The following is a 72,089-nucleotide window of genomic DNA, read 5'->3' as shown; positions in this document are numbered from 1 at the left end:
CCACATACGGGTCTCGTAACGACTACGGCTAGCTAATAGGGAAGGTCAATAGACTCTCATTACTTATCCTATATTTTTCTCGGTGTCGTACACATGCTCTTGCTCATATGTTTCTGATTTCCTGTTGTTTTTGCTTGAGTTTATAGAGCATATCTTTCAGAGAAGGATTTGTACACCAATAACAAATCATCCTATATGAAAACTTGAAAACTCGAAACAACACTTTGGAGACAACTTGTAAACTTGGACGTCTTTCGAGCATGTCCTTCTTGTACGTGTGCGAACCTGTTTTTGTATCCCTCTGAGTGCAATCTGCCAAACAATTTGCAAACGTTTTGTCATCGAGGCACAGTGTACGACTAGTTAGTATACTGATCCGCAAGACGTCAGGACACCAATTGAAAGAGAATGGAGTAAATGATCAAGGAGTTGTGTGATACCTCCTTGGTAATGTTATGGAAGAGAGGAAGCGGTAAGTCTTTAGGGAATGTTGTTAGGATCTCTGAGAAATGAACGGTTATTCCATGGAATATCAAAAAAGAAACATGTATATGGTTATTGTACCACAACAACATCTTGTCTGTATGATTATTAATATTACGACAGCTGCCTCTTCTCAATTCTCCGAGTTTGCTAAGATCTCTTTGAAGTACGAATCCACTGCTAAGAATAATGAATAACATATCAATCAACCAAACAAACAGAAATGCGAAAACCTCTGTTTAAAGAAAAAGAAATAAAAAAGGAATGTCTTGAATTGTGAGGTTTGCCTGATTTCGGGAAGACGGTGATTAGTCCATAGTAATCAACTCAAAATTTACTTCAAAGTCTTGTGAAACCCTCACTATTTTCAAAGTCTACGGTACTGTCCTTCTACAAAGTGTAATTTGGTTTGTTGTATAAATGCACTTTTAAGACTGTTAGGAACACTGCCTACAGAGCCTACATGATCCCGTCAAATTGTCAGGGTAGTGATTTATTCAAACATATCACACTTCAACGTTCATCATGAAGTGTACATCACTTTTAAAAAATGTGCTGCGGTGCCCCAAATAATCTCAACAGTTTTGGGAACGTCTTATGTTCAATGGACAAAGAAAATCCAGCCCAAAACTGTGCTAAGCGCAGTCCAGTGAGTCACCTACCTGCAACCATCGATCGAACGTGTCACCATGTCCCACGGAAAGCACGATCGAGTTCAAGCTCTATGCAAAACTCCATCTTCAGCCGTCGTTCATTTTTAAGATAACAGTCCCCCATATTCGACTCCTAAAAGTCTATGTGTCATCGCTGGGTTATAAACATTCGAGTTACCGTGGTTTCGCTTTTTCTCTTTTTTCATTTCTAGTTTGAAGAGGAGAGAGGGAGAAGAGAGTATGTTTAATCGAGGACTCTTTTTTTAGAGTTGGGGGGGGGGGTGGGCCTATTTTGCCCGGCTACGACATGCTGACATCACCACTAATTCGTTCTTTGACTCCATGAACCCCAACCTGACCTCCAATCAGCTCACTCGACAGATCTGTTAACCTTCATTTAACGAGAGTAAACAAACACCCAACAATCATCGTATGACCGATGTCCCTTTTCCATCTTAAAATCTGTGGAAATGCTCCTGAACTCTCACTTGTCTACAATTTTTCTCGTCTAGTCACTGTACCCCCAAGCTTCACTCGGCGACCTCGCTTGCTGTTGAACCTGGGGCATCTTTCGACATGCCACAAGAGGTCCGCTCAAACTCAAGGACTACCCCCATCCTTACTCCAGCAATTGGTACACACGGTTCGTCCCTCCCTCATCAACATTCGACTGCATCTCTCCGTACAGATACGACAGAGATGGACTAAACCTTGATGTGTTTCTTCATCTGGGAATTGCACTTTTGTGACCAACTATATATTCTCCAATTGTTGATAACCAGTCGTGTGAGCAAGTGAACCATTATACAGCTAATAGCTTGCTCTATTTATTTAATGACCACTGTACAGTTCGGAGTAGAGAAGCCCGGACAATTGCACTTAAGTTACTGGAGAGTAAATCGGGCTTTCGCCATTCAGCTTTGCCCCCGAAGGAGCGTCTGATTGCCAATTGATCCTCTAATGACAACGGGTGCAAGACTTTGAGTATACAAGCTGTATTTCTGTAGATAACTGCTCCCTTGGGGAATTCCTTTGTGTCAAGAGGATAACGATGAGAGATGCTCAACCCTCAGGACCTACTGAGATTGTATATAAATATGTTGCCCAGAGGATGAAGAAATTAAAAGGATAGCAAAGTTTTGGTTGAGATGGGGATTCAGTTTGTACTTCATGCGAGATAGGAACCTACATGTATACAGAAACCACTTATATGAAATATTAAAGAGCATACAATTCTAAGAGGTATTCAAAGTTAATTTGATGAAAATCGGCATGGGACCCGCCTTTTGTTAGGATCACTTTGTTTTGCTTTGTACTAGAATATCTCAGCCATTTCAAAACGGTTTTTGATCAAATAAACTTTGAACACCGCTTGGAATTGTATTGCTCAAACAGGCTCTAAATGGTTTCCAGATATCTCGAAAAAAGTTCAAACCTGAATCCACATCTCAACCAAGACTATACCATCCCTTTAAATGGTCATCATCATCGCCCTATATGATCTTTGTCAAGCTTATGATTTTTGCCTCCTGTTGTTTCATTGCAGCAAAAGGGAAAATTGTTAATCGAGTTGCAATCTCGACACAAAAATCATTCGTTCAAATGATTATGCAGTTGGTATACTCCCTACCCGCTGCTTTAAAGGAAAAGTCCACCTTCATATACATAATGATTGAGAGAATGCAGCAATATTAGTAGAAGATATCAGTGAAGGTTTGAAGAATATTGGACAATCCGTTCAAAAGTTATGAATTTTTAAAGTATTTGTGCAGTCACTGCTGGATAAGAAGACTACTATACAGTGTATGATGTCACATGCGTACAACGATATAAGGAAAATAAAAAGAGAATTTCACAAAATTTTACTTTTTGAATAAAGTGCAAATTTCTTTGACTTGTTACTGACGTATGTTAAGGGTAATATCATTCCCCCTGCCTTCTGAAAGAGAGAAGTCGAGTGTTCTTTTGTTATGCGAGAAAAATGGAAATATGTTGAATTCTCTTCATTCTTTCTTTATAACGTTGTACACATGTGACATCACAAGCTATAGTAGTCTTTTCATCCAGCCGTGACTGAGAAGAAACTTTAAAAATTCATAACTCTTGAACGGATTGTCCGATTTTCCTCAAACTCACTGATGTGTTCTTCTAATATTGCTGCATTCACTCAACCCACATGTCTATGGAGGTGAACTTGTCCTTTAAGGGGTAAGCACCATCACTGGCTATCGGACAGAAGCTTGGTAGTCTAGTGGATGTGACGCCTGTCTGGCAATCGGAAGGTCATGGGTTCGAATACGCCATTATGTATGTCGACGGTGCTCATTATAGCTATTCTTTTTTTAATCACTGTATAATCAGCGGGCATTTTCGTCGATGGATGGAATTTTGTCAACCAATTTCAAAAGTACGATCTTATGGGTTGATGTTGTCGTTTTTAATCACCACTGATCTTTCTGTCAGCCAAAAGAATGAGGACGTGCTTACAAAATTTATGAGTTAATTTATGAGAGCGTAGAAATCTGCTAAAATAAAAGATAAAAGATATATAGAAGTAGATATGAAAGGGCGAGTATATACCGACTGAAGTTCAAACCCCTTTGCTTTAGACATGGCAGATACAGTCGGTTTAAGGTATTCGATATGATACAAACCGGTTTCCCTAGAGTAATCATTGCTTGTTGGTTAAGAGGTTTGATTATACCCCTTGCAGACTCACGTTGAACACGAAATTTAGAACCGAAATAATTCATTATCCGTCAGTTCTGATTTTTTTTTTGTTTTTTTGTTTTTTGTTTTTTTTTTTGTTCCAGATATGTTAATGATAGCAACTTTAATAATGGTACTGTCTGGAAGAAAGGCTACGGAGTAAAGCGCCCTGAAGATGAAAAGGTATCAGACTTGCAAAAAAATGGCTTGAAGAACGAAAAGCACGTAGACAGTCATCCTCCAAATTCCACTTCGTCCATAGACATGTCACGTGCTTCCCCGTGATGCGGCTTTTATAGGCTTTCCGTGACACATTTTGCGGCGTTGTTGAACGATTTATTAAGTCGTTCATTCAAAAGGGGAACGGCAATACAGCAATCAACCTTGCTCCAAGGAGGTATCATACACAACCATAGATACAGCCTGTAAAAAAGAGTATGGTAATAAATGTTTTGAACTAAACGCTTATCAACACGCTGATTTTGTCCCGAAAAGGGGAAGTATAAACACAACCATAGTCAGACCCTCCCCTACACACACAAACGCACATGATACGCTATAACAATTAACTGATCAAATTGCAATTAAAGCTCAAATGTCCCATTCGAAGACAACAAATAAGGTTATGCCAGATATCTCCTTCTCTTAATCCTCCTCCTTCTCTTTCTTCTTCTACTTCTTTTGTTTCTCAATCCTATTCTTCTTGATATTTACGTCCCCTATTTCACAACGAATGAACGCATGTTCGAGCAACAAAGCCTTATGTCCCTTGGGATTTTGGACATCTTCGTGCATTTATCATTGTTTTTATGATAACAAACACACCAAACGTCCCATAGAAACAAACGCAGTGCAGTCAAAAGCTGTGTTACCATGCTTACTTTCCTGTCTACCTGGGGGGTGTTTCACAAAGCCGTTCTTAAAGTTAAGAAGGACTTAAGTGCAACTGGTGATCAGTTCTTGTGCTGAATTATTGAGATTCTGTACAGCACACAAGAACTACCAGTCGCACTTAAGTCCTTCTTAACTTTAAGAACGGCTTTGTGAAACACCCCCCTGGTACATTGTTTTCCATTATTTTGCCATGTCTTGCTTGTGGATAAAAGTGTCTTTAGAGTCGATTTCTAAACGTCTGCGCTCTCAGAGTTAAAGGCGAACCCTGCTAACGAGGTAGTCGGGACAGCGAGAATTCTCTAGTTATAAGGAAAACGTACGAACTAATGAGGGGAATAATGGCATTTTATCGCTAAAGCCCTCCTTGTAGATGCTAACGAAACTTCAATCTGCCCTCGGTTCGATATAACGGGATTATGGCTGATCAGTGTCAAGACCTGACGTCTTTGGAACGTTAGATCTCCTGCTGTGACAAAATGAAGAAACAAATAAATTCATTTTAAAAAAAAAACCAACAACAACAACAGCCAGACATGCGATGGCTTCTTGTCAGATAGCTGATGAGCCGAAAGGAGAATCATGCCAATTCACACTTTACGACCAAACAAACACCAGAATTGAGGTAAAGTCTGTCATTGATTCAGAGATATTTATATGAAAAGAGATGGAACAGACTGAGCAATGAGGATGAACAAGACGTTACACAAAACTGGTAGCAGAAAACGATATTTTGAAGATGTTTATGACTAATATAGGATTGGGTGACGGTAATCTCCATAAGAGCATGAATGTTAGCAGACATTGAAGTACAAAACTTTTGAAAGGGACATGAATTTGAAATATTTGACATGTAGCGTACAAGCCATCACAATAGTCTTACACTATAGGGTGCAACATTCAAGATTCTGCATCGGTAAAATATGTGTTATCGGCCAAAGAACAGCCAGATTTTCCGGTCTTGAGCTACTGGAGTGGAGTTTCCCCTCATGTCACGGGGAGCCAGAGCGCGCCGCTGTCGGCGAAGCTCCAGCCTGATTGGCAGGGCCCAGTTATTGATTTGTAAAGCAAACCATCTGGATTTGTACGTGATCTTTCGGCAAACTTATTACGCTGGTATCCGGACAGAGTAATGAGATTTGATTTCTTTCCTCCACTTATTCATTGATTGAAGCCACACGAGAGCTCGCCTGCTTCCGTCGTCCAAGGACAGGTGAAAGATGTCTCTTATACACACACGTGACTCATATTACCCTGGCTGACATTCATGTTTTCAATGTCATTGTTATTCATTCATCCCCCAGTGTTTTGTCAACCCCTGTGGCTTGGTCCGCATAGCAAACCCGTGATGGAGGAGAAATGATCGACGCGTCTACCCTTGCTCATAGTCTCGAATAAGATGTTGAATGGGGAATATAAAGTTCAAGCCCTGTTTTAACAGCGCTTACCGCAACAACGTCCGGAGAACAATATTCCTCGCCTCGGGCAATATCATAATACAACCGCAGAAGAGAGCGAAGGGTACCATTTAAGCAAATCGAAAACCTTCTCCGGGTAGGTTTCTGCTAAGAGGGTAGGTCCACTGACGCGACTACCCTGCCAACCAGGGCCAGCGCCGCCTAGAGGCCCTACATATACTTATACTAGATGGCATATGCACAGACAAAACGAGGTTGCAACCACTGATCTTAATAACTGCATAGAAATTAGAGGTTACAATTCATGCACGTGATGCAAGTGTTAATCATTCTATGTCTGCAATGTTGCGCATGCGTGTTTAGTGTATACCAAAGGGATGTTACCCCGGTTGCGTTCTAATAGAAGGGTTGTCGGGGTAATTTCTCGGTAACTTCAGGGTAATGTCGTGGTAATTATACCCTACCTGGCAAGGGTAGGATTTGACAAAAGTTACGCGACAACGTCCGGGCAACATTTTGCGGGGAACGTTTTAACAGGCAGGGCAAAATACTTGTAAGATTACCCGGACGTTATATTGTCGCGGTGAAAGGCTCTGTTAAAGCGGGGCTTGACTAAAGGGCTTTTTACACTTGCAAATTTTTGCTTAGTCCCGTACCAATGGTGGGGCTAGGGGGGGGGGGGGGGGGCTTAGTCCCACCGTTGATACCGGACTTTCCTTAGCCCACTTTCTGTTTACACTTGTTTTTGCCAAAGTGGGCTAGCCCCACCCATAATCTCGTACTATCTGGCCCTGCAAAACAAAAAAGCAGGGTTAGCACCGCAATTGCGGTGCTAACCCCGCAATTGCGGTGCCAAGCGAGCGAGTGTAAACAGAACGAAAAAATAATCCGGGGCTAAGCGACGGAGACGAAGTCCGACCCCCCACTGACCAATCAGAAACGAGGTAATCAAGTGCTGCCGGTGCGTGCGTGTACTTGTACAGTGCACAGCGTAATCATGAATATTCATGTGGTTTGGAAAGTACGGGGCTAAGAAATACGAGTGTAAAAAGGTCAGTTTTCTCCTTAGCCCAGGACAAGAGCTTAGTACGGATTTATTGGTGTAAAAAGTGTAAAAAGCTGAAAAAATTGGTACGGGACTAGCGATAGTCCTGGGTCAGAGAAAGTACGGGGTTAAGAAACACAAGTGTAAAAAGGGCTCAACAAGGCCTCAACCCCATCTACATTCGCCCCGTTACGACCAAGCACCACCGAAGGATATCAAGACAGAAGTATTCTTAGTTTGGCAAACACTTCTAATGCAAGGCATTTTGAGATGAAAGGATTTAGACGGTGTATGGAGTATATGTACAGACAGCAGCTCCCATTACATGATCATGAACGATTATATTCCGTTGATATAACCATTATACAATGTAGTTTGTGTTTATAGCTGCTTGATCTAGCTGTGGGTGACTAGCGGGCCTCTTTTTTTATTTTTTACTAAGTCATGCATTCTTCTCATGCGCATACCTGGTCCATCCACGCGAATAGGAAATAATTTAACTCAAACGACAAAGGAGTATAAATCTATCCAGAACGTCGACTTCGACTGTAGAGTGGCGCACGATAACAAGACCGAGTGAAGAGAGCGAAATATATCATGGGCATGCGGGGGCACCCAGGTGTTGTTGAAGTCGGTGAGGACAGCGTAGCGTGGAGGCGATCATGCCATCGGATTGTCTGCCTAAATCAGTCGCGACAGGTCGACTGGCAGTATCGGCAGTCCCAGGTTGACAGGCTGATCAGCCTCATTCGATTAAGTTTTCTCGAGGGCGCCGTGGTCTAAAAAACAACAGTAACAACAACAACTAAATTATGTGCGTGCTTGATAATCGTGACTTTGCCTTTCACAGGGTTTCGTGGAAGCCCGTCAGACTTGTCATATCGAAGCCAAGACCTAAGTCGATTGGTGTTTTCTTGATCCTGCAGGGGTGTGAGTCTGGCAGTCGTGAAAGTGTTAATAATAGTTGGAGGACAAATCATGCTTAACCACCGGGTCCCTGGGCGGAATTAACAACTTCCTGTTAAACAATAGATTCGATGATGCCTTTAGGGCATGTGTTCATATTTTGACCAGATTAAGGGGTACACAGAGTTTGTCTTATTGTTATTTACACGCTCTGACGGAACAAGGTACTGAAAGAAACTGATCAGGTAAAAGGAAGTAAAAGGAGAATTAGAGGTTTATTTCGTTTGCATAGACGTGTGAAGAAACCAGCATGAGGCTGTTGAAAGCTACATTCATGAAAATAAGTGATGAAAGATCCATTAAATGTAATTTGATAGTTATGATTATGAAATTATACCAAATCGGTCGAAATCAATTAAAAACAAGTATTAAAAAGGCCAAAAATTCTCAATACAGCAAGCAGGGACGTATTTAACGGCAGCGCCTGGCTTAATAAAGTTACAGTTCGAATGCATTTAAGGGTAGGCTGTTTGCTCAGTCTTCATATTCTGTGGGATGTAATGAGCGTTATAGACATTCGAGAAACAAACGCAGGAACACGGTACGCAGGGATTATAGATCTCACTCCTCATTTCAAAGTAGGTAAAAAGAATCGCCAGAGACAAAATGGGTAATTCGAGCCAAAATTGGTGCATGATTCTATCGATACGAGAGGGCAATCTTCCGGTCAGAGGAAACGCGGACGGTTCACCAAGGAGGGCTATATGACCTGCTTTCGAATAGATCCAAGAAAAACTTGCCGGGAAATTCAAAGAATACATGTACATATTCAATCTCCACACAGCGACAGCGGGTTGGAATTAACAAACAAAAAATGATGAAACTTGAACCATGGAGCTACATGCTTGAACTCTGCTTTGGGGACACAATATGCCATCGTCAATTTGAGTCTAGACGTAAATAATGGAGGGGTTAGTAGAAAAGAGCAAGTCGAACTTTTAAAGCTTCAAAACGATTAGGATTTGGTCCACTTGCTGCCATGTATAGTTAAATCACAAGTCATTAGAGTCCGTCGGCAACTCAAAGCACATTGAATCATAAAGACGCACCTTTCCGTCAAAAGTGAGGGGATGTGAAGTGAGGGCATCATTCATTGTGATGATTATTCGTATAAATTCTCGCCTCGCGGTTAAAGCCACCTCATCAACAGTTGAAAAGGGGGTAATAATCGACATTGCCGGGAGGGTGATGCGACTTAACGACCCTCCAATTCTCACTTTGTGACTTCACGATTCATTCATTTTCTTTTTCTTTTTTTTGGGGGGGGGGGTGGGGGGGAGTTGGAGGAGGTAGAAATCTAGTTTTTGCACGTCGACTTCATCAGCCGCAAGCATCAAATCACGTTCGGACTCACAGAACGTGCAGAAATTTTGGCAAAGCACGATTCCCTCTTCTTCCGACATGCTCACTGCATGCGTTGCATTCTCTTGGGCCTTTCGTTCACAGTGCAGATATATGAATATCTCAGTGACGGCTGGCGATGAATAAATGGCAGGGATGACATCTTTCCGAAGGCAAAGATGTAACTTCTTGAATAAATCTCTCCACTCTGCGATTGCCATCTTCAGATGATAAACGTACAATACTATTTTTGAGATATAATCTATGGTAATGATAATGATACAAATAATGTTTGGTCTTATTTACCCAGGGTAGCCTCTTCAGTGTTGCCACTGCTCTAACAGAGGGCCCTATAATTATTAGTACCCTAGTGTTGCCAGGTACCCATATACACACCTGGGTCGAGAGGGACACAGTGGGTAAAAACATCTTGTCCAAGGACGTATGCACTGGGCGGAATTCGAACTCGGGTCCTCCGAGCTGTAATCCTATAAATAACTGTTATCATCACTCCTATCAGCTTTATTTTTTATCATCATCTCATGTGTACATAACGGATTCACTTTTGAATTGATATAAACTAGAGTAAATCAACAGAATTATAATGTCAAGGATTTTGAGGTAGTGCTCAAAGCCTTAACCACCACAAGTCTGCCTAGAGAAGCCGACTACACTCCATGCTTTTTCTTCTTTTTTTCTTTCCTCGGGCAAAAGAGAGAAAAAAATGAAATAATTGAATTCTTCCACCTGACATGAAATGAGATCTAACTCAGCGGGAGAAATCTTTCATGTTCATGTTTGCACCGCATTGTTGGTGGCACGGAAACTTCGGAATGGCACTGGCAAAGCAAACAGCGAAGCTGAAGCCAGAAAATATGAAAAATCTTTTGCAAACAGTCGACTGATCTTTCCTTCTTTCTTTCTTCTTTCTTTCTCTCCATCTTTCTTTCCCTCTCTCTTGTTGTGCCGTTGATTCATCTTCTAAGCTTCTTGACAGAGTGCCTTGAACTTTCGAGAGGCGACTCCAGAAAACTGACCCCTTGTTACGAGTGTCCTCTTTGGGAAACGACTTGGAATTGACAGTTGCGGGGCGCAGACAGTCTAGCCTTTTGTCAAGGCCCTCTCGCTGTAATGGGCGAGCGAAGCGCAACCCCACTCAGCTGGACTCTCTTTGACATACAGCGAGAGGGCCTTGACAAAAGGCTACAGACAATCATGTCCAGAATACAGCACTGTATTCAACATTTTTTTTAACGATCCTGAGAATCTTACACTCATGTCCAGAATGTCCAGAATACAGCACTGTATTCAACATTTTTTTAACGATCCTGAGAATCTTACAGTTCTCAAGGCTAAGGAAGAAGCAAGCAATAAACCATGCAGACGTGAGTGATAAATTACTAAGGAACAATGAATTATAATTCTCTCATTTTCCTCCTCTCTCTATAATTACATAATAGATACAAATTATACCAATGTTTCTTTTTGTAGGAGTTAAAGGGACTGTGCAGTACTGGTTGAGGTGAGGATTCAGGTTTATATATTTTTGAGTGAGATAATGAGAAACCTCTTATGAAATATGAAAGACCATGTAATTCCAAGAGGGATTCAATGTTTATTTGATTAAAAAATGGTTTTGAAATGGCCGAGATATCCAAAACAGAGCGATCCAAAAAAGAAAAAAGTGTGGGACCCACATTTTATTACGAGCGTTTTTCGATGTTTCAGCTATTCCAAACCCGATTCTTATCAAATAAACTTTGAATTCCTCTTAAAATGGTATGCTCTGTACTATTTCATAAGTGTTTTCTTGGTATCTCAGAAAAGTTAAAACCCAATATTCATCTCTTCCAATACTGTACCATCCCTTTAACTTCTCAGTCTTTGTGTGCATGTTAACTTAGAACGTCTCATCATGGTGCTGGTAGCTCCATGGTCTCATAAAGACAGACGAATGACATGGAAGAGCAAGAGAATGGGGGTGCTGTTCGTTATTCCGAAGGTTCGATATTCCGAAGGTTCGTTATTCCGAAGATTTGTTCATCCAAAAATGAAATTCGGAAAAACGAACCTTCGGAATAACGAATCTTCGGACTGAAGAGCCTTCGGAATAACGAACCTTCGGAATAACGAGCTGTAACCAGAGAATGGTGGGGGAGGGGGAGAGGTTGGCAGAGCAAAATCATGAAAATAGACGTGAAATATAGAAAGTGGGCCTATAATGCGTAGCTTCACTGCATACACATGTCGAATTGTGAGCTGATGCTTTTTAATGATCAAATTTCGCTTCTCCCACGCTAGTCATGGATTTATTCCCTTCAATGATCTCAAAGTATAACAAAGCCTTTGTTATAATTTCTTTTTCACTATGCAGCTACTGTGTACAATCATTAATGTGGATACTCTGCTACAGAGTATGTTTATGATTGTTAGCCAGAAGTTTGTCCACTTCACCACGTCTTTCTGATGAAATGTAAAATCGATTGACTTTAATGATGTAGGCCCTAAAATGGAGAACTTCCCAATCGTGTTTTCTCGTACAACACAATGAAAATTAATGTTCTCTCAATTTGAGGCAGCCTATTTTGTTCCTTGCCAATATACTAAAAAGACAACAATTTACTCTATAACGTAAGCTATTTACCTAAAATCCATAGTAGCCCCGTAGTTAATGCAGCATGATATAGATAAGAACAGAAAAATAGGGGTATTTATATCGCCCTTTTTCTACTCGGACCGAGTACTCAAATGGCATAAAAAACCTAGGTATTAAATAGAAAGCAATGGATATAGATATGCATGCACATCAATGCTAGTCCCTGTACAGGAGTTCGAGATGTCACTCACCAACACGTTACGTGGGTTGGAGCTGCTCTCTAGATGACTGAACAAAGCCCGTAACATCCGAAGCATATCAAAATCGAAAACAAAATTTACTTAAATCGCGATTAAAAATAGACACACAAAACAAATGCAGACTCTTTGTTCCGAAGCTTTCTTCCAGCGTAACTGCAGTTATTTACTTGTTTAGACTAGTAGAGCGATCTATCTCTCGCAAACGCCGAGATCAAAATGGTTATATGAACGAGATGATTCCTGAGGTACCCCTTTTCACTCCAATCTGTGTATTGGACGTGCTGGCGGCGCGTCGGAGCGTGTTCTTATATGTATACGGTTCACACCAATGAGATTTTATGCTAGAATCTCTTTGGCTCACACTTCTTAACACTCTATTCCCAGGCGATCAGACGGAAAAACACAGAACTTCGTCTGCAATGAGCAAGACCAAGCTCCTTGGCGCGCCCACCGAAAATATTCTACAAGATTTTTTTTTTTTCAACTTCTGCAAAATGCCCAAATTTGCGATATGGCGTGAAAGAGCGACACAGACAAAGTGTGTGTGTGCAGGGAGGTGAGACTTCACCTCCCTGGTGTGTGTGTGTGTGTGTGTGTGTGTGTGTGTGTGTGTGTGTGTGTGTGTGAGTGTGTGTGCCTGTGTGAGTGTGTGTGTGTGTGTGTGTGTGTGTGTGTGTGTGTGTGTGAAGAAAAAAAGAAAGAAATTAAACATCTTTCCGATTTTTTTTCTGTCCTTCAATAGAATGAAGGTGAGTGCACTTTGATTTCGGTTTGTAAAGAGAGCTGTGTTGTCCATTATGAGGACAAGGGTCGGCGGGAGTATCAGTGTTCATGGTAGGTTGACGTCATACAGAATGAACTTTGTCATGCAGTCCGGTTGTATTTTTCTAGGTCCTGATTCCCAAGTCATATTCTAACCAAGGAAATCGAATCAAAGATACATGCAGTATATAGGCCTACCTCGACATCACCTATACAACAGGCACCTGTTGTGTAATTTCCGTTGTCGCCATGGTAACTGCAATCATTTCGACATAGAATAGTTGCAAATCGTCTATGTTGAAAAGTTACTCGTAACTCCAGCCAGAAGTGTAATACTACAGGTGCCTGGCTTTAGCCAGTCAAACATGACTTAAACCGAGAAAACAAACATGCGCAATATCATTTTAGTATGATATCTTGAATATATCAAACTGAAATATTCATCCTTTAATATGACCTAGGATAGAAGTTGGTTTGTGTAGGCTTAGGATAATCAGGGGGATGTTTCGATATCATTCGTCCCATCGTCAATGTAAAAGCCAAAATCATAACAACAGCTTTCATGTTTTTAATACCCAGCGACACAGGATGAAGGAGTCACTGCCCAACTCCTCACTCTCGTATGCTTTAGTTTCGGTTCACCTACGCTACTAATATAGATCATTGTTAATGTGGTGAATGCTGTCATTATATGCCAATCAAACATTTTCAATGTTAATTTTGTTCTTTTCCTGGGAAGCGGTGATTTCTTTCTGTTCATTTTTTTTTTTTCAATTGCTTTGCCTTGATGTTATTGTCCATTGTCCGACTCTGGAAGAGGTGATTTCTTTCTGTTCAGTTTTTCAATCGCTTTGCCTTGATGGTACTGTCCATTGTCCGGATCTCAATATCAAAGCAGACCTTGGTATCCTAGAAGTGCCTGATAATCCAGAGTACAGATCCCAGGAGGTGATAAAACACGTACTTCTGCTTATGTATTCTGTAGGCACCTCATTTCCCCGCTTTTCCAGAATTGTTGCCAGTATGCTGATCAAATATTTGCGGTGTTACAAAAAATTACGCTGAAGTTTGCTCTCTTGAAGAAAGAATCCCTGCATCCTTTGAAGATATGGTGACTTTGTGGAATGTTGAGACTATTTGCCATACCTAGCTTCTTCTTTTTTTTTTTTATTTCAATATAACTCTTTTTTTATTTCAATATAAATTTTCTGGGTTCACATGGTGATCCGCATCACAACTAAAGGGCAATCTTTTGTTCGTTGCTTCCTAACCGTCACTGAAATTTTCGGTCGAATCTGTTCACAATTTCTGTTTGTTCGTTAGTTGGTTGTGTGTTTTGTTTTGTTTCGTTGTTGGTTCGTTGTTATTGTTGTTGTTGTTTTGCTGTTTTTATTTGGTTGGGAAGGGGATGGGGACCGGGGGAGGGGCCTCAGAAAGTTGCGAATAAACAGACGACAGACCAATGCCAGAAAATTAGCAACTCTTTGGCGGAGGAAGCAAAGGTAAAAATAATATTGCTGAAAGGTCAGCTAGCACAGTGTGCTCACTGTCTTGCGCGAGGATAAACTATAGCTACATAGTACTGATGCACGAAATACATTCTCATTTTACTCCTTGCAATTTCTTTCTAATGCCTCGTTGGTCTTCCTCTAGACATGATAGAGTGTCCTCGTTCACGCAGTAACATAGGTCAAACGAGACCGCTAGATAACATAACCGTACCGGGAAAAAAATTAAAACACACACACCAAGATAAAAGCAGACACAACCGCTTGAACTGCACACATGTTCGATCCCGTAAATGTGTCGCGTCAGTGGGAAAATGATTTAGAGTGATTCTTTCATTCGTTCATTCATTCATTTCATTTAATTGAATTTCTAACAAAACTATAAAGCACAATAATAATGACATTTGCATATATATATACTAAATCAATGTAGCTCATTTTTGTCAATAAAGGGAATGCAATCATGAAAAAGTGAACTGCAATTAAATTGTATCAAGGAAAAATGTCGGAAATGGACAGAACTGCTGAAAAGCCTAGCTTAAAGAATGCAGTCCCCTCATGAGCATTATTCATTCAGTGAAGTACCGAAATACACGAAATCCATCGAAATTATTCCTTTTAAGCGTGACAGATTTATGTTTATCGCCATTCTCCCCGCTTGGGAAAGGGAGAAAAAGAAAATCCATGAAAAGTTTAGTGTCCTTAATGTCAGAAAAGCTGATAATGCAAATGGATTTACGACTACAAAAAGAAAGAAGCGAAACCCCTCCGGCGACAATTTATATCGTCTTTGTTTATGAAACTATCACGCCACAGCAACAGATCATTCGAAAGCGGAGGTTACCGGCATTAAAACCCGCCACAAAATAGCAAAAGGAGGAAGTCGGAATGGAGGGGGGGGGGGGGGGAGGGGAGGTTGATAGGATATTATTTTATTTTGCAGTAATCTTTAAATAGAGTCTGCGTGATTCCAGTCTTTTAAAATGGGTAAAAAAAATGAGAATCGTCGGTATTTTCGACGAGATAAAAAGAAGATTTCTCTTTTTAGTTTTGCTGTCAGGTGACTATTGAAAAGCCGACTTGTCGGGGCGTATAATCTGGCGTGACAAAATGTCTACATTATAGGGCCCACAAGGGGTATTGAGATCGTTGTTCGGTTAACCTCGAATCAAGTGGATGCCGGTATATCCCCCCCCCCCCCCTTCCCCACCTCTCTCTCTCTCACTCTTTCTCTCTCTCTCCCTTTCTCTCTTTTTTATGGTTTAGAGCAACTGTTCGTCACTATTATCATCGTTTGAGTAAGACCACGGAGAATTTTTTTTTCATATTTCATTAGAAAGAGAGTAACGTTAGATTGCGACGCTCCGTTTAAGTCGCGGTGAAAAAAAAAAAAAAGTATCCTTCATTTCACATCATTTTTGTGACGTTACGACCAAAGGAAAAGGGGTTGTAGTTGCTAAATGCACGGGTAGACCCCAAATTTGAATTGCACTTTACGTCTATAGCTGATAGCATGAATGGTATGTGAACAAGAAACCTGCATCTTTTCCCTTTTTTTTTTCCTTTTGCGACCCCACTTAGACAATATAGATAACGAAATCCATAATTTAGCCTACGCTGCTTCCGTTTTAAAAGGGATGGTACAGTTTTGGTTCAGATGGGGGAATCAGATTTTAACTTTTTGCGAGATATCTGGAAACTATTTATTAAATATCATAAAGCCTACAATTCTAAGAGGGATTCAAAATTAATTTGATAAAAATCGACTTTGAAATGGCTTAGATAATAATAATAAAAAAATCAAAGTGAAATAAAGTCCTAAAAAAGGTGGGTCTCATTTTTTTATTAGTTCCTCTTTGTTTTGGTTATCTTAGCCATTGCAAAACCAATCTTTTTATCAAATAAGCTTGAATTGATCTTAGAATTGTATGCTCTTTCATATTTCAACAGAGATTTCTTATTATCTCACAAAAAGTTTGAAACCTGAAACCCCATCTCAACGAAAACTATGCCCATCCCTTAAGACATTTTAATGGTCTGTCCATAGCTATCCGATATTCCTGCGTACATCTCTTATTCAGACACAACATACCTCTCCTGACAGACCCCATACGTATCTGCGCTGTTACGGATCATGTGCCCCTTGTTTATGTTTTGTCCCCTTCCGTAATGTTTTGTATTTCCTTTGATCGTAATGTCCTTTAAGCTTTCGCCCCCCCCCCCCTTACCTCTGCGACTTTCCTGAATGTGCATTTAGAGTGCGCATTTGTTTTCTCTCTCTCTCTCTCTCTTTGTTTTAATGAGCAGCGAGAGTTGTTTACATTTGTGAGTTTGTTCTTTTTTTTTCTGAGGGGACTGCAATATACAAGCTAGGCTTTTTAGCAGTGCCCTCCATTTCCAACATCCTATTTGATTGCCCATTATTTAATAGAACGTTGATTAATTCTATATGTATGACTTTGTTCGAAGTTTGTTATCTTGTTATGTAACAATTCACGAGCTCGTGTGAATATTAACCAAAAACAAATCTTTGTGTTCATACAATTACTTTATGTGCTTATAATTGTTTGAATTTGTTGGGGTTTTTGAAATGAAAGACAAAATGAAATCAAATCAAATAAATTGAAATAAAATGAATCTGAATTAAATTAAATCAAATGACTTACCCTTTAAAAGTTCGTAGAACTTCCAGTATGGAGCGAGATGGTTGTATGCCCAAGGACGATAGAGGGCGGAATGTGCCACTTAGGTGAAACGACATTGCCTCTCACAGAGGGAGTTCTGCTGAATCCAGCTCGACAAGGCTATCAATCCGGACAAGAACGCAAAAAAATAGTTCATTCTCTACCCCCTCACCCCTTTCGACGAACTTTAGTCGACCCTTCATTTCCTCACCTGAACATACTGCAATCTGAACAAATAGCTCCGACGAATTCAATTGGTGAATTTGGCTATTAATCAACTGATGCATTAGAGCCCCTTACCTGTTAACATCAGAAATATATGCGTCATGGGATTGTATTTGCCCTGAATTACAAGATGCGACACCTAGACAGGTTGTACAAAGTTATATAGGTCCGTCTGTGTTACCTAATCACTACGACGGTATTGTTATTGTCAACATTACCATTGTCGTCATAAGTACGATTTCTCGATTTAGTATAGTAGTAGTAGTAGTAGTAGTAGTGGTAGTAGTAGTAGTAGCAGTAGTATCAGTAGCAGCAGTAGCAGTATAGTAGCAGTACCAATAGTAGTAGTAGTGTTGATGTATGATATTGAAATAAGAATAAAATAATGACAATGATAAAAAATAATGATTATAAAGAAAGCATAATCATCATTATGGATAACTTGTGTATTCAACACAGACATGATTATCATCAATAGTATGAAAACTCAAACTATTCTAACGCCAACAGTCAGTAGACCTACCTATCAAGCAACAATAACATATCTAAGAAATAAAAAAAAAAAGAATCAATACGCAAAACACGACACCGTGGACAGTGCGCCGTATGATTTATCGCTTTAGCGTTTTAATATAACTTTCAGAAATATCATTGTAGTACTTCGGATTGCCACATCATAAATACGACAAGATTTAATTCAAGGTGCGCACCATTTACGACTTCTTAAAAGATATTTTGCCTCTGTAGCAGTCCACATAGCATTGGTTATCATTCAAACATACGCACAACGCGACAAACATGTGAAATATCACATGAATAAGTGTGACATGAATCTGACTAAAGAGGGAAAAAATCACACATAGCCCGGATTTCCCTTCTTGGTAAATGATGTAATACTTTAAATCACTTCTGTATAATATCCTGAAAAGAAAAAGCTTACCAAACTTACTTGCATGAAGAAAAAAAAAAGAAGAAAACATATTAAAGCCGTCCGTTGTTTCGATACTAAAGCAAGAAGACGTATATGTTTTACGGAAGACGCGTGCGCAATACGAAATTGTGACGTAAGCGTTGTTTTCTTTCTACGCACATTAATGAAATGGAAATCAGTTACTTATCCCACCTATCTCACCATTACAACACCTAGTAGAAAAATGAAACTTAATTTCTAAGGCTTCAGAGTTGGTACAACGGCTATCTGTTCAAAACCATGTAGAACGTCTCATTTTCAAATTAAGCTAAATACAAGAAAGTGCCTCAATAGGAACAATACACGATTTTCTTATCGAAGAACCGCTTGCCTAGCGCTTGCCTAGCAACATTTAGCTCGCGCATTTACGACCGATAAAGGCAAAATCATGCGCGTATACGTTGAGAGGTACTAATATCTTTCAAGAAATTAGATAGTTTTGCAGATACAACATATAACCATTCTTATATAAAATATCACGAAATTATATTAAAGAGTAATGTATGCACTGGAGTCTACAGTGGTGACAGTATTCTCACGCCAGAAAAAAATTAGATATCATATTAATAAGTATTACCCCCTTGGCAAGAAAACAACTCTTTTCTGGGTTTTTTTTTTTCTTTCCTGAAAGTCGTTTGGAAACCGCAATTCTATACGCCAGAAGTTAGTTGATAAACGCACCCTACGACGAAAGTGCTCACGCTAAATGCAACTAGCAAACCAACCATTTCGCACTTACTACATGACTTGAATGTGTGAATGAGAAAAAAATAAACATACACCCAAAAAAAAATCTGGCAACAGATCGTACAATAGAACAATCAGGTTTTGATGTGCTTGACACTAGAATGAATTGAACATTTAACAGAGTGTGGCAAAATCAATTCAGATACGTTTTCAGTGAATTATGTCAAGCAAAACGCTCCACATTACTGACTTACAAGCGCCAAACTTTTAAATACTCATCATATTTTTAGAAAAGAAACAAATATAATACATTTACTACTATACACTTAACTGATACAGTAAGTTTATCCCGTCAATGACGTTTTCACACACCCATGTGGAAAAGTGCACTTGTGAGCAAAAATCAACTTGTACTACTTGTATTTGAATTACAAGTACAACAATGATATTTCGTGCATAATGAGTGAACCGTTTTCATGGACTCGAATTCATTTTGAGATAGTTGCTTAAAAAGAAATAACTAGATAGGCATTTTAACATTAGTATCTTTGTACATATGGCAGCTATCATAAGCACATTGAATTTGAATAACGCTTCCCAATCACTCCCACTTTTTAATGATAGGAGCAATGTGAAAAGCAACAACAACAGTACTGCATGCGTACGATTAAGAAAAACGGTTTCATTGCCGTTTTGAATAATTACATGTACTTAAGCTATTTCAAATTTCTTGATCATCTAAAATTGCACTAATATTGGCAAAAATAGTTCAACAAACTTACAATGCAACATAATGAAAACTCTTGTCCGTGTTAGAAAGAATGTTATTAGTCAACAAATAGGACAAAGGAATAAGTTACTCACCTAACAAACAAAATATTACATAGTATATCCAGTTAGGATCAATTACACACGAGTAAAAGAAAACACACGTATACTCATAAACTGACAAGTGAAAATATATCACTTGTAAAACACACAAAAATATTACAGCTTCGGTTCATTGCACCAATGTGAACATTGAACTTGTTATACAATCAAGTACATTTTGTTCATTCATAACATATTCTCTAGGTCACATAGGTCCTACACTGTAAATTGATATCATTCGCGATGATATTATGATGTTAAATATGTGATTGTGGTAAACACACACATAAAAACAACAACTCACTGCCATAAATGTTCTATTGGTAAGATAATATTCCTACTTTTGAAGTGTTCACACTCAGGATACAGGCACTCTGGTGTGTTCTAATTTTGAATGATCATAAGATTTTTTTTTCTATAATTTCAAAGGAGTGCGACGTCACTTTCAACTTGTATATTACTTTTGTTGAAATATTTGTTTGCTTTCTAGTGACGTTTTCCTGCTCCGTTGAAACAAGATTTTTCCGACGTTTCAAAGATGTGCAGTCTAAAATCCAATCAACAGTGGTTTAACTTAAATAGAATTAACTGAGTGAAAGCATAGCTTTAAGACGACAAATTCTATGCTAACAATGAGCGACATATTCCGTAAAAATGGAAACATATCTCTCATGTGTAGCGAGGCTACTACCTCCCATCTTTAAATAAAATTGATATCATAATTGTCATATTTTTATCATTCGTGGTCAATAGTCTGTAGTCCCAATGGAAGCGATGCAAGGTTAATTGGGGGAAATATATATTTTTGTCACCAATTCCCTTTGGTAAGGCTTTCTAACAGCAATCTTTTCATCTCTGCACACACACACACACACACACACACACACACACAAAAAAAAAAAAACACATTTACATTTGTATCTAACTCTGTACAGTGCTCTCCCGTTTTAACGAACACAGTTATAACGAAATTCTGGTTACAACGAAGTAAAAATTCAGACCTCCACATTATCCGCACTATGTTTATTTTGTTCGGTTATGACGAAATTTTGATATAACGAAAGAAAACTGCCGGTCCCGAGGACTTCGTTATAACGGGAGTCCACTCTACTAGTCCTTATTGACCTACGCATAACAAGCACTTCTTGTGATAGACGGATACTTTTGTACCGGTATTCCTCCCTCCTCCTCGCCCTCACCCTCCTCTTCTCCTAACTTCTAACTTATTTTCTCTTCGACCAGCTAATCTCCCTCGTCAAATGAAATCAGAGCTGATCGTGTGCGCTTGAATGAAGCCAATCGATCTTCAATATCCTTTGCAGCAAAAGCGGTAGGATATTTACAGGCAATGAATAAAACAGATATAACTAGGCCAAGTACTGTCTTCATATCTCATCAACGGACATGCCATGACTGATTGTAATCAGTGGAGTTTACAGCGAAAATTATATCCATGTATGAACGCGTCCTTGAGAAATACCGTAAAATCAAACGAAGGGACAAATTGCAGTTTATGAAAATAAGAACCCCCCCCCCCCCAAAAAAAAAAAAAAAAAAAAAAAAAAATATATATATATATATATATATATATGTATGTTATATATATTAATATATAGTTATGATGAACAACTTTGTAAGTTGTACATTTCTTTTTCACTAAAGAGTGTTAATCGCCACGAACACGAATACATATCACATGAACTATCGATGTCATCACCCAATGGATCTTAAATTTGCTTCAAACTCACTGGCACACAAGCATTCACTATCATAAGTTTGTATATGACTTCTATTAAGGTAATTGGAGGTCGAGTTATTTTAGAGGTGTATAGATGTAGTCCTGATGATTTCTGAGGGGTTATAGTTACTAAATTATTGATAGACAATCTAGTTCTTTATTGATAGCCATCTAAATGATGGAGTTCAGTTCCACTTTAGAGGTCAATGTTTTTGAGTGAAAAGGATGCTGAATGCAGAGACGCTATGGTAGAAGCGTACCACTGCGGTTGAAGTAATAGCTGAACTGCCACTTTTGTTTCATGCTGCCGTCACAGTGATGTAGAATCACGCGTGTTCCATCCGGGTGAACATCCAGACACTTTCCCGTGGATAGGTCCATCATTGTCTGACCCTGTTTAGTGTGAAAGGGAAAGCAAGGTGTAGGTCAGAGGTCAAGGGTCACACATTATCTTTCGTTCATGAAAACAAAATGTTCTTTTGTCATACATTTTTTTTTTCTTTTTTAGGGGGAACATAATTGTGACTACGGATTTATTGCGTTATAACATGACGCTAGATTCGAATTCAACGTTTGAATGAAATATTAAGATTTACAATCAGATGCCCATAAGGTCATTTTATAAATCAAAAAATTTTCATTGAATCATCAATTTATCCTTTGTCCTTCTCTACTGTATCTGACAATAGGAGACATGGACGAGGAGATGTGTGTGGTTGAGTGGACAAGACTATCATATCAATCACGAGGTCGCTGGTTCGAGTCCAAGTGTCCTCCTATGGGTAAAACACTTTATCCCCATTGCCTATCGGTCCTTCGGAGGAGACTTCTATAAAGCGTCGGCCCTCCTAAGCGTGAATCCCCGAAAAAGGACAACAGCAACAACACGGACGGGATGGAAGGAATAACAGAAAGTAAAAAGAGCGCCACGGCATGCTAGCTACCTTGGTGTGTTGGAATCGTAGATTAGGAGACTGTTTGCAGGCTCGAATGGTAAGTTGTACTTGTCCCCTCATCAGAGATATACATCGATTCTTGTGGTACAGGTGGTTATCCCAGCCTAGACTGAAGGCCTTCGGTAGAAAAAACAACAAACAAAACAAAAACAAAAGCAAACTTACAAAAAAAATAAAACTCACAGTAACAACAACTATTACGAAAATAGTGATGATGATGATGATGACGACGATTATAATGGTAGTAATGATAATATCAAATGGTAACAATAATCATAGAAATATTAACAATAAGAAACAGCACAAATCACGAAAGAACTAGACATATTATTAAAAACACTGAAGCATGTAAATGATAAATGAAAGTAACCTGGATGATACATGAGTTTTTGTTCAACCTGAAATCGTCACAACATTACTTCCCGAAAACCAAACTAGCCAGGAATGTTTATTACAACACATAGTTTAGTCATCTTCTGGCATATGTAACTACTTGTCTCTCCTTCCGGCAGTTTTTATTTATATTTTTTTTAATCATTCTTCGTTGTAAGTTCAAACATTTGACACATTGTCATCACCACCACCACTTAACGACTGACATCGACTGATAAGAAATGAAAGCGTCTTTGGCACAGAAAATGAAAATGAAATTATGAAATATATTGTGATGGATTTGATTTTTTTTTCTTCAAACTGCGGTATATGTGATTGTGCATGGGTGTGTATATCATTAGTTTAAAGATCAGAGCAAGAATGTTAATACATCAGTTTCAGTTGAGACTGGGTTTCAGGTTTCCAACGTTGTTTGAAGATGATTTTTTGAGACAATGAGAAACACATTATGAAATAAGAGAGAGCACATAATTCTGAGAGGAATTCAAAGATTATTTGAAGAAAATTGGTTTTGAAATGGCTTAAATATCCAAACTAGAGCAATCCTAATAAAAGGTGGGACCCTTCTTTTATAGGGATCGCTTTGATTTACATTGGTTTTGGATATCTCAGCCATTTCAAAACTTATTTTCATCAAACTTTGAATTCCTCTTTAAGAATAAATGCTCCTTCACATTTCATAAAGTAGTTTCTAAGTATCTCGCAAAAAAAGCTGAATCCTCACCTTAACCGATGTCAAACTATCCTGTTAACAATAATCATTACATCTAATATGACAATGTCACTCAAATACATTCCATGATAAAAAAAAAGGAAATGGGAGAGAGTGAGGCATACAGTTTGAAATTCATTTTATCCAGTCGCGTCACTGATGTTGATTCTTGCAAAAAGCAGCAAACTTGCTTACCTGGTTGTTACCCTCTCCGTGACAGGGGTACACAGCCATGGTTCCTTTTCCCATCGTGTCCAGACACACTCCTAGTCCCAAATTTCTCAGCTAGAGTGCCAAGTGCAAAGAAACAAAATTCAACATGGACTTCGTAATGCAGAAAATAACATATGCATGACATTTATTCCATTTTTTTTTTTATGTTGTAAGGTACCTTACGTGATGAAGTCACTTTTGCAAACCTGGCATTTAAAGATTGAACAATGATGTTATAAAATCCATTCAGTTCAATTCAATTCAATTCAGTTCAATTCAATTCAAGTCAATTCAATTCAATTCAATTCAATCTTACATAAATTATGATCGTACACATACGTATTTCCCAAGTTTTACAGTAAGCAGTTCACTGTTTTCCTCCAATGAATTCGTATCAATTTCACGATACAAGTTAGATTGATAAGCACAAAAAATCCATCTTTATTTCTAACTGCCTATAGCAATTAAGATAACATGCGTAAATATTGTTATTCCCCTAGTCCCGTTTTGATTTCTTTATCAAACAGTCAGTATCCCTTAAACTATACACACTTCCGCCCTTTTTTTTGTAGTATGCCGATATGTATTATATCATTCCCTTGTCATCTTTGTTTTTATTACTTACTTTTCTGTACACGTATTATAGATACCGAAAGAGCTTCAGTGGTCTCATTCACGATATGGTTTAATCAGTCTCTCTTTCTCTACCGAGTTTCTATCTTTGAAAAGGCGCGTTCTGACATTGACTTTATTGAACTGCAATGGGAAGACAGTGGTATACCTACCTCTCCTCTAGCATGTGACTTGGAGTTTGGTACGTTGAGGGCGGGAAAGACGTTGTTGAGAAACCATTTGAAGTCGTGACAATGGAGGTCTTCTCGCAGCTTCACCCGGTCCGAGATGTCGCCAAACTCCTTCCCCATGAGCTGCGGCTTGAGGGAGTAGAAGATGTCACGGTAAGGTTGGTCTACCCACACCTCTACCAAACGCATTGTGTTACGCATGAACGTGCTAGAAGCAGGGAAAAAGACACGAAAGAGCGATATTTAGAATTCTGCTTTCATTTTTATCATGTTTATACTTCGTTAATTGCAAACGAGACAGAAGAACTGCTCGCACAAATGTCATAATATAGAGATTAATCTACCTCCTGAAAGTCCATAATGTTTCCTATAAACACATTAAAAACGACACTTTATGTGACGGAAGTGCACTCAAATTTCACTTTAGAATCGAAGGCTAGCGAACTTTATATACACTACCGGTATGTTAAAATATAGATATGGGTATGTACTACAACTTATTCTATCTAATGGATTGAATAACACCTCAATTTATTACAATTCCATTGCTGCCCTTACCATCATTTCGCTCTGGAATACAATTTTTTTTTTCTTTCTTTAAGGGAGGCGAGGAATTTTATCTGGTAATTATAATGCAAACGGTGACGTTAGCGCTGTATATATCAAAATTAGAAGAAAAATGTATATCTGGAATATTTTCTTGTGCGTCTTTCACACAGCGATGGGTTGTATTTCAACCTCATGTAGATTTTCATCAACGTGAAATGTCATCCTAAAGGCCAATATCTTTAAACTAATAAACGCCCTATCTTGGGAGAGATTCGAGAAACTCGGAGCGTGCCAGTAAATCACGAGTCCGCAGAGATGTAACTTTTCTCGGAGTCAACATGGTGGGCGACGGAGCATGAGCAAATTTGTGCAAGGTCTCATTTCATGATGAAATTTTACTCGTTTAAAGGCAGCTGGACTCATTCTAGGTTTTTTAAGGATTCCAACAAAGCTGCTAAAAATTAACCTCTATTAAACGAAGTTTCCGTTAACTTGTTGCTCTATAAGGAGTGTTTGATTAACAAAATTAGACAAAAAGATATCATTCTTATTGTTCTATATCTGCAAAATAGTCTTTAAAAATGGCATACATTTTCGTATTGTTTGTTTGTGTTGAAATACATCGTGTAATGTTTGCAATATCTTCTTTGATGAAAGTTTGTGAAACACATGAATATATATATATTTTTTTGGGGGGGGGAGGGGATAAATCTTTTGATGATCACGACTGATTAGTACTGCTTATCACAGCAGTGAGCGTTGTTCGTCGCCAACTGTTTCAGTTATTATAAATGGTAATCGTTCCGCTATCCGCTATCTGATGTATATCTGGTGTTTTAAACATAATCTGATCTCCCACAAGTCCTGCGAATTATGGCAGGCGAGAGGTGGCGGTGATGCCATTCCTTTAACATGACGTGATGTGGTTTGAAAAATTGATCTCCCGCCACGGGTTGCCATGGGATATGGAATATCATAGGCATGTGCAGACGACAATAACAGCGGCATTCAAGTGACATGACTGGGTAAATTTAATTTTCTTAAATTAAATTTGAATGACATTTCGAAAAGTCTTGTCACATAACTATCTGCACAGTTATTATGAAAGGCCTTACTTTTTAGCAGTCCCCTCCATTTTATGATAATGTATAATTATCGTAAGGTGCTACATTGTTGTACACTCTTTTCATTCTACAGAGATTTACGCACCTTATTTTCTGTTACCCCCAAAAAAAGTGATGCCTATATGTTCTTGTCGAAAAATTAAATGAAAAATTGAATTGGATTGAATGGAATTTTCAACAATTTTGATTCCGTATTGTCATAAAAGTCACAACATCTATTGCACTTCAGTTTACAGCATTTCCTTTTTTGAATAACAATCGATTTATATGAATGTTGTACATGATTTGGAGTAACTTTTTGTGTATCTTATTGCCACTGCATCTATATTGGAAATATTGATGAATGAATGGATATGTGTTGAGTGTAAACAGAAGCATGAATTGAGTCCACATTTATCTAGCTTAATAAATCAATGGAAATCCAGATTACAATCATACCCTTGGTATAGATAGGATTGCATATAATTATATATATATATATATACTAGTATACAATGTTTATATATCTATATATATATACATATATATTACTTGCTAAACATATTCGTTTAATCTTCACATAACATGGTGTCATGGGGTTATCTGTCACTTGCCTAATACATCTTATTAACATCTTTATTAACTGTGAGATTTAAGAACATGACAGTCAATAAGATGTTAAGTAATGATACGTATTGTGCTACATACCCTTGACATAATAGTACATTTATGGGGAGTCCTTAAACTGATGGACATTACGTTAATTATGAGTATCCTATACGGTATCGTTCCCTTCAGATAGATTCTGCAATCCAAAGCCCATTGCCAAAGCAAAGTTCACAGACGCACAGACGCACACACACACACACACACACACACACACACACACACACACACACACACACACACACACACACAAACGACCCAATTGTAACACGACATCCCCAAATTGATTTTGACAGCCTATAGGATATCACTCACTTGATATTTCCGTCCGGGAACTTGTACGGCTGCTGTTTTCTGAAGATGTGCGCCACTCTGGAACACGGGATAATCTCCAGCGTACCCCCGCACATCCATGTCTGCGAGGCAGGGAAGATTAGGGAAGAAAAAGGCGGGGAAAAAAGGGCATAAAATACATGTGCCAATCATAATTATGTGCATTCATCATTACGTTTATACGCACACACAGTTATGTCTACATAATCATACTCTACTATGTATATGGCATGATTTGGAATTGCAACTATCATGACCATTGGTGTACTTTTAAGTGGCACAGAGCATTTAAAGTTTAATTAGTTTAAGTTCAGATTGTGATGCCTCTCAAGAATAAAAAATGATGATTTTAGCTTCTGATATGATAATAAGAATAACAACGATATTAATAAGATTGATAATAATGAGTTCTATATCGCCTTTGGCAAAGATCTCTTAGCGATTGAAAAAAGAGGTTAGAAAAGAGAGATGAAAAAATAACATTTTTACATTTAAAATTACATGAAATCAATAAGCCTCAAAAAGATATGTCTTCAGCATTAGCCCCTATACTTTAAAAGTGTATACAGAGTTAGCATTTCGAAATCTCTTTGTGTGTGTCGCAATACGCAGATATGTGGGAAGTTATCAATTTTCGATTTGACAGTCAATTTCCTTCACTACTTGTACAAGGCCTGAATTTTTTGTTATCTTTTTAACTTTTTGCTTGTCGAAGCTATGAATTTTGATGCCACAAACCGCACATAGGCGAGAGCAATGAGAGCGGAACTGTGCCGTACTCGGTGGCCTCGTAATGATATGTCTACGAAACCCTGGGCTGATTGTGTGATGACATAATTTGATTATGCGAAGTCCGGTCGTGGAATAATTCAGGAATGTTTTCAATAATGACCCAGATGATATGGGAATAGCTCCATAGGAGAGGTTTATGAAGTGTCCGTGGGGACACGGAAACAAATAGCGTAAGCATGTTTCAAGCTTTAAAAAGATAAGATAAATCAGCTGAAAAGGATCAATCTTGCTCTGCTATAGTAGGTGCAAAGCAAAGGCCAATATTGTTTATACTAATAACCTGTAAATCAAATCAATAATGATAGGGCTCTCTGGGAATTCTTTACTTTCACTAGAGACGCTATCTTGAGTAAAATGAGACCAGTGTTATCATCTTTATTACCATTTTTCACCATTATTGTCTTTTTAAGTATTACTATAGGTTATTTTATAGAGCGATAAAACGATTGTTATTCTTACCATCATTTTCATTATTATTATCATCAATCCTTGTAATCATCATCAATATTACTACTAGTGTTATGACTGATATCATAAGCATTATAAATTCACTTCTATTGATCCTACTACTATTTCTGATATTTATCATCATCATCATCATCATCATCATCATCATCATCATCATCATCATCATCATCACTATTATCATCATCATTAGACAATGACTGACCATCCCCCTTCTGCAATGTAACTGTTAATGAAACATAAATTTCCCTTCTTTTTCAAGTGTCATTTTGCTTCATCTTTCCTATTACAACAAAGTTACCACAATTGACTCTGCCAACAACGAGCGGAGTCATTTTGGACTTACCACCTGCTTTGCTCATTGAATGACAGTTAATGATCATTAATTCAAGGCTGTGCTATCTGAGTATTAAGGCATAAAAGAAAAGGAAAAAAGATAGAACAAAGTTCATCATTGGGACTCGAGAGAAAAACATAGCTTTGCTGCAGTCTCCCCGAACACTGCAATCTCTTCAACACCTTGAGAATATGCCTCCACGTGAGATTCATTTAGAGCGTAAACATGTTTTGAAGTCGTTACTGATGTGCACATTGCCATCGTGTATGGTGTTTAACAGACGAAATAAGTATTTGTGATTTAGAAAAAAAAAAAGACTTTGATAAAAGGAAGTATATTCTTCGGCCAAATAAAGAAATATCCACTCATATACATTATTAGCCACCATAACATCTGCATTACAATTTGTTGTATGGTGAGCTGTGCCTTTACAAGCACTACTGTTAGTAATAAAAAACAAATGGTACATTTTGGAGCAAAAAAAAAAACAAAAAAAAACTAAGAACATGACAAATACCACTGTGTTAATGAATCTTTCCTCGCAGCTGAGAAAATTCGAGTTGATTTGCGACATCCTGTTATTATTTCTCATGTTTGTGATCACGATCAAACGGTTACATGCACGTAGGCCTATACAAGCGAAAATGTTCTCATCTTTAGAATTTATATAGGCCTATAGCCATGATAGCGTCATTCCGCGTCATTTTTCTACACTGCTACCGTAGTTACGGACCTACGTTCAGACTATCAGTTCACTTGCAAAGGGGAAATAGAAAATCAAGGCTTTGTTTTGCTTTTAAAGGGCTATATACTTAGTATAATTTCATGACAAGTTTTGTTTCTTCAGAGGAAAAAAAAAACGCATACACTTGGCAGCCTACACTGCCAAGCACTGCTAGAAAGAACAGTATTCCACAGTGTGTTAATATTGTGTTCACATAGTCAACCATGTGAAAACACTTGAATTTAACAGTGTGAAGGTGATTTCACGCTGTGGTGTGGTATTTCACAAAGTGTTCACTGTGTAATGTTCTGTTTCACACTGAGAATTGATGATTCACACTGTGTATTGATGATTCACACTGTGTTGACAATGTTAAATCTTGCGATTTTTACAGTGTGAAGATATTTCACAAGGTTTTTCACACTGTGTTTCACATTGTGTTTCACACTGTTGGACACTGTGTTCTTTCCAGCAGGGAGATCGAGGCTATTGGCGTACATCGTATACAGTCATGATACACGCCTCACTTGTCGACGAAACAGACATGCGCAACTATTTCATATTCGAAAGAAGTCCCATTAGAAGCAAGGTTTGCAGTCTGTAGCTCCCCTGTACCGCGAAGGCTGGATCTGCTCTCATCGAGTACGCCAAACAGACAGATCGATTTCGGCGGGCTATTTTCATATTTTTCATATATATATATTATATATATTATATATATCTTTCATATACATGTACGTACATGTACTTCCATCGAGCTGTAAACAGGATATTACATTCAGACTACACAGCATCTTGCATCTGCCTTCAAATGTTGTACAAATAATACCCAACATGAGTAGAAGCATGAATCCGCATTAACTTTTCAGTCTATTTTCCTGGAAGTATAGCGAGCGTGAATGCAACACGACGGTTCCCGGTTCGTGGTAACCATGACAACCGAACACAACAGTCAGCGCAGCATTGAATTCTGCACATAAAAACTGCATGGGGATGTACGTATAAATGCATTATCAAATTACTTACGCCACATAACCTGCGTTTGGCGTCTCTGTAGAGTACACAAACACGAAATCATCGTGGAAACCTGACGACGTGTTCGTTTCGAACAGAATGATCTATCGTACCATGGAGCTACAACGGGTAGCTCCATGATCGTAGCATGAATTTACACTACGGAGTACGGACTCTACAGCCGACCTTTCATGTTCTATGGAAACAAGGATAAACCTTATAAAGTAGAATAAAACCAAGATATAAATGTGGATTGAGAGAATTCAAAGACATCAGTAGACGACGTCAATGAAGTTTGAGAAATATTGAGACAATCTGTTCGGAGATTATGAACATGATGAATTTTTAAAGTTTCGATACCACCTCGCTGGATAAGAACACTACACCAGCAGCTGTTATTTGTGATGCCACAGTTGGGCAACGAAATAAAGAAAATACGAGGAGAATTCGACATTATCTTATTTCAGTCTTTAAAGAATAATGACAGAGCACTTGCCTTCTCTCTTTCAGGAGGCAGGGGAAATGATAATACCCTCACCATAATATATGCCAGGAACACGTAGAAGAAATGTGTGCTTGTCATGAAAATTGACATTTTGTGGAATTCTCCTTACAATTGTTATATTTTCTTTGCATCGTTGTCCAACTGTAATATCCTGCCTTGTTGAAGTCTTCTTATCCAGCGAAACTTTATGAATACATACATTAAAACGGGTTGTCTCGATATTCCTAAAACTTCACTGATGCGTCCTACCAATATTTCCGCATTCACTCAATCCACGTTTATAATTGATAATAATAATAATTGATATGATTTATATAGCGCCAAATCCACTCTGCAGAGTGCTTTAGGCGCAGAAGGAAGAGAAAGTGAAGGACTCATTTCCCTTTAAAAGATAGCGAGCAGTATACCTTCTTACAATACTTCGTTCTCACCTTAAAGGATAATTCGAGATTCTCCGCTCCCCAGATGTCAAAGCCCGGGTCGTAGGTGCCCAGTTTGTAGAAGAAAGCCTTGTCAATGGAGAACAGTCCTCCCGCCATTGCTGGAGATCTGAAAAGGGATGAGCGTTTTATACATTTACATAAAGTATCTTTATTTAAAAAAATAATAATAAATAAAAATAGTTAAAATAAAACAAAACAAAAAAGTTCGGAAATCGTCCCAGTATCCATGTTCTCCCCCTCTGCTTTGTCATAACATGTAATTCATCTTTAGCAGTAATCAGTGCTAACATGCATATGTTGGTAATCAGTCGCTATTCTTAATTCAGTCACGGTAATCTAGAGTAGAAAAAACAAATGATGATGTGTCATCTCATAAAGGTATACATTTTGAAGGTTCCAAAGCTGTAGTCATCCACTCAGTGGATGCTGATTATCTTGATCATTATTATGATTATGATGATCATCATCATCATAATCATCGTTATTACCATCATTATCATGATTATCAATATAACGATTTTCTAAACATTATTGCTATTGAAACAATCGAAAATCTTGTATAATTATCTAAACTTGATTTCATTTAGTCGAATTGCGTGTTCATGTGACATGTCAAATTATTCGAGGCATAAATTCCTTGTTACTTTGTTTCAACTTTTGCCCTCATTGTACATGGAACGAGACGGTTTGCCTCCTGTGAATTTGTTCACTTTTTATCCTTACCTGATGGGCCACGTGGTGTCTTTTCTTCTCCTTAATTCGTAGTCCGGGACAGGATTCCACGTGAACTTCATCTCCCAGTTAAAGGCGCCTATGAGACCCTGGCCTGAACTGGTGTACCTGCACGAACCATGACAAAAATGGAGTAAAAATTCACAACATATGTTACAAAGATAACCTACCACTCACCATTCTACCATATTCTACCATTCACTCGATAAGACAATGGCACTGCTGTGTCTTCAAGAAACTTCCCTGTAATAATACTTTGTACGAATGTCTCGATTACGTACAATAGGAGTAGAATTTTGCACTCCGACACTAGGCCAATTATCTACGACGGCAACGCCTCATCTTGATACACCTGCACATCTCTAAACCTCAAAAGTGTTCTAACTACAAATCTAATATACAAATTCAAGTCTTTGTCGAATGTATAAAGGAAATATCCTTACAGATTTTTAAGTAAACTATCCGTCTGATATTCAAATTGCATCTTGTTGAATTCCTCCACCGTCCTCCCTTCCAGAATAATGATCATGCGCTTCTACACTACACTACACTACACTACACTACACTACACTACACTACACTACACTACACTGCACTACACTTTCGTTTCGTTTCATTTCATTTCATTTCATTTCAGCATTATCGTCATAATTTCCTTGCACCGCAAAAAGGAAGGAGGTGAAAAAGGTTTTCGCGCGCAGACATGAATCTGACGAGTTGTCGACGAGGTAAATAATTGCCTGCCAAGCATGTCATGATTATCGATTCATGTCTCAAAAGATATCGATATGCAGCTATCAGCGCTTTCCCTTCGAGGCAGCATGAAGACAGACCGCTGGCTTTATTGGACAAAGAAGGAGTTTGGAGTGAGGCAGGGTGTTTTTATTTTGTTTATTCATTTATTCTGCGTTACCATATACATGACAGACGGAGACGATAGGACGAAAAATTCGATAAATCAAAATTGCCCCTAGCCATTTGCTGTCAAGTACAAGAACAGGTTAACGGAAACTGGGAAGAGGTACGGAGATATTGGGCCCTAACGAATAGTACCCCATCCTTGGCATTCTCGTCCAAACGAAATGCCCTCAAAATTTGTCAGGTGGTAAAATCATCAGCTGATTTCTTTGATGTGTGCTGAAATTATCTGGCCGTCTTTACGTAAATATAGTCCTCGCCTAATTCGTCATGATTCAAAGTCAGGTATATAGGCGCGATCACATGATTCTTACCATGCTTACAATGGTTTGTACACAAACATATCACAATATGGTAATGGTTTGGGTCGATAATCTAGTAGTTGAGTTAAGTGAAGTGCACGACACACCAATACCGTATGTATGCTTTCAGTACTTATTTCTTGTACAGTGAAGATGTGTGATAATGTTTCTCTGCATTAAAAAACAAACATTTCTTTTATCAAGCTTTTTTCCCCTAGTGATTATTCTGGCATTTTTAATCTACAGTAACGCTTCATCGAAACAACTGTTATACGCGTCTGTTATGTCCCGTTTACCTATTGTTATTGTTATGCAAGTCCATGCTCATTACGTCCCCGCCAATATCAATGTCTACATCTATGTCCATGTCCGTCTTTGTCTTTGTCTTTGTCTGTATCTCTATCGTAGTCCCTATTTTTTTTTCTTGTATCTTGATCATCATTAAGTGAATGAAATGAATCTATCATAATTTCGTATTAATTACCGCATATCATAATACACAATTATGTTAAGGGCATACTGTACTTCTAAAAATGTGCCCTCCAGCACTGTTCAGATTGATCGCATTGTATCATGTACTTATGTATAACACTATTGTTTACGGGAAATACATTTTCATTTAACTTAACTGTAACTGAACTGAAATTCTAAAGTGACTGGCTTGACTTACTGGAATGTGCGAGCGTCGATGGAATCGATGGACGGGCAGACGACATTGGAGCTGTTGTCATGGATACGCTGTAGCAGGGGTTCCAGCCAGCCGACGTTGCACTCGACGTGCGAGTCGAGGAAGGTGAGGACGGGCCCCCGGGCGATGTCGGCCCCGATGAGACGGGCCCGGATCAGCCCTTCCCTCTTCGGTAGGCGAATGATCCTAACCTTAGGGAAGCGCTTCATGTATTCGTCTAGGGGCGCCTTCAGGTAATCTGGGGAGGAAGGGGGAGGGGGGAAAAGAATGGTTTCTGGAACGGATCATCCAGATTATCTCCATGCTTACCAGATTACCACCTGTAGTCATACTGCACATAGTGTAAATGATGTGATTATTTCTTGTTTCTTTTTATTAAATCAAGTAGCGGCCCTTTTATGGCCAAAAACGATTTCTGATCAATTGATGTAATAACGACAGTGGCCAGTGGTATAGCGACCTCTTTGAACGTACAACTCTGTACTATGTAATATGTTTACTTACTTGCTGTTCTTCTGCCGTCGAATTCAAAACATCCGCAGATTTTACTGGACTTCAATTAGATAAACTTAAAAGGTTCGATTAGACACTTTTTTCAGTCATGCGCCTTTGTACGTCAATATATAAAATTCCATAATTCGGCGTCTCACGATCATAACTAGAGAATTGTGTGTGGTGTGCTACAGATTGTTTCCTGTGCTTTATTTGTTGTTCATTTGTATTTGCCTCTGTTTAGGGGAGAGTGACATATTGATAGATGGGGGATGAACAATCATCATTTTCTTTGTGCCGAAATCAAGGCTTGGACCTACAAAAGCCCACATAGCGTGATACTGAGGGGGAAATTCTAAATCGTGCATGAGAGGAAGAGTCGACAGAAAGACAAAATTAATAAATCACCTCGTTGGCTGAAATCGTCGACGAGAAGCACTTCGGCGATGAGCTCGGGAGGCGATCGATTGATCACGCTGTGCACCGTGCGGAGCAGCGTCGACCACGACTCCTCCGTGAAGCAAATAATGACACTGGTCCTCGGGAGGTCGTTTGCGTACCCCGTGGTCTTACACCTGATTGAGAGGATTCAAAGACATCAGTAGACGACGTCAATGAAGTTTGAGAAATATTGAGACAATCCGCTCGGAGATTATGAACATGATGAATTTTTAAAGTTTCGATACCACCTCGCTGGATAAGAACACTACACCAGCAGATGTTATTCGTAATGCCACAGTTGCTGGACAACGATAATAAAGAAAATACGAAGAGAATTCGGCATATCTTATTTCAATCTTTAAAGAATAATGACAGAGCACTTGCCTTCTCTCTTTCAGGAGGCAGGGGAAATATTGATACCCTCACTGAATGTATGCCAGGAACACGTAGAAGAAATGTGTGCTTGTCATGAAAATTGACATTTTGTGGAATTCTCCTTACAATTTGCGTACCCCATGGTCTTACACCTGTAGGCCAGTAATCGATAGGAAGAAAGGATGAGTGACAAGGTCAGAAAATTTCTTTGGTTTGCTCCGGCCCCACTCATCCTTACCCCTTACTGTTCTGTTCCATTGACTTGGGACAGTGTGCACAACGGAGATTTCTGTTCCATTTTGCATTCAAATCGCACACAGGTACAGTATTGGTGGAGTTGAGAATTGGGCTTTTAACTTTTTGCGAGATACCAAGATAACACGTATGATATAGTACAGAGCATACCATTTTACGAGGAATTCAAAGTTTATTTGATGAAAATCGGGTTTGGAATGACTGAAACATCCAAAAACAAAGTAAAACAAAGCGATCGTAATAAAGTGTGGTCCCACACTTTATTAGGATCGTTCTTTTTTGGATATCTCGGCCATTTCAAAACCAATTTTCATCAAATAAACGTTGAATTCCTCATAGAATTACATGCTCTTTCATATTTCATAAGAGGTTTCTTATTATCTCACCAAAAAATGTTAGAAACCTGAAAGTAGGTCTCAACCAAAATTGTACGATCCCTTTAAGGGAATTTGAGCTCAATTTCACATATGTGGGTTCATTGAATGCAGAAAAAAGTAGTTGTTATATCTTCAGTGAATTCAGAGGATTTCCGTCAAATGTTATGAATATTTACAGTTATGGTTAAAACCTTATTCCACCATCGCTTTATAAGCAGATTAAATCAGTTTCAGATGTCACAGTGCGGCAACGGTATGAAGAAGAGATTTCCATACAATTCAGTCTTTTCTTTTTTTTACTTCAAAAGATTATTTCAACTTGTTTCTGACATTATTCTTCCTGCCTTAACCCTAACCAGGCCGGGCCTTTTGGCCTGTTCTGTGGCCGGGAGAGGGTTGATTCAACCCCCCCCCCCCCCCCCAGGTCTCGGCCGTCGATCGCGGATACATTACTTGTCGCGTAATCTACCAAACTATTAAAGAAATAATTGAATTTTTCATTTTGTATATTTTATATCAATTAATATGCGTGAAATCATAAATTTTGCTCTTATTCAGAAAATAAAGCTAATGGCATCCCAATTTTTGGTGCCATTGTTCCTTGTAGCATTTCTAACAATGCACTTGAAAAAAAAATGATTTCAACGTCAATTTCTTATGTATTCTATTGTTTTATGAATTTCTTATGTATTTCATTGTTTTTCGACCTTTTTTCGTTTTTTTTCCACAAAATTTATTACAGAACCTATTTTAAGCATAATTATGCTAAAATCAATTGATTTCAGCCATTGAAAGTGAAAATAATCATATCTTTTTGAATAAGGTGAGAAAACTCTATTTGCATAGACTTTGTACACAAAATCACGTTTTTGAGCCATTTTCGGTCTGACAAGCATGTATAAAAGGTCGTGCAGCGTCGTAACGCGAAAATGGTGTCATAAGATGTGCGAGACTAAAAAGTCAGCGAGCGGCTCGGTCAAAAAATTTCGCGCGGCAGAATGGTCGTGGAAAATGTGGAGGGGGATTGATTCAACCCCCCGCCTAGCCCGCCCTTTTAGGGTTACTCAAAAAGAGGTACAAGTCAAGTGCTCTTGCAGTATGCTAGAAAGTTGAAAATATTATGATGAGTTATCTTTTACAGCTGTACGTGTATTTTCCCTATCATTGTCTTTCAGTGATATGATAAATAGATGTATTCTCAATATCTAGCGATAATGGCACACAGATTTAACCAAAACATAACAAATTCTGCCACTACCCGTATGATGGCAACCTGCTTGGTCCACTGCCCATATAGTTTTGATATGGTTGTCCTTAGGAATGTTAATCAGGTGTTCAAAAGTAGAGATAGAGAATTGATGCAGTGTATTGTTCAACACTGCAGAGTCGAAAATTTCAACCACCAAATTAATCAGTTAATACCAGGAATATAGGCACAACGAGTTGGTTGCTCAATCTACTGTCGTTTCCCACAGCATGTTACGACACCGCGCAGATCACGTGGTCCGATCGAACTCTTTCATGTCACTTCAGGCAATGTCATGTACACGGAGTCAACCAACAGACAATTACATGGACTCACCAGCACGACGGTATTGTCTCACAAACAAACAAGCGAATAAACAAAACAAATATCGCTGAAGAGAGGCATGGACATGGAAATGATAAGCGCAGAAAACGTTTCGACACCTGCGGGAATAAGGGAGAGTGATTTCATCGGACTGAATGTGGATGGTGTGTTGTACAAAACCTGTCGGAGCACATTGACTCGCTACCCCCAGAGCAGGTTAGCGGCGATGTTCACCTGCCAGGGACCTTCCGCTTCACAAGCACAAGATGAGCACGGTGAGTATAGTCCTGAAAGTATTCCGCAGTAGTTCCCGTATTTAAATCAACCTCTTTAGTTATTCTTCTTGCTGAAGAAGACCATCTGCATATTTCTGGGGGTGGGGAGGGGAATCTTGACTCCATTAATTTACTATTTGAAGCCAGTGACAGGTGACAAAAGAAGAAGTTATTCGTTTCGAAGCATCGATGAGAGCAGCAGGGGCAACATGGGTATAATGGCAGCAGTACTACTCGCAGTTGCGGTCTCGAAAGTAGTAGTTAGTTTCGGTAGTGGAACTAGTCATGCTAGTGATTGTATGATCATTTTGGCAATGTGTTCAGTCATTGGCAGGTTGAAGGAATGAGTTGTAGTCATTACAAATGGCAATTCTATGAATTCACAAATCTATTTGAGCGAAATTTCCTTAAAAGACTCAATGGAAAATTACTTGTTACAAGGAAGTACAGTGGTGGTAACGGATGTCATGATAAACGGCGGTAGGAATGAGACTACGCACTGAGCCAATTCATCAGGAGTATGGTAACAAATGAACCACCATAGTTGCCGAATGACATTATTGCTTCTACATTACCATCTCTTATGCTATAGGGCTCACACGGATAAATAATTCCCCATAGAGACGTGTGTTAAAATTCAAATTTCAAAAAAATTCTGTAAAATAGCTTGGAGAAATGAGGTGTTTCATCTTCACTAACCTGAATAAGTGAGATATACCCTTTCATCCATCAGATTTTCAGGGTGGGTTGTTCTGCTTTAATTCTGTCCAAGGGTCTGCAAAGCCAGACTACGAGTTCTTGTCACTCAAAAAATCACCTATTTTCCGTACACGTACCCAATGGAATATAGTCCCCTCAAATTCCATCAGAGAAGCTTTCATCTTCCAACCAAAATGCAGTTTGTAGAGCAATCCATACTCAATGTCTACAGCTATTCAGTTTTTTTGCCAAACTACATCATTGATTTTTAATTATTTTTTTTCTTCATTTATTTTGGTATCTTTGGTACGAATTTGTGAAGGGGTCTGGGACAGTCCATTTTATTTACAGGTGTGAGCCCTAAAGCGTTGCTGCACAGAGTTGCAGTACCTAAATATGTCCATTTTATCTCCTGTAGGTAATTTTGTGATCGATGGCGACGGTCGCATGTTCCGTCACGTCCTGACTTACCTCCGACGGGGAGCCCTGTGCCTTCCCGACGACTTCACGGAATTCAAGCTCCTGCGGAAGGACGCCGAATTCTACGAACTCGGGACCCTCTGCGAAGAAATCGACATCAAGCATCACGAACGACTCGCTACGGAAGTTGAAAGGACATCGACCTCCTCCCCGCCTTCGAATGACCATCGCTATTACGCCAAGGTTGTCGAGTTATGGGCACATCGAGAAGAGGGGTCAATAAGTACGTTTTGGAGAGTGTATGGAAATTTCAAGTTGTTGAAAAATGTGCCGTCGCTGGAATTTTTCATGGACAGATACAAGACGGGAAGTCAAGCGATGCTGTTCTATGCAATTGATGGGATGGACGATGATGACAAATTTGATCTGGCGAAGACCGGGCTGTTGGACGAGCTACGAACTCTTGGATTCACGCTGCACACCACTGACTGCGTCAGACCTTGGCTTAGATACGTTTTAACAAAACTGTAAACTGAAAGCTTCCGTGCGTCTTGTGACTTTTGTTTAAAAAAAGGAAGTTATCTAAAAAAAAGTAGAGTAAAGAAAGTTATCTGTAAAATGTTAGAATTAAGGTTTCATTCACATCTACATGAATTTCCATGTGATGACATATCAAACAAAATAGCATGGCTGAATAGACGGTGATATTAGTGTAAGATGGAGAAATAGGGAGTTTATACCTTAAAACAGAACAAACCTCATGTAATTTATAAGTGTCTCTTGATTGACCAAGTTAAGAATTTATCCCCATTTCCTGCCCCAATTATACTGTCTAAATATACGACCAGTCCAATCCAACACTTCCCAGCTTTATAGTCTCATATCCTTTTATTAACAAGACCATCAAACCTCCAATGAAACTTCCATTCAGAACCCAACCATCTTTGTTATTACTTTGGTTAATCTCTACTCAATAGTTAATCCTTCCCTTTGTCCTCAATCAAGTTTAAGTAAATTCAGACTAACTGTGTTTACAATTCCCACCACCAGTCCCTTACACAGTACTGTTCAATGAACCTATAATCCCCACATCATAGACCCTCTCCTATTAATCTCTTAACTTCTATCTATGTCCCAATATATCTTATGCTTCTGGAGTTGAGGAATCAATCTTACTCCGGCCCCGACTCTGTTCGGTCATGTGCCAAGAACGAGTGGAACAGTATTCTTTATATATACTACCGACAATATTCCCTCGTCAATATTATGCTCCACTTTGGAATTCCTGATTATTATATCTAATAAACTAAATTGTATATCTTGGAACCACCACCTTGTCTCCTGCATGGGCTAATGTTCGATTGTGGCTTGACATCATATACTACAGTTGAGAGTGCACACCACGCTACCGACACATAAAACCAGCACTCTTACATTAGTCACAGCAAAACATCAATATAGAAATCACAATAAACATTTCCGCCTTGAAAGTAGTGACCGCAATCCATGTACTCGCTCTTCCAAGTTCGTCGTCGACTTATTAATGACTCGCTGGAATCATTATGTATTGATCAAAATAGTTATGATAGTGGGGATTTGGGCTTCTTTTGCATTTTGATATTGTCAGTGAAGATTGTATGATTGAAGCCATCAGATGGAAGGATAAAAGTTGTAGACTTCCCCCACTTCATCCCATTTTCACTTGCATTTTAACGAAAACAACCGAAATTCCTTTCCCTGGTTTGCATCGAATTTGAAATCTTTTAAACTTCTAACTTTGTTTTTTGGCTGATTTTCTGAAAATTTCACTGTCCTGGTTCTTTGATATTAATCTGTCGAACACATACCGAGTTGAATGGAACACAGTTTTCATATTTCAATGAGGGATCGGGCATTCAGGCGTGATGAATGCCTTTTCATATAAGAACGCCTTCGTGTAGGGAGAAAATAAAACTGCACTGGTCTACATTAACAAAAATAGCATGGAAAGTACAATACGCAATCAGCGACGAGTGTAGGCCCCAATCTGCAATCATGATTTTTTTTTTTTTTTTTGAGGGACATTGCAAACACTTCATATCATGCTGGAATATAGAGTCGTAATACCGTATGTCAAAAAAAAAAAAAAATTACAACGGGACCCTCCGTAATGATAACTTTAAAAATAGTGAATCAATCCAAATACAATTTCAGGGTACGAAACTATAACTCATTGCCCACATCTTACAGAACACCCCATCCGATTTGCTTCAGTGGTCAAAGAGAAATGAGGAATTTTGTAGAGCATGTCAGGAATTTCTTCCCTCCAAGTTCTGTCTATTGTGTTCACACACAAGAGCATCCAAGTGCTGAACTTGGAAGAATCAGACTCATGACATATTTTACAACAATCCACATTTCTCTGTGACCGCTTAACCAAATTGAATGGGGTTTTCTGCAAAATAGAGCTAAGATGTTATAATTATTTTAAGACCCTGAAGCAGGATTTAGACAGTTTAATCATATTGGGTGTTATCAATGCGAAAATCTGATTGTACATTCATCATTATCTCGACATCTTGTCAGCCTGAATAGACTTTGTGACGAAACAAATACGAAATCTGTTCGAAAAAAGAAGTCGTTAACAACAAGAAGAACGATATTCTCTGAGGTTCGAACTATGGTGAAGGTCACTTTGCAGAAGACGTATTACTTCGTCCTAGAGTTCTTCGACGGCTTCGACTCGACAGTTGAGGTGACATGGTTTCATTCCCCCGATCGTATCGAGCATGGCACTGAGCGTGGATTTCGCAATCGCCTATTGGGTCCTTCCTGATGTTGCGAAATTCCGGCTGTTGCCTGGCACCTGTGCGCGACTGCTGTGGCAATACACCAGCAGCGCATCTGCTGTACTTCCCGTCAAAATCGTTGGAAAACTGTACTTATCACAGAATAACTCTATGGGGACGCTCACTAGTCCAGCGCTGCTATAGCGTTTCTTTCTGTTGTTTTCGTTCTGCTGTTTTTGTTCTGTTGTTTTTGTTCTGCTGTTTTCGTTCTCCAGTAGTACATGTACTATGAAAGTCTGATACAATGGAAGGTGAGAAAGTTTCTTCGGAGGGTCGACACCTCGTCAAGTCTCTTAGCGAATACATCGGGCTAAATGTCGGCGGTGTCGTGTACCGAACTAGTCGCAGCACCCTCACCCGCTATCCGAACTCCATGCTTGGCGCTATGTTCACCAGTTCCATGATTCCGGCAGCACGCGATGAACATGGTGGGTACAATATGACTTTCTTCGGGGCTGGAAGATGTTCCATTCCTTCTATTTTTATTTTTTTTTTTTGCTAATATTTCAAATTCAAATTTTCAAATCCAAATTCATTTCCATTTTTCGAAAAGAAAAGTGTGGTTTAAGCATCCATGTACACTTCTCCTCTTGATATCAGCAGGGATTCTTCGTAGACGTTGTTGTTGATGATGATAAAGATGATCATATTGCTACAGTCAGATTTTTAGCTCCGAAACGTGGAAACTAGATTGCTTCCAAACGGTGCATGATGCACATTCACGCAATGTCCCACGAAGGGATGATAACACAAACCAGGGATTGAGATGGGAGCATGGGATGTCATCTTTCCACCTTCCCTGCACAAACAAAAGCGCGCACAGCTTAGGGTAAATTCTTACGAAATGCAAGAGTAGATGGTTCTGTAGTGCAAAAAGAAAGCTCACCGTGGTGTATGAAGCAAATCTACCAGGGTCTTTTTTATGCCTGTTGCTTATTTTTGTCATGATAATGTTCTTCCTCCTCTTTTTATTTTAAAATTCGTCTTCATTATCAGCCTTCCCCATCTCTATTGTATCAAACAGATGCTGCAGATGCTCTTAGAGGAAACGTATCTATATTATTAAAGCTGCATATCAATGGTTACAGAGCACGTGTTCCATTTGTCCCTATAAGAGTGCATGATAATCCTCACCACCCACCCCCATTTCATAGATGCATAATACGCATGACAAATGACTTCTATTCAAGACCCCAACGGAGTGTCTCCGTTGAGGGCGTAAAAGGTTGTATATCTCTGACTACCTCAAAGTAAGTCACTAACCTTGCGCCGAAGACCTCTTGTGCGTATATTTTGGTAACACACAAATTAATGTAGATGGAAATGATAATACAATGTATGCCTACACGCACGTTCATATTGACGGTAGTACCATGGAGCTACTCCATGGTAGTACCGTGCACCAAATACTACGTTACCTCACATTGGAATACGTTAAAAGGGGAAATAAATTGGTGTCATTACACTGGGTACACTTACAGCACAGTCGTGGTCTAAAATGAAGTACAGGTTCATGATTATTTGACAGTGTTATGGAGATGTCAGTGGTCAAAAGCGAGCTTTTAAACACTCTGGCAAATTTTGTCCAATAACAGTCGAAAGGAATTCTATCTGATGGTTCTCGGGAAATAAACAAGCAAATCGGCATTGACAAAGGGACCTAGGGGCGTTTTAATCTTTGAAATACCTCGGCGACTTCCGGTCATGTTTGAGAGAAAAGGGTTAGGTGATTGGTCCCTTCATTTGATTCTTTGAGAACAGTCTAGCTCAATGTCTCATTGCAACTTGATTGCAGTTACAACATTTGCTCGCAAATGAATAATACACACTGCTTTTGTGATTACGAACTCAAATTACCAAGCTTATAAGGCAAATTGGTTTGATCTTGAAAATTTGCTTGATACAGATAAAGACATAAATGATAAAGACATAAAAGATAAAGACATAAAAGCATAAAAGATAACCCTTTGGCAAGGGTTGGTGATTATAATGTATATCACACCAAATGAATGAAAGTAACATGTCATGAAGAGAACAGTGCCGAGCAGCCGAGGAAACTGTTAACGTTTTAGGTATTGATATTTCATACGCCATCCTTTTGCGGAGGCTAATAAGAAGAATCACATGATTTCCCTCAAATTCAGGCAACTACCTGATAGACGGTGACGGAGAAATATTTAGGCACATTCTCAACTTCCTCCGGCGGGGTGATCTCTGTCTACCCGAGAAGTTCCGATACCTCGACCTTCTCCAGAAGGAGGCCGACTTCTATCAAATCCAAGAACTCAGCGCCAGAATATGCGCGTATCGTCTCGCGGAGAACTACGAGAAGGCAGAATCTCCGAGGACGACTACCTCCGCGAACTTCGTCTCGCACGGAGGCGTCGTCGAGGTTTGCATCCGCGAGAAGGACAACGAGCCCCACGTCTATCGAATCTACGGGTCCCTCGTCACTTTGCAAGCCATACCGCAGCTGTCTGAACACCTGGGGAACTACAGGAAAACTAGCCAGTGTTTGGAGTTCTCCGCACAGCACGCCATGTTTCCCTCCCACACCTATCGCAGGTTTCCAAAGACGAAGCTCTTCGATCACATCTGTCATCTTGGGTACAGGCTCCACAGCACGGACTGCATCACCGTGGTGGATACCGAGGGAGAGGACACGCCCTGGCTCCGCTATGTCTTCGTCGAAAAGGAATAACACTTACTTTCCTATAAACCCATTTATTAAATGGATGGTACAGTACTGGTGGAGATGAGAATTGGGCTTTTAACTTTTTGCGAGATACCAAGAAAACACTTATGATATAGCACAGAGCATACCATTTTAAGAGGAATTCAAAGTTTATTTGATGAAAATCGGGTTTGGAGTGACAGAAACATCCAAAAACAAAGTAAAACAAAGCGATCGTAATAAAGTGTGGGTCCCACACTTTAATAGAATCACTCTTTTTGGATATCTCAGCCATTTCAAAACCAATTTTCATCAAATAAATGTTTAATTCCTCATAAAATTACATGCTCTTTCATATTTCATAAGAGGTTTCTCATTATCTCACCAAAAAATGTTAGAAACCTGAAATTAGGTCTCAACCAAAACTGTACGAGATCCCTTTAAAAGAGCGAAATGATGCGCCATCACGCTCAACCAAGGTCATGGTTTAGACAGCGGCAGACACAATCATTTCATATCCAAACGTTCTCTCATTTATCACCACTGTGACGTTCTTCTCGTTCCAAACACTTCTTTATCCAACTGATGTGATGTTCGTGTTTGAGCCGATAATGGCAGACATTCTGCTGTGTACATAGACTCTATGACATTGTATTACGTTCTGTGTCCATGCAGTTACAGCACTTTAAGGTGGGCGTTTAACCCTCATTTCTTTTTTCGTTTGAACTGATGTCAGATGAAAGCACACCGTCAATGTTATTATACTGCAAACTATAACCGTGTGAACTTAATGTCTGAAGTTACTACCCTGGAAATCAGCGAGGTGAAAGGGGAATTTACCTTTAGGTAGTATTTAAGGAGTTAATATTAGTGGAAAAATATATCATGTTATTATATTTATTGGTTGACCACAACAGTGAAATCTGAGAAAGAAATCGGACAAGCCGAAAAGCTATGAATCTAAAAAGTTGAATCTACATGCCATCATGGCTAAATAGAAAGATACAACAATTCGTGATGTCACAATCCGGAAACAAATTGTAGAGATAATCTCAAATGGGGCTGCTTTCGTTATTTGTTTTTAATAATGAAGGAACACTTGATTGCTTAGTTCAAAAAGAAGGGGAATAATAACTGTCCTCAATATAAATGTTGGTACACATTTTGATTAAGAGAATTTATTGTGTTGATCAGAAAATCATTTTGGGGGGAATTCTCTTTGTTTTCTCTGTATCAACGTTGTGCTGTACTCGTGACGTCAAATACAATTGTATTGTAGTCTTCTCATCCAGGGATTCAACCGAAGATTATACGACTCATTATATTTGAAGGGCTTGCCCAAATTTCACCGAACTTCTCTGATGTGTTCTACTTATTTCTTCTTCATTCACTGAATATTTAAGTGAACATTCATTCCTTGAAAGTATCGCTGTGGCTATGGATCATGTCACCATGGATACATCAAGTGTGCGTCTTTCTCTGTGTTTCAGTTCATCCAGCATCTTAATCTATTTCGTAGTTCAAAGAGAAAATGACCTGGTTTCCTCAATGATCTGAGAAAAAGGATACAATTTTCGCTTTACGACATCTCACTGGTCAACGACATGCTCCTATCTACTTGTAGCCTTGAACAAACAATTCAATTCAGACAGACCATGTCTAGTCCACGTTGTGTTTATGGGGTATACAACCAGTGCGAAATTTCTTGATGGTACTTCGCCGCTTAATATGCTGTATTTAGTTATGTTATGTTTTGTTAATCATGTATGTCATGCATGGGCGTAAATCCCGGGGGGATGGGGGGGGGATATGTCCCCCCCTGAAATGGAGGAGGGGGGATGGCCTGTACAATCATCCCCCCCCCCCCCCTGAATTTTGAAAAAAGAATGGAGGAAGCAGAAATGTGATTGTATCAATTTTGGCATATTGCATGACATTTGTACGCCGGCCTTTAGACAGGTAACAGAGCTGAACAGTATTCTATCTTGTAGGAAAATGTATACATAATTTTCTCAAGCGCTCGCTCGCTTCGCTCGCTCGCGAAGAAAGTAACATCGACATACACTGTAAGGTATGGCTCAGTAACTGGGGACCATCTGCAAAATATGTACGAAAACAAACAAACAAACAATAACAAAAACTATATCGCCATATTGAACCCCCTCCATTTCCTGAATCATTCCTGAGAAACGACAGTGACTGGTGACTCAGTCAGGATAGGCCTACATCTATGGGCATACCAAGGGAAGATCAGGGGCGTCGAATCTATCTCGGGGGGGGGGGGGGGGGCAAAGGGGCATTTGCCCCGCCCCTACGGAAGTGTTTAGGCAGACAAATCATTTATCCCCCAAGCAATTCCCGAGATGAGGACAAATCTCGAACTTTCTTAATGGAAAATTGTCCAAATATCGCCAGAACTATGCACCAGATCGTTGTATTGCAATCATAAACATGCTAAAGCTCCGCTATACAGGATCCCTTTCGACAGACTTTGTATACACTTTTGAGATAGACGTATACTTCCCTAATTTATCAAAGAGTGTGCAGCAGATCTTTCACTTAACAAAAACACCCTCATAATGCAGAGGCGTCGATGGGGGGGGGGGATGGTTCCCCCATAAAAGTGCCTATGGGACAAACAAAAGCGAAAAATATATAGCTACAAACGGCAGTGTTTGGAGTGTAAAATGTCAAAATTGTAAAGCTCGCTCGCTCCGCTCGCTCGCATTTAATCGCTATGCCATTCTTGTGATGTTGCAGCCAGTAATTGCCAGCAGTTTTCGCCCGATGCCCCCCCCCCTTAATTTCAGAAGCGAAAAATATAGCTACAAACGGCAGTTTTGGGACTGTAAAATGTCAACATTTTGAAGCTCGCTCGCTTCGCTCGCTCGCATTTAATCATTATGCCATTCTCCTGATGTTGCTGCTAGTAACTGCCAGCAGTTTTCACCCGGTGCGCCCCCCTTAATTTCCAAAGCGAAAAAATACAGCCACAAACGACAGTTTGGGGGACTGTAAAATATCTAAATTTTCAAGCTCACTCGCTTCGCTCGCTCGCATTTAATCGTTATGCCATTCTCCTGATGTTGCTGCCAGTAATTGCCGGCAGTTGCGCCCGGTGTGCTCCCCCCTTAATTTCCAAAGCGAAAAAATACAGCCACAAACGGCACTTTCGGGACTGTAAAATGTCAAAATTTTCAAACTCGCTCGCTTCGCTCGCTCGCATTCAATTGTTATGCCATTCTCCTGATGTTGCATGCTGCCAGTAATTGCCAGCAGTTGTGCCCGGTGCGCCCCCCCCCCTTAATTTCCAAATCGAAAAATATAGCTACAAACGACAGTTTTGGGACTGTAAAAAGTCAAAATTTTCAAGCTCACTCGCTTTGCTCGCTCGCATTTAATCATTCTCCTGATGTTGCTGCTAGTAACTGCCAGCAGTTTTCGCCCGGTGCGCCCCCCTTAATTTCCAAAGCGAAAAAATACAGCCACAAACGACAGTTTGGGGGACTGTAAAATATCTAAATTCTCAAGCTCACTCGCTTCGCTCGCTCGCATTTAATTGTTATGCCATTCTCCTGAGGGTTAGGGTTAGGGTTAGGGTTAACCGGTGACATCTCCTAGTCACCGCTTCGCTCGCTCGCATTCAATTGTTATACCATTCTCCTGATGTTGCATGCTGCCAGTAATTGCCAGCAGTTGTGCCCGGTGCGCCCCCCCCCCCCCCCTTAATTTCCAAATCGAAAAATATAACTACAAACGACAGTTTTGGGACTGTAAAAAGTCAAAATTTTCAAGCTCACTCGCTTTGCTCGCTCGCATTTAATCGTTATGCCATTCCCCTGATGTTGCTGCCAGTAACTGCCAGCAGTTGCACCCGGTGCGCCCCCTTAATTTCCAAAGCGAAAAAATACAGCCAAAAACGGCAGTTCTTGGACTGTAAAATGTCAAAATTTTCAAGCTCGCTCGCTTCACTCGCTCTCATTTAATTGTTATGCAATTCTCCTGATGTTGCTGCCAGTAATTGCCAGCAGTTGCACCCGGTGCGCCCCCACCCCTTAATTTCCAAAGCAAAAAAATACAGCCACAAACGGCAGTTTTTGGATTGTAAAAAGTCAAAATTTTCAAGCTCGCTCGCTCCGCTCGCTCGCATTTAATCGTTATGCCATTCCCCTGATGTTGCTGTCAGTAATTGCCAGCAGTTGCACCCGGTGCGCCCCCCTTAATTTCCAAAGCGAAAAAATACAGCCAAAAACGGCAGTTCTTGGACTGTAAAATGTCAAAATTTTCAAGCTCGCTCGCTTCACTCGCTCTCATTTAATTGTTATGCAATTCTCCTGATGTTGCTGCCAGTAATTGCCAGCAGTTGCACCCGGTGCGCCCCCACCCCTTAATTTCCAAAGCAAAAAAATACAGCCACAAACGGCAGTTTTTGGATTGTAAAAAGTCAAAATTTTCAAGCTCGCTCGCTCCGCTCGTTCGCATTTAATCGTTATGCCATTCCCCTGATGTTGCTGTCAGTAACTGCCAGCAGTTGCACCCCGTGCGCCCCCCTTAATTTCCAAAGCGAAAAAATACAGCCAAAAACGGCAGTTCTTGGACTGTAAAATGTCAAAATTTTCAAGCTCGCTCGCTTCACTCGCTCGCATTTAATTGTTATGCAATTCTTCTGATGTTACTGCCAGTAATTGCCAGCAGTTGCACCCGGTGCGCCCCCACCCCTTAAAGGTAGGGAATCCCATTTGCATGCCTTAAATGAAGAGTTGTATAAATACAGTGGTATGTTGAAAAGAGTGTCATTTTAGAAACCCCCATAAAGTATTGAAAGTGGACGGTAACATTTCGTACATTTTTATTGACCGTTAGATTTTGAATTGAATTTTTTTCGGGGCTCACCGTAAATTCCAGTACATTGCTAGGCTACCTTTGCAGACCCATGCACTGCATGTGTGTCCATCATGTATATTTTGTGAAGAAAGTTCATCAAAACTTACAAACATTTCTATATACATTCTTGCCACACACTCTATTATGCTATTACATCAGCTCTTATACTTTTAAATTTGCGTTTATAGATAAAAAATACAGAAGACTGCGACAAAAAGGCTTAAGTGTGGCTGACACACAGAACTACTGAGTAGTTGAGTTTTGTGCATCATTCAAATTGTAGATAACTGTTGACTTCCAAATTTCTCAGCAGTGGCCTAAACAAGTCCCCTGAGGTTCATATTTAATGTTTTGCTGTATTTTGGGAGGTCTGTAAAAGGTATCCCCTACCTTTAATTTCCAAAGCAAAAAAATACAGCCACAAACGGCAGTTTTTGGACTGTAAAAATGTCACAATTTTCAAGCTCGCTCGCTCCGCTCGCTCGCATTTAATCGCTATACCATTCTCCTGATGTTGCTGCCAGTGATTGACAGCAGTTGCGCCCGGTGCGGCCCCCCTTAATTTCCAAAGCGAAGAAGTATATCTACAAACGGCAGTTTTTAGACTGTAAAAGTATTATGTCAAAATTTTCAAGCTCGCTCGCTCCGCTCGCTCGCATTTAATCGCTATGCCATTCTCCTGGGGGGGGGGGGCGTTTCATCAACGAGTTCGTCGGAGGTTTTCACCGACAAATTTGCTATCAGCCAATCAGACGCAAGGAATTCAGTAACTTTTAACAGTTGTCAGTGTAAATCACTGACAAAAAGTTTCATGAAACGGTCCCTGATGTTGCTGCCAGTGATTGACAGCAGTTGCGCCCGGTGTGCCCCCCCCCCTTAATTTCCAAAGCGAAGAATATAGCTACAAACGGCAGTTTTGGGACTGTAAAATGTCAAAATTTTCAATGTAAAAAGATTTCACCGTGGGAGGGGGAAACCCCCCTACCATACCCTCCCCCCCCCCATCACTTGCTTCGCTCTCTCACGATCTCATAACCGCTCCCCCTATAAGATCAAATCCTGTCTACGCCGGTGATAGGCCCAACTATTTAGTAGGCCTTCGCAATGATGTCGCACAGGCGGAGCAAGACCTGAAATACCACGATTTAGTCATTCAATAATATATTGTGAATATTTCATTTTCTATTGTTTTTTTTTTTAAGAAGAAAAAACAAAATTTCACCAAAAGTGTGCGCCAGATCGCTGAATTTCAGGTCTGAAAATGCAAAATCTTCCTCGTGTGGGAGAGGGATACACCCCCCCCCCCCTACACACCATTCCCCCGTTCGGTCGCTCCGCTCCCTCTCATATTTCAAAAACAAAAAATGTCTTCATACTTTTAAGGTCTGATTTTCCGCCGTAAGTCATCTGACAAGCAAAAAAAAAAAGCAACAACAAGAACAAAAAGTCTTCATTATTTTTGCTGCCACTTTCCTCCCACTTTATATTTCATGCAAAAGAGTGGGACATCCGATCCCTGTAAAGTGTGCGTGTGTGGGGAGGGGGCACCAAGCTTCTCTCCCCCCCCCCCCCCCCCCAAGGCTGCGCCGGTCCGGTTATGTATAGATGGGCTTGTAATCGTGGTGATGGTGACCATCCCCCCCACTCCTCAGTACGGATTTACGCCGTTGATGTCATGAAGCAAAATGTTTGTTTGTGTGTGTATATATATATATGTGTGTGTGTGTGTGTGTGTGCGTGTGTGTGTGTGTGTGTGTTAATGGTTGAATATTAAGTATACAGTGTGTATTCTTTTAAGTGTTCCACGAGTATTTTGTTTTTCATATGCACAGGTCATGTAGGTAGAATAACATAAGACTGTGCACATTCTGAGTTATGTTCTAGCGTACTAGTGTAGTTTACGTTTTTCTAATGGCAGTTTGTTTGTTCTGTTGATACTGTAGTAAATTCTGCTGCTATATTTGCTAGCGGTTTCAGCTGTATGTAAGATCAGCGTGTTGATATAATATAAAGTACTTGATGTCTGGTTACTAGTATAATATTAACATATTCAGAGAACTGATGTATACATTTTCTAACGAGACAAGGAAAATCTTCTACAAACGCTCAGAAAAAAAAAAATGTACACACAGACATAACTCGCATCGACTTTCATTCAGTGAAACTTCGTGGCTCACTTACCCTTTCGGTCTGACGTCGGGCACCGATCGCTCAAGGGAAATCATGTCGCTCACGTACTCGTTGAAGAAGGCGTGCTGCCAGCCAATCTTCACCTTGGATTCATCCTCCGGCCCTGTCTTCACCAACTTTCCCATCTCTCCAGGCCCATGAGGGTCACGTGGTTGTGACGTCACATCCAGGTTCTTCACAGGATGTACGCGTGGTGTTCGGTCTGTCGGTATGATCTTGCAAAAAGACCATCCAAAGGGGGGTGGGGTGGAGGAACCATAAGTTTTAACGGAGAACAATATCAATAGAACACATCAGTAATAAGTTTGAGCAAAATCGGACAATCCGTTCAAAAGTTATAGATTTTACAATTTTGGTGCAGCCAACACTCGATGAGCAGACTACAACATTTGTGACTTCATGCTTGAAACGAAATTGAAATTTTCCAGAAAATTCAACATATTATTCTCGCTTTTAAGGCATAATGAAAAACCACTTGATTTTCTTTTTTTTTTCGCCCTTAACTTTTATCTCTAACAAGTCAAGGAAACATGTATTTTTCATTTAAATATATATATAGTGTACATTTTTTTTCATTCTCTTCGTAGTTACTTTACGTTGTTTTCCATGTGTGACATAACGAACTGTAACAGTCTTCTCATGCTTCACACTCTGGCTGCAACGAAACTAAAAAAAATGTATTATCATATTAGTTGTTGAACGAATTGTCCGATTTCCCAAAAATTATGCTGATGTATCCTACTAATGTTGCTGCAGTCACTCAATCTACACGTATACTCGGGTTTGCTTACCCATTAAATTGACAAAGACAGCAAAATGCGAGATAGTAAATTGTTTTGGGTGGATTTCGTGAGAGAGAGAGAGAGAGAGAGAGAGAGATAAAGGTGTGTGTATCCTGGTGATGTTTTCGACTATGAATAGGCCTATACAAAGACATTCGGGGCAAAATTACCTTTGAAATGTATACAATCTATCGAGCGCTATGATATAATGTATGAGAGAAGCGATTGATTGTAAAGAAACGTTTTTAAATTCACGTGTATGTCGAATTATCTGATCAGGGTGCACTAAAACAAAAATTAAGTAGATTGTTATCCGCATACAAACTGTTAAATGTCAACAAAAGGGAAAAATGCATGTAGGGGTAAATATGACCAGAAAAAAAACAACAACAACAACGCAGCAATCATTAAGCAGTCTTGAAATCTGAGAGAGAATATCCAACTATCTGTAAAAAAAGAAAGAAAAAAAAACCAAATCGTTCTATTGACTCCATTCTGAGGATGTAATTATCATACTCATCAGGCCTATATTATTTAATTTAGTATCCACAATATCAAGTGTTTGATTAGCTGATATAATATCTTATATATGCAGTATTCATATTGTTCTCGTATTCAATTTATATCGTATTTAACATTACAGAACTAACATTAACATTGTAAAATTTCATAGAATTGCACAATTATATGTGTAAAAGGTATAGGTCAAATTTTGAAACATGGCAATGTGCTGTCACTCAGTGTAAGGGATGTGAACGTACAAAGCATGTGTAACCATAATCTTTCATATTTCAAGTGAGTTCAAACTGTATCAAGCAAACTGCACATTAACATCGCACAAACTTTGCACCACCATAAGTTCTTGAGTACCAAGTACCGAAAGGCGGGTTTTTGCCAAAAGTAATGGCTATATTTTGCCCCCGAGAAACGTAACAAAGATTGATGTCTCCACTTACTTTGTCCTCGAGGACCACTGGAGCGTGCACGTCATGATCTATTTGGTTCATTATCACAATACTCTCTCCGTTATGATTAGCGTTGTCCTGGAATGTTTGTGGAGGCTTGCGATCCTCTGCCGCGTACTTCTTGACTTCAAAAGCAAGTCTCTCTTTATCGCTACGCACGCTGTCTAACTCCTTCTTTAGTTGCTCGATTTGGCGCTTCATAACATCACCTCGCACGTCCACGGATTTCTGCTCAACGATCTCACCTGTACCTCTCCTCGGCAAAACATCCTGTCCACTTCTATTGGAATGCAGCAAGTTTTCCTTCAGTTCGTTCCCCCACGAAAAACGGCTGCGTTTTTCTTGCCTCGACTCAACGTTCTGTTCAAGTACGCGCGCTTTTTCGCGAGCGCGTGGAAGGTGTCTTCCCTCGCCGGCATCGCCATGGTGTGGACGAGCTGCTGGTGGACATCCTCCTCGCGAATATTGCGCTGGTGATCGAAGCTTGTGGGGAGCTTGAGGGTGGAGCCGCTGCCCTCATCGGTGAAGGACGAGTACATGGCTAGGATGAGAACGTCGAGAACGAACCAGAGTAGGGAGGTGTAGAGCACAGCCAGGATCACCCGACTTGACGTCCCCTTCGCGCTTCGCATCGTCGTAGGTGGCGCTGCAAAGGGAGATAAGAACAAGAACGTGACATGATTATGCAAATGAAGAGTTTGCTTCCAAAAGGCGCTAAATCACACATCATGATAGTGGCGTCGCACTGAAACATCATAATAGTGGCGTCGCACTGAAGTTTGTCAGAATGCCTGATAATCTTGACTATCGGCACACGTTTTGAAGAACTTATTTCAAGAGTCCCCATGCAGTTTTTTTCGTAAACCCTGTGGCGACTAGTCTTGTTTGTATACAAACCTAATGCCATCTTTAGATTGTGGGCTTGAGAGGGTTAAGCTCTGGAAGGCAATCCACAGTCTGTGAAAGCACCTGTAGGATAACCACATACGCAACCATACACACATCTTCCAATGGAAGAGAAAACAAGGAGAGCGAAGTTTGTAATTTAGGAGGAGGGGAAAGAGGACAGTGGGAAAATCGTAAGTGGAAGGAGAGAAAAAAAAAAGAACCAAAGAATCGATGTCACTTTATGAATACTGAGAATGTCTACAGATGAAGGACCTTATCATGTTTTGTCTTGTAGAAATCCATACGCTATAGTTCTGACCCATATTGTTTCAAATAATGAAGACACCACGTTTCACACAGGGTGACGATGATTACAAAAATGCCAATTAGTGTCGATTCCAACTAGGCAGACGAGCGGTCTGGAGCAGAGTCTCCATTTTACCGTCACTTTCCTGATGCTCTTAAAGAGGCGACTTAATGTCAACAGATCTCCTCGTACGTCAACTCCGGAAGCACACTACCTCTCACTTGCATTACCCCCCCCCCCCCACTTCTCTTCTTCCTCCTCTTCCTCCTCCTCCTCCTCCTCTCCATTTCCACGAAAGAATAAAAAAGGGATTCAAATCACATCGGGTTTGGTCGTTACTAGACATGCGCGTTGAACATCATCCAAGTCATTTTCCTGTACCCTACTTACTATCTGCATCAATTGATGAGGAAGAAGATTGGTGTTCAATTTTCCAAAATAATTGTGTGCATACGACGGAAGGGTATGCGATTCATACTTTCCTACAGTATAAATGTCATTATATACAATTTATTCAGACTGTAATTAAGATTATCATTCAGAGTTTTGATTCTCGTACAGCAATCTGTTCCCAATGAGCTTCACACAAGAGCGACTGTCCATTACTCTTCATCTCTTGTTTCATTATTCGCTCCAAGCAACGTATAGTCCACGCTCCAAGAGTATAGCGAAGGATCAATTTGGAGTTATGTTGATTAAACATGGCTCCTTGGGATGTACTTAAGACAGGACGGGTCCTATACGTGATTAATCCTGAGTCAAGGGGATGTTTCGAGCTTAATTTGGGTTATTGGAAGGCGCCAGGGAGACCTTTTCTGCCTGTTAGACACGGTTGCCTTCTGCTGCAAAGATTGTTTACCAGAGAGGTGTCGTCTGCTCTGAGACGAAGGGATAATGAAGCGATTTGTTCGGCGGGAGCGAAGGACGAGAGAGATTTCACCGCTGCGGAGGGGAACGGATTGCCGCAGCTCTCTGTGACGAAATTAAATGTTGCACGTCCGGACTACATCTCATTCAGACATATAGCCATTCCCTGGAACACCGCAAACATTCGCCATGAGACAGGAATATTAGCGTGGCGTCTGTCGATCGCCTTGCATGGTTCTTCGCTCTTATAGACGCAGTCACATTATTTTGGGGCACATCGGTATGGTGGTATAAGGATCTAGGCTATCATGGAGGTGATCATAGATTCGAATCCTGCATGGTGCACCTTTGCACAGGATGCCTTACTCATAATGTTCCTTCTGCCGAAAATGTGAATATGTCTTACAGTAATTACTGTGGGAAAACACCCATGCCAAGGATAAATTTGGTACACTTATCATAATATGGGTAGACTACAACACATTGTCAAATGTAGGAGATGAAATTGTAGTGGTGGATGTACAATTGTATTTCACTCGGAGATCAAAGCTAGAAAACGCATGGGCAAATGATTAATTTGATGTGTCAGACACACGTGTAATTATGATATGTCTCAGGCAAAACGAAGACGACGAATAAATGTCTAAAGAAATAGTGGGTATATCAGAGGATGTGATTGTTGATGCGATTTCAGAAATAAGAAAGTACAAATGTATCTGATTTCTCCAACCCCATCCCACCCCACCCCCCGCCATATCCATAAACGAAATAAAGCCAACGCGTTTTCGATGATTTACAAGTCAAAGAACGTGAAGATATTAAATTATCTTTCAGCCATGGATCTGAAAAAGCTTAGTGGATTTCCATACGCAGACAGGAGTATTAGGACTGTCTTCGTGATCACATGTTGAATTATGTGTGAAATATTTAGTTTCATTGCAAATCTATTAGGATTTTTCCTTCGATACTACATTCTGTATATCCATTTTTCATTTATGTATTTACAAAATAATATTCAGAATTATTTCTATCTAAGAGATATTTCTGAAGGACACACAAAAACGACATTACATTTTGTATACTTATTTTTCACTTATTTATTTACGAATATTTCGAATTGTTTTTATCTGAAAGATTTCTGAAGTAGAGGAAAAAATTAACTGTAGCATTTCATTAAACAATAGTTCTATTAGTAAGGAGGCAATTGAGGGTCTTTGTTGCTGACTTTGAAGGCATTTAGTGATATTATACTCATTTGCAATTCTGTCTCGTCTAAATTCCGTTTCCAGTAAGACTTACCCGTGTCCAGTACATTTCCAGAACACTAAGCAACAGCGAAAAAAAAAAAGGATCTGGCAAAAAGTAAAGGAACATGAGTGTATAACAGTCGTCAATTTGCGAGTAGTCCAGAGACTATCCAGAGTCCAGAGATTATCTGATCTCACTGTACATCTGTATCAACTTCCCGCCTTCAAATAGGATGATAATGGGCGACCTGTGATGCCAAGATGTAATTACAACATCTGATATGCTTATGTGGTTGCAACTAACAGACCTTATCGTATAAGGACCATTACGCCCTAGGACAATTACCCCCCCCCCCCCCATCACCCCGGTTAAAACTGGTTAGTGACAGGGTTAGAGTTAAGATAAGGGTTTGGGTTAGGGTTTAGGGTTGGAATTGGTGTTAGGTTTAGGAATAGGTTCAGGATTAGGGATAAGGTGAGGGGAAGGGTCCGGGGTCATTGCCCGAGAGATAATCGGTTGTCCTTGAACCGACCCTATCACTGTTTAGGGAAATATTTTATGAATTTTACGGTAAAACATTTCATTTTCGTCAGCCTAATTGTACTCATTATATCCATAAACGTTGTTTCTCCCATATCCGGCAAAATCGCATATGCGGACAGGCGCGGTGTAGCGGAATATGCATTTTAACTCCATTAGGTGGGGAAATCATAGCAACACTATTCTACATTACTCCAGTCTACTTGTTTCTATTCTTATTGATGTTAATCCGTGTCTCGACAATTCCTGAAAAAAAAATGCCTGTCTTGGCAAGAGGACTTGAAAGAGGCTATGAAATGAAATAAATGAAATAGAATGAAATGAAATCATATACGACGTATGTGCAGAAACGAACACATATTTCCATGTGCAAGTCATAGGAAGTGATCATTATAGGAAAACGAACATGATTTATGTCTGTTGAAAAAGAAACACCTAATGAAGTTACAGGTTTTGCGTACTGTGTTAAAACTTTTGGCAATTTGCAAATCTACCTCGAAACTATAGTAGGAATACATGTATACACGATGTTTGTTTGATGCGGATAAACAAAGTAACGACTTCGGTACACATGGCGTCATTGTAGCAAACGGCGTCCGGTGTCAGTCCGCTTATTAAATTCACCATCATAGCACGCGCTTGTCCGCCCAAAGTCGTCTCCTCTTTAAGTCATTACTTGGTCGGACTCAGTTTGACGTTTGACGTAGCTGTTTACGGTTTCCCGGCCGTCAATTATTTCGCGGCGAGAACCGTACGGTGCTAAGAAATTAATCGCGCGCATTGTTCTTCCTTCCGTCACGTGACGCAATTATAGTTCCAAGTCAAGATCATTAACTCGCGATCTAATTAGCCATGCAAGATGTTCTTAATGACTTGCGGCTAGCACTCCTAACAACACGGTACTGTGGTTCAGCCAAATTGCACAGCGTTTTCCAACGATTCATTTAAAAGCATGGGAGGAAGCAGCACAATTCAGCACAACAGCTGATTCGGGGCTTATTCCGCCAATTTTCAGTGATTTTCCGATTGTCTGTAATTATAAATACTACTTTCCTATCTGCCTGTCTTTCATCACACCAAAGGATATCTTCATCATCAAGCATGTCGTCTGCTGTTTTGCGTTCGTGCTCCTTCCCCTGCGTTGTTCTGTCGATCGAGGCAGCGAGCGAATACACTGTATATGTAATCAGATTTTCATCAGTGGTATCGTGCTCCTGTATCATAGCTCAAAGGTTTCTCCAGGACACACATCTTGCTTATATCAACCTCTGTGGATAGCTTCCATTGCCCATACAAGATGATCTTTGTTAAAGAAACAATGTGCATTACCTCCTCATTACTTATAATGATATTATTATATGATATACCATGTACGTGTATACAGTGTATATAATATATATAATTATATATATATATATATATATATATATATATACATATATATATATATATACATATATATATATACATATATATACATATATTATATATATATATACATATATATATATATATATATATATATATATATATATATATATATATATATATATATATATATATATATATATATATATATATATATATATATATATATATATACATATACATATATGTTATTACGGAAGGGAGGGAAATCTGGTGGGGCAATAACATGTCACACATTCTGACAACAAAACAAATCGCCACCATGGCACAAATGATATCAGACTTAAAGTAATAAAACTTTACTCTTCCCTCGCCTCAAACGGCATCGTCCCAGTCTCCATCCATCTTTTTCTTCCCAACGTGGGCCGAACATTCCACACCCACTTTGTACAAATGCATACTCATGACAATATATATATATATATATATATATATATATATATATATATATATATATATATATATATATATATATATATTAATGTATATATGTATATATATACACATATATATATATATATATATATATATATATATATAATATATTTTCTGAGTTTTTTTGTGCCACTTTTGAAAAAGATACACGCAAATACAACTGAATAACAATTTAATATTCTATTATATCAATAAGAGCAGTAAGGATTATACACACTATACAGCTGCTTTATAAGTGAGAATCTTGTGAAACTAACAATTGTCATAATATTAAGCGTGCAATAGGATAACATTGTCAGTAAAAACGAGTATGAATATTAATCCAGAAATGCTGGAGAGAACAGACTGATGACAGATGTTTAAAAGCATATTTCGGCACTTTCGTAATCCTTTGACCAAAATGTAAAAGTGGTTATCGCTTTTGTTTCTTTTTTCCCCCGTAAACCTTCATCATGATAAACACTCTCTTTCTCTCCCTCTCTCTCTTTCTTTATCCCTCTCTTGACCCCGCCCTTTTCAGCAATATTCAATGCTGCCGTGAAGCTGGTATTGCTACCAGCAGGCATCCACCGGTGGACAAGTAAACAGCTGCCTACCAAGGAAAGAGCACTGGAGTCGAAAGCAAACAAAGCAATCTGGTTGTTCACGGAGTGTTTCCTGTTCATTACTAACCAGGAAATGTATCTCTTGAAGCCAATGGGCCATTTATGTCGTCATCACTTTTATCATCATCATTATCATCACCGCCATCATCATCACCATCATCACCATCATCATCATCATCACCGCCATCATCATCATCATCATCATCACCATCATCATCACCACCATCACCACCACCATCACCACCACCATCATCACCATCATCATTATCATCATCATTATCACTATCATCGTCATAGTTATGTCGTCGTCATCATAATCATTATATCCAAGGATTCTTTCAGGCACTCCTCTCTGTTACTGCCCCATGGCCCAATCCCACTTCATGCTGAAAAGTATTACAATCCAAGCTTCCATCCGTGCCAATGAAATTGGGACACCAGTGTACAATTCCGTCATCTTTCCAACCGTAGCTTTGCGTTAAAATTTGGTTATTCATCACGATTACGAGCATATTGAACGGAACTGTATAGAAATAGTCGACCCAATCACTGCTAATAGAATGCATGGATTTGGAAATGATCGCTATAAGACTTTTACATATCCTAGCTAGTTTACGGAAAAACACCTTCTTTTTGCGGATTGGAGTTCAATGTTACGATTTTCATTTTCAATAATCAAACTTTAAATCTAGAAGACATGATGAGTAGGCCTATTATCATTAAGGATCTACTTCTCAATAGCGATACAATTCTTTTGGCATACTCGAGCCACTCATTTGAAATAGAATATTCTTATTTAAGTTTAAATGGTCAATTCGGTAGTGTGTGGTCACTTTGATGTTTTGTGTTTTGTTTTGCTCTTTTTTTTTTCCTTCACTCCGGGTGGTCAGTGGGGGTGGTGAAATGGCAATCAAAGCTTTGTGGCCCAATTCTTGGAACTGTCGTATATGGATCGTAAAATCTTTTGATGTCATAATTTACGTATTTCATAAAGATGTCTCAGAAGTCAGTGGCCTTATATATTTACATGCTAAAAATGTGTTTTTAAAGGAAACCAGATCAAAATATAAATGTAGATTTAGTGAAAACAGCAATATTAGTAGAGCACATTAGTAACAGTTTGAGGAAAATCAGACAATGTATTCAAAAGTTAAGAATTTTTAAAGTTTCGGTGCACTCATCGCTGCATTTCATGACGTCATTATGGACATCAATATAAAGGAAATATACGTGTAAAAGAAAATCAACATATTTTACTTTTCTATATAGCATAATGAAAGAACACCTGACTTACCTCTTTCAGAAATAAGGAGGAATAATGTTACCCTTAACATTATGTGTGTAACAAGTCGATGGACTGTGTACATTTCATGGAAAATGAAATTTTGTAGAATTATCCTTAAATTTTCTTTATATTGATGTCCGAAATGACGTCACGAACTGTAGTAGTCATATTCTCCAGGGCTGGCTGCATTGAATGGATTGTCCAATTTTCCTAAGACTTTCCTGACGTGTTCACTCAATCCACATTTATAACATTTTGTTTATTTGGGTTTGGGTTTCCTTTAATGGACTTTTCTCCGTGAGACTGGCTGATCATGGACACTTGCAAAGTTCAAGGATTTGATATTATGCGAATTGATGAGAGAACTACTCAGCCGAGACTTACCTCTGCTGAATTAAATTTTGATAGTATTGTGTTTCTGTGTGTATTCAATTCTAATGAGTATACATCGTCTGCCGAACGCCAAAGAATGACCCTATGCGAGGATGAAAATATTAATCATGATAATTATAACACTAAGAATGATGCTGATTATAATATCTCAGCAATGACAACCTTTGCATAATCTACGTATGACCTTGAAACCCCCGCATTTGATGGAAGGCCCACTTGTAACACCACTTTGCCAAAGCAGGCATCTGTAAAATTATCCGCTAACTGTCACATACAGTTTGCACACTCGCAAAACCTCATTATTTTCAAATTGCAATCTAAATTGAAACTGCGTGTAATTGGACTCGCCTATGGGGACATCAAGACCGAGGTGTTATTTGTTTATCCATTAGGGCACTTTCCGTATTAACATTGACTTCTTAGCCGTCTTGAGTGCGCGACATGTGCTATTGATTATCTAAAATATAATGTATATAATATATGCCCACGTGATCATTCACGTCATGGCTAAGGGTTCTCCTTTCTTTCCTAAAAGCCACATAGCCGTAGTAATCAGCGACGAATTAAAAGTGTCAGTCGGATTCGGAGCTAAATGAAATAGCCAAGACAGTGATGTCAGGTTCATTGGGCAATTCTCAATGAAATGGAGAGAAAATAATTAATATAGTGTATTATGTGCGTGTGTGAGTGTTTGTATGTGTGTGTGTGTGTGTGTGTGTGCGTGTCTGTCTGCGTGTGTGTGCGTGTGTGTGTGTGTGTGTGTGTGTGTGTGTATGTGTGGATACAAGACTGGACATTGGCGATGTTCCTGGACCCCTAAATATAAATGTTGGGCCACCAAATCTTAAGGGAAAAAAAAACTATTTTTGGTGGGCAACTAAAATTTAGAATGGATTGTTATCTCTCATTTTATATCTGGAAAAAATAAAGATATTTATGTGTTTACTGTTGGGTTACTCTTCATAAGTTTGTGCTTTTTAAGAGTGAGTTAGTTTGTGCATCTGTTTGTGTGTTTTTGTCGTAGCAAATATTCAAAAGCAGCAGTGCTGATGTAACTACAAGCTGGTATTTTTTCCTCGCTGAGGGATTAGTAAATGTGTTACAAAATTTTCCGTCTGACTGTAATCAGACAATATTCAATCTTTATTCTGATATCGCGTTCCGTTGCCGTAGCAAAAACAAGGCTGTATCGACGTACTGGTTGCTAGAGAGAATCAATTTGTTCTCAGCTTATACATTGAAGTTGAATCCGGCATGAGACTTGCATAATATAGAACGAGAAGACGCTTGACTGTATACAAAGGAAACCGATTTCTGTTTCAAGGGTGTGCTACCGAAAACAATGCACTTTATGTTTTCAGTTTTTACTAATGAACTTAAATCCATGGGTATCTCCATCCTTGAGGAGCTTGGATTAAATCAACCAGGGGCCTTTTGCATAACAATTTTTTTATTACAAAACTCTGGTTACTCTAGAAAGAGCTTTTTTCCTGTGTTTAAGTCAATAGCTGAATCCATCTAACCTTAGTTTTCCGTCTTTCCCAGAGTTTCTTTAGAGTAAACAGATGTATGCAACAGACCCCAGTTCTACTCAACATATCTTCTATTCTTAGAGTGTAATTCCTATCCATTCGTTGACTTGCAAGGTCAAATGAACGCCAGGGTAGCATTTTCGTCATTTAAAAAAGAAACGCTTTCAAGACATGTCAGAGAATATTTGTGAAAAATATGTTGAGCATGATCATTGCAGTGCATCGAATAATAATGACCGTTTTCAGGCAAAATAATGGTCATAACGATGAATAATGATGAATCTCATTCTTCAGCATGTGTTAAAGAAATACAGTCCTACCAGAACTGCACAAGCACATACGCACACCTTTTTTTTTCTTTTTTTTTTTTGTCCAGAATCTTTTCATAATATTCCATTCAATTGATATTTAAAAGGATAACATAATTAGGTATATTATACACAGAAACAAAATTACAAAATTTCGTCAGTAACATAATTATAGCAGTAGACAGAATTGTAAAAAAAAAAAATCCATTGTTTCTTCGTACTATTTTCACAAAAAGTACACCTAAAATGTAAAAAAAAAATGAAGAAAAGAGAAGACAATGACAACCTAGATGTGTTTATTAAAGGAGAACCTATCAAGTCCACACTCACTCCCCATCTTCCCATTGCAAGTTCTCCACTTCACCTCCTAAGATATCTAATCCCACCGTAATCTTTAATCCATAAACCTATAAACACACAAAGTCACACACATTCACACGCAATCAAGACGCAGTTCATGTTCTATAAATTGAATTGCTCTTGAACTTCGTGATAAAATACATCTCAGTATACTTTTGCTGTCCTCGATCTCACCGGAACTCGGCCACGAACGAGCGATTGAGTGGAGAGGTCGCATTACAAACTAATGAATTCCATGAAAGGTGTTGAATTTAAACCGTGAAGTGATTACCATGAGTATGAAGGCGGCTCACCTTCATTAAGCCAATCGTTGCGTGATGGCTGTCTGAGTAATTATTAAGGTCGGGCCACAGTTCAAGGCCGCTGGCCGGTAAGATAAGGATTAAGATTTTTAGATTTTTTTTTTTTTTAAATGGCCATTCTTTCCAAACTTCGTTATTATTTACCTGAAACACGAATTTAAAATCATGCATGCATCCTTTCTGCATTAACTTTTAACATTCGACTTAAAGACTGCTTAAGTTAAAACATGCGTATGTGTTAAAACACATGTATATGTGCATATCAAATATAAATGTATATTAGATTACGTATGTGTTAAAACACATGTATATGTGCATATCAAATATAAATGTATATTAGATTATATCATATTATATTAATCATAAGTGGAAAATTGAGCAAAGAAAATGGGATCCCATTTTCTTCGCTAAATTTTCCACCTATAAATAATATTCATTTCTGGTCAGTTTTTTCTGTTCGCGTTTGTTACATATGATATCAAATTATATAATATTTTATCATATCATATCATATCATATCATATCATATCATATCATATCATATATCATATCATATATCATAATGTCATACTACACTATGTTATAATGTCAAACTAATCCTGACAACTTCATATGGATAGACCGATCATTTTACGTGTACAATGATATAGGTCTACGGAGGTACCCTTACATCAGTGTGGATAAAGCCACTAAGTTCTGTTGCTTTTTTCCTTAACTGCATGCTTGATTATAAATCAAGCTTGCAACGTCTGTAAAGTGAAAGCGATGATCTCTCGTTATGTTTGTAATATATACATAGACAAGGTAAGACAAACTTGATGCAAAAATTGTTTATGAGAAGAGAGAGAGAGAGAGACCATGCACCCGAGTATTGGCTCAAGTTCAATTTCATCTTTTTTCCCCATTCGGAGTTTGCACATTTACGCGTCGATGCAACAAGGCTCGCTGGCTATGCAAACGTGGCAGTGAACTTTCGATCTATCCCAGCCAGCTGCGGGTACGTATAGCTGCCTGTGCTTGGAGAAGGGAAGAAAGTCGATATTCCATTAACTCTACTTAAATGACCAATTCACCTGTGCAGATCGAGCTATCCTATCCAAACCCCCCGTTGAGTATTGCAGCCTCTACAGAACCTTGGAGTTTGTGTGTGTGTGTGTGTGTGTGTGTGTGTGTGTGTGCATGTGTAAGTACATACTTGAAGCGGATGTTTAAACAAAAAGTGGCGTGAATTAATACGCCATCGATCAGTATCAATCATTTTGGAGTGTTTACACACCTCATCCCAACACTACACTCGAGAGAAGTATAGTGGCAGATATGTTAATATTATAATGTACGAATTGAAATATGCGGGTTACTTCTGTGCGAGAGATCTCTCAATTTTGTAATTGGTTTCATCAGACGAAACGTACGGCAGACATTTCTGTTCGGTTCTGATCGACACTCGTGGCGTCTACGAAAGGGCGTGTGAACTGGTTCCTTATGTCTGACTTATACACACCGTTTAACCTGCCGTGTTTTACTGATTAGTTAAACCAACTCTACACTCATTTTATACACATAATTATATGAGCTAAACTCACAAGCACTCACACGTATACAATTTGCATTTCTTGTCGTTCAAATGGTAGTTGTAACGATATTTAAATATCCATCTATCTATCTACGTATCTCTCTTTCTCTATCACTCTGTATAAATTATATACTCTTTTAAGTATATGCACTCACACATACAAATATATATTCATAATTCATATTATAATATATATTATACAAATATGATGGCATTGTATTATATTTATAAACATACTATGATTACATATATATATATATATATATATATACATACATATATATATATATATAGAGAGAGAGAGAGAGAGAGAGAGAGATAGAGAGAGAGAGAGATTTACATTGCCATCATTTACATGTATATGTATAAAACAACTATCAAGTTTCCGTCGTTGATTAAAATATTATACATTATAAAGTAATCAGTAGCTCCTCCTTAGTTGTTAGATCTACATGTATGTACGCACGTTGTCTACTGAGTAGCTCTGAAAAGCATAGCGACATTTCACAAGGCTAACACTTGAGTCATTAGCATCAGTGCGTTATCAATTCAGTAACGTGGACCTCTAAAGAAGATATCGACCTCTTATACACTTATTATGGCGAATATGATGTTGTATTGTGCATGTAATGTCAGCAAATGCTATGAACACATCTGCGCCCATAATGAGAGATAATTGGTTCTTCTATTGTAGAAAAGTGGGAAAAGCAACGAGTTCTATCCAACTCATTCTATCATTGAGTTTGTGCAATCAGCTATACACTGTATATGTGTCACGATTCAAAGCGATTCATGCGCCTGCATCCAACGTTCTGAGAGTTTTGAATCCATTTCATCGACGTAAGTATTTTGTGCGTCGGTGAAAGTACACTCGACAGAAATAGCCGTGGTCGTGGGATTTACCGTAATCAATGGGAAGCTTCGTAGAAAGTGCATGGTGATGATCAGCCTTGGTAGGTGTTTAAAAAATGGCATTAGTCAATGACCCTTTGAGAAGTAAATTAGCTTTTCTCCTTGTATCACCTGTTTCAAGGCTTTTCATAGGTTTCCAAGGCTCCTCGAGTCAGCAAAAGGAAAATCCTCAAGTTGTACAATATGAAACATGTTAATGATTTTGGGAGATGGTCTTTCTTCATCATGTGTTCTCAACAATAGATTAATGTTTTTGTTTGTTTGCTTGTTTGTTTGTTAACATGCGAAAGCAAGAGCGACAAGACCACACGGAACAAATAAATGATAAGACATCTCAGGAGTAGACAACTGACTGTTGGACACTACAGAGGGGGGAAAAGTGACTACATGGTTATACTATTATACAAGTAGGTCCATGGTATACAAATACTTATAGTAGACTTAAGGGTCTACCTCCCATCTGATAACCGTACTGAAACCATGATGATGATACTATAATTAAGATGTCCATGCATGTCTCGTCAACCTCTTCTCTTTTTGATACGCGATTACATCGGCAAAGAAGGGTACCGCTGTACAGAACGTGATGAGAAACATGGGTTGATTGAGCTTCTTTACCGTCAAAATCAATCTACGTTAAGTCTCCGCCACACTGGAGCTTATCAAAAGCACAACGAATTCGAAAATTTGAAGATACGTTCGCATTACACACTGCATCTACGAACAAGCCTCGAGCGCGTTGTGTGGACCATAAGATATTCATGAATTGACGACCTAATGATAATGAGACACTGCCTTTCATTGTAATGGAAATGAATGTGTATACTATAATTCACATTTCCACGTTCAGAAAAGTCAGTTATTAGTTACTGTATGGGGTTTGAAAACGACATTGAAAAACAAACAAGCAAACAAACAAACAAACAAACAAACAAACAAACAATCAAACCTATTTCAAATCGGACCCTTATAAGGAGTGGTAAATGTGTAACAAAGTGAATTGTGCCATTAAAGGAACAAAATTGTATCATAAATGACCTAAATTGTCACTGCTCCATTTCTTTAAAACAAACCCCACTTTTACATTCGAAACGCTTCAAGGTGTAAACAAATCTAAATCGCTTACTTATTCAATAAAACGCAATTCTTCTTCGTCTCTTTTGATATATACTTATCACAATATTCGTACTTACATTCTGTACTTTGATAACTTTACTGTTCTGTATCAATGAGCTTAGAAACGTCTGCATTAAACGCGATGTACATTTTAATGATTATCATTGTTATTATCACTTTATAACACTAGAGACATGATTTTGCAAGCTATTACATGCAATGGCAGATACTCTCAACAGCTGCAATCAGTGAGCTCGACAAGGTTTGTTTTGGATACGTGACCAAACAAGTGACAAGAAAAACAAGTGGTAGGCCTACGTGTGATTTGATATGCTAACAATTACGGTAATCCTTTCCGCTTTGACAATGTCTCATTCCTTAAAGGCATTATTTACTATATGCAGATAAAAAAAAAAACAACAGCATTAGTGCTTCAAAATACATATTCTAAAATGTGAGCTAGGAATATAGAAACAACCAATTTGAACAAGTATACTCGATGCTAAGTATTGTTAAATATACAAAATGTGAACATTAGTTATAATAAAAATGTTTCCTGATTAAAGCTACGGTCACAAAGGTTCGTACGAACGATGCGTTCGTACGAATGTCACCGTTCGTACAAATTCTGGAGTTCGTAAGGCCGTCTTACGAAGAGAGGGTTTTGTACGAAGTTGAAAAATATCTTGGACAAGACCATGGACCAGGTTACGAACTCACGAACGGTCTACGAACGGTCTACGAACGCTGGTTTCGTAAGGCCTTCTTAAGAAGATCTTACGAAATTGCCTAAAAATCGTTCGTACGGCGTTCGTAGCAGTTCTTGATGGTATTTGTGACCGAGCCATAAACCGTCTACAGTTAAGGTTTAATGAGAAAAATAGTGATATCTCCTTATTATTTTAGGCTCTATTTTAAAAATCTTATATGGTAGGCTGTTTTGTGATACAGCTGATCTACACATATGCATGAAAGATGGTATTTAGAATTTTTTTTTTTAAATCACTGCTCCCAAATGTCAATAGGACCTTTACAGGGATGGTATAGTTTTGATTTAGATGGGGATTTAGATTTTTTGTGCGAGATAATGAAAAACCAGTTATGAAAAAAGAACATACAATTTATTCTAAAAGGAATTCAAAGTTCACTTGATAGGAATCGGTTTTGTAACGGCTGAGATATCAAAAACAAAATGGTCCTGATCAAAGTTAATTTGACCCTCAACTTTTAATGTGTTTTTGGATATTTCAGCCATTTCAAAACCAATGTTCATCAAATAAACTTTGAATTCCTCTTATAATTGCTTGCTCTTTCGCATTCATTTAAGTGGATTCTCATTTCCTCACAAAACAGTTAAAATCTGAATACCCATCTCAACCAAAACTAAGTAGGCCTACCATTCCTTAAACAAGCAAGATGATTGGGCCAAAGGAAAAGCCGCTTGACTTTTTCTCCATCTTTCGTGGTAAAGGATAGACAATGGTTTATTTACGTATATCTCTTCACCTAGTCGCATAAGGACACCGTAATATTATTTCCTTTTAATTTTAGTCATTATCTATTTGCACCCTAAACTACAAATCCTGGTAGCATAAAGACAAAACAGGAATTTTACAGCCCGCTCAATGAAATACGCTAATCAAAATGTAGCCTAGCGAATTTCAACTACAAAACTCTGAAGAACAATCAAACGTACAAATCGCAAATTTCTTATTGTCGACATTGTATATAAATCTATCTTATAATTGACTGAATGGATACATTCCGATGAAGCGACCTAAAACAAAACGTATAATAGCAAATAGCTTAAAACCAACATGGGCACAGTCTCATGATTGACTTTGCATAAATCCAATCTGTTTGATGCACATTTAATAGCATTATTGCTAGGAACAAAGTGGTCTAATATCAATGGGAAAGGCGTAGAAAATGCCTATTTCGTGAATTTTTATGATTACATGCGTTTGGAGAAAATCCGTTATTGTGTAACATCCCGCTTTAAAGTTGTTGTCGAGTCGGGTATATAACATTCTGAGACACACATCAATCCCAAACGACATCCACGATATTTCTGATCATAAATTCCAGGACTTACCTCCAGACGATCAACTCCAGAAAGCAAGGGGAGGGAAAGGGAAATGAAGCGGTACGGCGTGTGATCCCTCCGGGAGAGTTATCCGCACGTCGCGAAGAGCTGCCGCATCGACATGATCGTGGCGCCTGGGTAAAACTCAGTGGATCGTGCGGAAATCCTCGTCCCGCCTGCTCGCTCGAATGCGTGGCTGGCACTGTGCGTTGCTCAGTAGCCTCAGCATGAGCGGCAGAAGATCCGTGGGTGATGACGTCATAACTTTATGCCCATTCTTTCGGCGCGTAAGCCTGCGGAAATTGGGAGACAACAATAAATGCAGTCGCCAACTTGATCATTTTATAAAATGCTGCAAGCACAGAATGTGAGTGTTATCACACAAGGTCGAATCGATCTTTGATAATGATCTCACAACATGATCTTAATTTGGGACCTTTGTTTCGTGATTATTTTGATTTATTTGTCCAGATACATACGTTCTACTACAATCATCGTCTGCCTATCATTGTCATTCTCATAGACATTAATAGATTATGCAACTTATGTGAATGTATGATAGATATTATCAAGGAGTTTTTAACATGCTTTTAATATGTTAATTACCACATAGCTATCATATTTCATTCGATCAATGTATTCCTAGATCATTTGTAATTTTCTGATCTTTTGTTCTATGAAAGAAAAATTGTAATTAATTTAGTTAGATTGAACATAATTAATTATATCTATACATGCTAGTCGATATAGACAGATAATATGAAGCCTGTTTTATAACACGCAATGTGTCCTTCCATTCAAATTATCTCCACTGCCGTTTTCCCATTTTTAAGTTTTTTCTTTATTCTCTTTATGACACCCAAGTTAATTCGACAGTCTGATAATTATTAACCTTGTTTGTAAGAAAGAAATGTTACCACTCATTTCACTCCTGAAATGTACAGGGCAATATTCTGTCGTAAAATTCCAGTCATTACAAAGGTTTATTCTCAGCTCCGCTGTTTACCCGCACTATGCTGATGATTGGTGGGGGATGGGTAAACTACTAGTTCATTAAATTTCTCGAATGGTATAAACGACGCCACAACCTGTTGCCCAGTATTGAAAGGTGATATACTTCCTTTCTAAAGCTGGGTAATTACAGGGTTATCTGCTAATTAAGTCCCTCCAAGGGAGAAAAAAAAAAAGAAAGAGTTGTAGCCACCTTCTAACTTCATTTTGATCGTGATCTAGCATTGTGTTGATCGATAGCAACCAAATCGGGTGACGACAGTAAGTCGGTTGTTTGCAATCCACAACGTGAACGCGAATCTCTGAGACCTGAGCCAGAAGTTATCGATCGCTCGAGTTTTCTCCCCTCCGCATGCTTCCATGCTCACGCTATGCAAATTAAAAATCTTCTCTCCGACAACAGCTGTCTAAACAAATGCCAGCAATCATTGGCGAGATTTTTGCACACAGCGCGTGAATATGGATTTCCTTGAATCATACCGTGTGAGTTCTGAATGATTTATCTACGTGTATATCTGATCTATAGTGTACGATATTACATGCAAATGCCTAATCAATGATTTTGTCTAATAATAATACCCCTCTAGTTCCTCGTGCACATGCTTCATAGGGCAACAGAGCTCTTATCTAGTCTGGTTCTTCTTTCTGAGACTCGTTGCCAGCGAAACTGAGAATGTAGGTCTTCATCCTCCTTTTCAAGGAAGAACAGACTGAAATCATTTTTGTCGCAATAATTCTAATGCTTGTGGTACATTGCTCGTTTTAATTCCATAAACAAACATTAGTGCCAAGCGATTCAAAAGATACTCTCACACCTGCCAAGAGAATAGCGGCTCTTCGTATCTCGTAGGCATATCAATTTGATTTAAATTTCTTAACAAGCGTATATTAAGATGTGTATAATAAGAAGTAGGCCTATAATAAGTACATTTTTCATCAGCACAAAAAGAACTATTTTTATGTCAGAGGAAATTAACAATAAATGCAGAACTATTGTTGTAGGTTATTTTGCCTCCCTACGTAAGTCAGATCTTCTTCGAGATTTGTGATCACAGACTGCCTCTACAAGAGCGTGGAATTCACGAGTGTTTGTAGGATGACATTTATATTCGTGTTTTAACTCTGCCGGCAATATTTGCTATCTCGTAAAGGGACGTGTCGGTAGGAAAGAGCACCGCAAGCATTGCATTATGATCCCTTTTATCATTCCCT

At 39.0% G+C, this 72,089-nt stretch overlaps 1 protein-coding gene across 1 annotated transcript; it reads right to left on the bottom strand.

The window, feature by feature from the left end:
- Positions 1–22,049: 22,049 nt before the first annotated feature.
- Positions 22,050–55,112, bottom strand: LOC140243774 (polypeptide N-acetylgalactosaminyltransferase 13-like). Its single transcript, XM_072323445.1, is given in 13 exon segments — positions 22,050–22,199; positions 22,751–22,879; positions 24,063–24,152; positions 24,866–25,091; positions 27,517–27,617; positions 31,803–31,920; positions 32,538–32,654; positions 34,437–34,692; positions 35,355–35,521; positions 51,926–52,149; positions 53,673–54,028; positions 54,031–54,327; positions 55,012–55,112. Coding segments are annotated over 12 exon segments (2,217 nt in total). The 5' UTR covers positions 54,314–54,327; positions 55,012–55,112.
- Between the last annotated feature and the right edge of the window lie 16,977 nt (positions 55,113–72,089).

Source organism: Diadema setosum, chromosome 20 (genome assembly GCF_964275005.1).
Source record: "Diadema setosum chromosome 20, eeDiaSeto1, whole genome shotgun sequence".
NCBI classification, from domain to species: Eukaryota; Metazoa; Echinodermata; class Echinoidea; order Diadematoida; family Diadematidae; genus Diadema; species Diadema setosum.
This window is presented reverse-complemented; position numbering and strand designations above follow the sequence as displayed.